Source organism: Lithobates pipiens, unplaced genomic scaffold, assembly GCF_037356315.1.
Source record: "Lithobates pipiens isolate NorthernLeopardFrog02 unplaced genomic scaffold, aLitPip1_a1.2 Scaffold_13, whole genome shotgun sequence".
Lineage (NCBI taxonomy): Eukaryota > Metazoa > Chordata > Amphibia > Anura > Ranidae > Lithobates > Lithobates pipiens.
Window position 1 is genome coordinate 488,976,676 of NW_027507718.1, and position 72,089 is coordinate 489,048,764.

Below are 72,089 nucleotides of genomic sequence, written 5' to 3' on the forward strand. Positions count from 1 at the left end.
TTTAGTACTGGTAGCTAGAGACCCATCAGAGTTCCTAATCTTTCGAATCGTTTGTGAGGCTCTCTTCCCCTGTAATGCTCTGGCTAAGAGCGTCCCATTTTTATTGCCATGTTCATAAAATAACTTGCGGGAAAGTGTCAGTTTTTTTCTGATTTTCAAATTCAATTCGTCAAGCAGGAGAGACCGCGCGTGTGTGAGATCTTGGAGAGTCAGAGTGGCTTGTGTTTTTTTATGTGCTGTCTCCAGCGCTTTAATTTGTGCTAGTAACTCTCGGATGCGAGCTTGTTGTAAACGTTTACGTTTGGCTGAGAGCATTAGGAATTCCCCCCTTATTGAGCATTTGTGAGCCTCCCACTGTGTGATGGGGTGTGTATCTGGTGTGTTATTTATGCGGAAGAATGAATCTAAATATGATTGTACGTGATCTATGTTGGCCTGGTCTGTCAGTAGTGAAGGATCTAGACGCCATATTTTGGACCTGTCCAGCGATATCGGAAGAGAAAGAGAAATGGAGATGGGGTGGTGGTCTGAGATAAGCATAGGTTCTATGGTGGCTCTGGTCAGGAGGTGTAGATCCTGTTGTGAGATGAACAGATAATCGATTCTGGAGTACCTCTGGTGAGGAGGCGAGAAAAATGTGTAATCCCTTCCATCAGGGTTAAGAGTACGCCAAGAGTCGTGTAAGAGTAAGCTATGTATTTGTAATTGAATCTGATGTAAGGCTCTATAAGGGATCGATGAGGTCCCTGTGGAGGAGTCGAGTACTGGGTTAAGGGGTGCATTGAAGTCACCACCTAGAATAATAATTCCTGATTGAAAAGAAGAGATAATAGAAGCCAATTTGCGGAAGAAAGGGACATGTTTCACATTAGGCGCATATACATTGGCCAGGGTGACCGGCCTGTTATGAACATGCCCCTTGACTAAGAGGTATCGACCTTCCGGGTCTGATACGGAGTCTGTAATCTCTAAAGGGCAATTTTTCGCTACTAATATGGATACACCTTTCGACTTAGCTAGGGGATTCGTTGCATGGAAGACTGTAGGGTACTGATAATTTTCTAGTTTTGGAATGTTATTAGATCTGAAGTGCGTTTCTTGTAATAGAATAACGTCCGCTTGGTTACTTTTCATCATTGTGAGAACCTGTGATCTTTTTTCCGGCGTGTTTAGCCCCTTTGCATTAAGGGAGATTATTTTAAGCGTGAGAGGGTTTGGTGTGTTGATGGCAGACATGACGTTGAATGCAGTCAAATGTAAATAGAAAGGATTAATATGTACCGTGAACAAGCTGCAACTTGAGTCGTGTTTGGACTACACGTGAGGGAGGGAGAGAAGGGGGGGGCACGTATGAATGGATATGCAGAAAAAGGAAAAAGGAATAAGTGTGTGCTAAAAGGGGAGAGGGAAGGAGCAAGCAAGGTAAGAGCAACAAAAAAAAAAAAAAAAAAAAATTAAAATTGAAGGGGAAGGGAGGGGAGAAACTCCCAAGGACAAGGGATTCGGGGCTAGGGGAAATCTAAACCGGTGGAAGAAATAGACCTGCTATTCTTTCCAAAACAGTCTTTGGTTACCGGAATAAAGCAGCAGCTATACCAAGTCTGCTGTTTGGGGGGTAGCAGGGGTCAGTCGTGTCAAGCCACCGCCCGTCTCAGAGGACTAGGGTGCATAAGTCGGAGGAGGGTCTACGTAAGATGTATGGGTGGGTGGAGAGAGAGTCGTCCAATGTAGCAGCGATACACACTAATAAAATGGCAGGGTATGTCAAGGTCAATATCTAGAGGAGGGATCATTTTATCGAGACAATCAAATAGCAAAAACATAAACATAAACATAGGCTGGTGACCAGAAATTGCAACCTTAACCAAAGATAAAGGCACCGGGAGAGGAGAGGCACATACATGTAGTTGAAACAAATTAGATTATGGTTCTACACATGGGAAGTGGATACCCACACGGGTTGCTATAATATAGAGACTGGAGACATGACCCAGAAGCGACTCACTAGTGAGCACCGCCTCAGAACTTGAGAAGAGTGGAACATTGGTGAACATAGGTAGGTGAGCTGAGGTCAGGAACCATATGTAAAAATGCAAAGCATAAATCTATAAAAAACGTTGGAACAACAATTCTCCGTGAAGTGAATTAACATGTGTCCCCCAGGAGTTGAAGATTCGTGTCTATGGCCTCTCAGTGGTCCGTTAATACATGTATAAGCGTGTCTGATAATCTGCAGGACAAAAGGGGGTACAGCGACTATGACTATCTGTAATGATTGCTAGAGAGGCAAGAAGAGGTTCTTGCTAGAAGCTTGGGTGTGTATGTGGAGTGAGAAGCCCCTCTCTTATGTTATGAAATGGGGGAGCCCCGGTGGGGGCCAGAGAAGTCACCGCTAAAACTCCTAACCCCCCTCCTCAGAGGTCCCGAGGAGGGGTCCAATAAGTGACGCTGGGCCCCCCCCCGTCCTGCGCAAGCCGAAAAATACATAAAAGAGGATAAACACATATACACCTGTCGAGCTGAACATGCCTACAGTTGTATCATCTAGCAAGTGAACCCAATATATCAACAATAGTCTCAGCTAGTGACCCATACCCCGTCTCAGTGCAGTTAAACCCGGTATCATCCCGAAGTGTTGTCAAAAAAGTGGGAGTCCTGCTGCATTGTGACTGTGGGGTGTGTTGAGATGCTATGAAGTACCTGGATCGTGATGCAACAAGTTCTTCTCTTAGGATGGAGGGAGGGGTGAGCCTCCTCAGACTTCAGAGCTCCGGGGCACGGGAAACCGATCCCATCTGTAGAGTCAGTTGCCCAAAGGGCCAGTAGTAAGAGAACAGGTAGGATAAGTCACTCCAGCTCCAAATTTGCTCAAGACGAGGTATGGAGTCCCCATTGTAGACAAAATACCGCAAGTGGTCTCCTTGCTGGCAGGAATCGACATCAGTGAAGGACATGAGAGTTCGGATAGACAAATACTCCTGAGGATGATAGACTGAAGCTGAAGCAATCACCGAGAGCAGAAATTGCCGACGAGCGGCAAGCGAACACAAAACTGATACCAGGAACGAGGTAGTCGTTGCGAACCGAAACCTATTTCACCAGGAACATGTATGATAAAGGTTTATGGCAACGCGTGAGGAAACAAGTAAATTCAGTGGATCCTTTTCTGACAAAATTAGGAGTAAGCCCCCCTCAGGCCTCCTGTGGAGGCCTTCTGTGAACTGGTGAAGCCGAGGGGCTATTATTTGCCCGGGGAGGCCTTGCCTGAGGTGGCGGTGATGACGGGGGCGACCTCTGGCGTCGAAGTCGCTGCGGGTTCCATTCCATGGCATCCTCTCCCTGGTCAGCAATCCGGGGAGCAGAGCTGCGATGTTCGTTGTGCCAATCAGGCAGGTGTGGGATAGGCACGTTCAGTATGCTGCAGAATTGTCGTAGATCCTCCGGGACACGGAGGAGGGCTGTGCGTCCCATCACTGAGGCGGATAGGCCAAAGGGGAACTTCCACCTGTACGCAATATTTCTTGCTCTCAGAACATCCAGTAAAGGACGGAGATCCTTTCGATGCTGAAGGGTAATTGGTGACAAGTCCTGAAAAAGCTTGATTTCAGTGCCCTCATGAAAGACCTGCCGCCTCTCTCTTGCGCGTCTGAGAATTTCTTCTTTCAGGGGGAAGTTTACAAGACAGCAAATGACGTCGTGTGGTGGATCCGCTTCTCTACCCCTGGGACGCAAGGCCCTGTGCATCCGTTCAAACTCTATTGGCGAATCAGGGGGTCTATCAAGTAAACCATTAAATATGGCTTGAACGCAATGTTGAAGGTTGCTGGGGTCCACATTTTCAGTCAGATTTCTGATCCTTATATTGTGTCTCCGTCCTCTGTTCTCAAGGTCCTCTAAGTGCCTACTCATCTCCCTTATTTGTATGGTGTGATGGTCTGCGGTTCGCATCACTTGCGATATGGCGGTTTCCTGCATGCTAGTGACCTGCTCTATTCTGTCCAGCCGTGTGGCCATGGCCTGTACATCCAGTCTAAGGTCACCAATAGCCGCTGCCAGTGTACTTTTGATATCTGATGCTATGGATTGCATGTCATGCAGGAAGAGTGGCTGGGCAGCGCTGGCTGTAGAGTGCACTGTGTTATGTGCTGGGCTGGGCTGGCTGAGGGACGCGCGCTCCGGGCTAGGATTACCAGAGCGCGCTGTCTGAGATGCGGCCTGTGAGGATGGCGGCGTGTCCCGCTGTTGCGGCCTGAAAATCGCGGGAATCCCGCTGTTCGACTGGCTCTCTCCCCCCCGCGGGGACCGGGACCTCGGCGCGGAGGTATTCCGGTCTCCCTTACCCATGTTGGTGTGGGGAATGTCCTCCGTGGAGCTGGGTTTCGTCCTCGGCGAGCGGGAGCTCTCTCCTCAGGCGGCCATTCACGTCCGGCGCCAAGCCACGCCCCCCACTTTAATTTTATTTAGTTCAGGTAGCGCAACACCATTTGTTTGATTTTTAAATATACTATCTGGGGGTTAGGGTTTATACCTCTGCCGGTGGTTTGCTGCAACCTACCCTTACAAATAGCTTAGGCCCTTGGTGACAGCGCGGGGATACTCTAACTTACTAGATATTACAAAGCTGTTGAGTAGTTTTTGCAAGGGAAGATACATACAAATCTTTCTAGTACTTGGAACACATTCTGAAGTAGAAGTGAGTTACCAAGTGGATTAGAGTTTGTGGTGGAAAATTCCTCCGGCCTTGCTGTCTTCAGGCATAGGGGTATCCTAACAGTCAAAAGAAAGTTTTAACAGAAAAAAGAACAAAAAGGCACACCAATCTTGTGCATTATCCTTGGATATCATTTTATTAAAAATTAAGTTAAAAAGCTACTCACAAACATATGGAAGAAAACTCGCAAATAGAAATAATTTCCAGATCACAGCAATTGGTCTATGACAACAGACACCAGATGGTAACAGAGGACATTTCAGGGGCCACTTCCGGCTGATGCGCTTTGAAGTTCTTTGAATTTTTCCTTCAGTAAAATCTGATGCCCCATGTTTAACAGGTGGAATACAGTGAGCCCTATATAATAAGTTGACCAGATTTTTAAAATGAAATCATAATGACATATACAGTATATATATATTTTTTATTGGCAAATAGTAAACTATTTTATAAGCATATTTTCCTCAAATTATATATGCAGTGTATGTGGTATGTGATTATGTGATGATTGTATAATATATACGTTATTTATGGAAATCATTTCATACCAGCTCCATAGCATTCTTATAACAGCTCAACTGCATAATGTCATTATTTTCTTGTTCATAAAAGGGAAAACCATTAGTGCCAGTGCCCATCAGCGTAGCCTCATCAGTGCCCATTCGTGCAGTCTTACCAGCGTCAATCAATGCGGCCTCACCAGTGCCCATCAATGCAGCCTCACCAATGCTCATCAGCTCAGACTCATCAGTGCCCATAAATGAAGCCTCAGCACAACCCACCAATGCAGCCTCATCAGTGCCCATCAGCGCAACCTCACCAGTGCCCATCAGCTCAGCTTCACCAATGCCCATCAATGCAGGATCACCAGTGCCCATCAGTGCAGCCTGATCAGTGCCCATTAATGCAGCCTCACCAGTGCCCATCAGCGCAGCTTCACCAGTGTCAATCAAAGCAGCCTCACCTTTGCCCATCAATGCAGCATCACCAGTTCCAATTAATGCAGCTTGATCAGTGCCCATCAATTCCGCCTCACCAGTGTCCATCAATGCGTCCGCACCAGTACCCATCCAATGCAACCTCACCAGTGTACATCAATGCTACCTCACCAATGCTCATCAGTTCAGACTCACCAGTGCCCACCAATGCAGCCTAATCAGCGCCGATCAGACCAGCCGCACCAGTGCCCATCAGCTCAGCTTCACCAGTGCCCATCAATGCAGCCTCACCAGTGCCCATCAGTGCAGCCTGATCAGTGCCCATCAATGAAGCCTCACCAGTGTCCATCAATGGAGCCTCATCAGTATCCATCTATGAAGCCTGATCAGTGCCCATCAATGCAGCCTCACAAGTGTCCATAAATGCAACCTTTCCAGTCTGTTCAGTACCCATCAATGTAGCCTGTTTAGTGCCCAACAGCTCAACCTGATCAGTGCCCATCAATGCAGCCTCTTCAGTGCCCATCAATGCAGCCTGTTCAGTTCCCATTAATGCAGCTTGTTCAGTGCCCATTAATGTAGCCTGTTCAGTGTCCATCAATGCAGCCTATTTAGTGTCCATCAATGCAGCCTGTTCATTGCCCATCAGTACAGCCTGTACAGTGCTTATGAGCTCAGCCTGATCATTGCCCATCAATTCAGCCTGTTCAGTGTCCATCAATGCAGCCTGTTCAGTGCCCATCAATGTAGCCTGTTCAGTGCCCATCAGGTTAGCTTGTTCAGTGCCCAGCAGCGCAGCCTGTTCAGTGCCCATCAGCTCAGCCTTTTCAGTGCCTATCAATGAAGCTTGCTCAGTGCCCATCTCTGCAGTATGTTTAGTGCCCATCAGCTAAGCCTGTTCAGTGCCCATCAGCTCAGCCTGTCCAGTGCCCATAAATTCAGCCTGTGTAGTGCCCATCAGCTCAGCCTGTTCAGTTCCCATCAGCTCAGCCTGTTCAGTATCCATAAATGCAGCCTGTTCAGTGCCCATAAATGCTGCCATTCGGTGCCCATCAGCTCAGCCTGTTAAGTGCCCTTCAGCACAGCCTGTTCCAAGCCTATCAATGCAGCCTGTTTAGTGCCCATCTATACAGCCTGATCAGTGCTTATCAGGTCAGCCTGTTCGTGCCCATCAGCTCAGCCTGTTCAGTGCTCATCAGCGCAGCCTTTCCTGTGGTCATCAATGCAGTTTGACCAGTGCATAGCGATTGGAGAACAGACGGATTACACAGAGAGGGGATCTCCTGTTTACCCAGCACAGCCACTGTCCTCAGATGAAGTCCTGCTTCCAATGATATACATCACCAGTGTTCTGCCTATCATAGAAGCCGGCCCGGGAGGCAGGACTTTGTCTGACAGCCGGGTAAGCGGGAGATCCCCGCTCTGTATAATATGGCGGTCTTTGTCCCCCCTTCCATGTCCAAGACAGCCCAAGCCCCAATAGGTCCAGCGGGACCCATGGCAGGGTTGGCCCGGGGCACCCCCTCTGCCCCAGCTTGCAGTTCACCTACCCAGAATCAGCCCTGTAAAAGGGACAAAACCGGGACAGACTTCCTCCAGTGACAGTGTCCTCAGCCCGGGAACTGTCCCCGGAAACCAGGGATGTCTGGTCACCCTACTATATAGTGGCCATGCACAGAATGATAAATGAACTAATCATACACTCAGGCCTGGTACACACCAAAGCAGGTTGCAGTTTGCATATTCCAGGTGCAATTTGCATTTTTCAATACACGTTTTTGATCCATTTATCCCTTTGTTCTGTCTGCCCTGATGCACCTCTGGATAGGCTGTTGAACTACTCTCCCATGGATAGAACCCATGGACTTGTTCCCTGTCCCTGATAACAGTACATAGAGTCTAATTCCAGAGCTGCAGTTTATCTATGCTCTCCAGCTGTGGATGCTTAAACTGTTCCAGCCTGCCTTTGTGCTGCAAACTGCCTTGTGGTCCCCAGCTGCAAGAATCCAGGCTGTCCTAGTTTATCAATACCTGCGCTGAAAATCTACTTCATGGTCCTCAGCCGTGAACCATGGGCTGTTTGAGTCTGCCACTATTTGTGCTTATACTGTTTGCCTGGTCTTTAGCTACACTCATGCTATATGTTCTTCAGCTGTGCACCTACAGAACATGCTAGTCAACTGTCTTTGTGCTACTGCCACTGATAAAAAAGAATTCCTCTACAAGTTATGCTTCTCATTTTGGAATATCCCACAGCCCTCTATCCTCTCCTGTTACAAGTTTCTTTAGCAGTAAATTACAAAAAGAGTCATCCCCTAGACTGATTTCTGAGCCATAATGAATAGAATGTTGTGTGCCTAGCTGGCTTTGTACTGTTTTGGGAAAGAACCTGTCTAATCTTTTGTGACCCTTTTGGGGGATCGATCCCTACATTCCATTATGATCACTTGGTGATCCTACCTGTGACATACTTCCTATCCTAGGGTGATAACGCTCACTCACCCTTCTATATCTATGGAGAAACACCCCAGGCTTCTCTTCTGACTTGGACTACAAACACATCTTCTTCTCTTTATCTCCATTACATAGGGGGCAGGGGAATTTGTGGTTTACCAAGGAGCTTGGGAGGAAGATATCATGTTTTATGATTTCAAATAAATTCACAGATGACAAGGACATGGCATTTCTGGAAAGATGAACAGGTATTTTCTGTACTTGCTGAAAACTAATGCAGCCACCCAATCTATGGAGTGGTAACGTTTTTCTTTTTGAGTTTAGATACGTTTTAAGTGAGCCAAAAAAGGGTATTATTTATGCCACGTACACACGACCGGACTTTCCAGCAGACTAGGTCAGACGGAATCAGTCCGTCGGACAATCCTATCGGGAAAACCATTTGTCTGTATGCTGGTCCAAATACGACGCAAGGGACGCTAGTGGCTACTGGCTAATGAACTTCCTTTTTTAGTCCCGTCTTACGTCATCACATTCAAAGCGAATGGACTTTTGAACGGACTTAGTCCGTTAGTGTGTGGCCAAGTCCGCTTGTTCGGAAAATCTGTCGGAACTCCGCCGAAAGTCCATCGGGAAGACCGTTGGACCTAGTCTGCCGGAAAGTCCGACCGTGTGTACACACCATTCGGCATCAAACTTTTACCATTATGATTAACATGGCACAAAAATTTAAATTACAGTAATTTAAGTTAAAACAGAAGGGGAAAAAGGGGGATAATATGGGCGGGGGGACTTTATATGAAATGCACCACTCAGGGTAGGCTGGGATATTAGTTATAGTACATATAATGTTCTCTAGTGACAAAAATGGGCATAGAGCAGAATTTATTAAGATATATTTAATTACATCAATAATATGGTACACAATAGATAAAACATGATACATGCAGTATATTAATTAGATCAATGGTACAAAAATATAAAATAAAACATAATTAGTACAGTGTCTCATGATCAAAAATAACATACACTATTTCATAATAAAAATTAATACCATAATGGAAAAATATCTCACATAATAAAGATAACTGTCAGCAGTATGCCCAAAATAGACACAGACATAATGAACATATTATAATAGAAAATAGGAAATCAATATCTCAGCCCTTTGATAGAACCCATGATATAATTATGGATACTGTGACATAGCAGCAAATATGACAGCTCGACGCGTTTCGTGGATTTATATCCACTCATCAGGAGCAGCTGGTTGGGAATATCTGTAATGGGTTATATACAGGTAATTAATAATAATTCAATTGATATAGGGAAAGAGGGAACAACATCTATGGTCCTAACACTCTTACCTAATGATTATATGGTATACTGGTAGAAACAGGTGCATGGTAAAAAAAGAGGGGGGTTTTTTGATCAGGTATATCGGGGGGTAATGAACCAACGTCCACCCGGGAGCTGAGGTCCCGACGAAAGCGGCAGCAGGGTACAGCCAACCAAAAAACAAGAATGAGGGAAGTGCACAATCGAAATCCCCCTTCCAGCACTGTGATGTTCGATGTTGTATCATAAAGGTGTACTGTAACAAATATATACATATATATATATATATATATATATGATAAGCACGTGAATATTATGAGTGAGAAGTGAAAAAGGGTGAAATAAAACAAAAAGGAAAAAGAAGAAGAAGAAAAGAAAGGAAGAAGTGGAGTTACACAAGTGATACGGTGCATGTGAGAAGTGAAATGAAAGTGAGAAAGAAAGTGAAAGGGGAAAAAAAATGGGAAAGAAAAAAGAAGAGAAAACTGAGAATGTGATGAAGGTGCACCGAAGGATTATCAGTGTAGGAGAAACTGAAGGGGGAATATCAAGGAGAAAATGTCCCAAAAAGGCAAATAATAATAGGTTTTACCCATATCATAGGTAGACCTAGTGAAATAAGAATACCAAAGTGAACCAAATAGGAAGACCCTAAGTGTGTGATAAGGAGACTGACCTGCCAGCCAAAGATAGTCAGCACTGAACGTCACGCAATATCGTGCCATGAGAGGGGAGGCGACCACCAACAGGCAGAAAAAAATTGGCTATTTGTAGGTACCTAGAACTCCCCCCATTTTGGTACAGAGGAGATGGAAGTAGCGTGCACGTACGTTGAACCAGCAATGGCGTCAGCCATGTGGGCATGTAAGGCGTGACGTCAACGCGCAGCGGGTACACGCCCCCAGACCCGCAGTTATATGCACGAGGGAGTGGGGTAGTGACGCGGTCCGCGTCGCAGCTCCCGGAAGTAAACAAAGGTCAACCCCCAGATGCTGATCAATTATCAACTACAGATAAAACAAAGTAGCAATCCCAGTATTGCCGTAGAAAAAATGTATAGGCTCTTGGTGTATATCAGCAGTAATCCATCAGGTAAAAAGTAAATGAGTGTGCATTTCCATCCCTAATTCATGCATTGAAGAAAAAGAATGCTGGAAGGGGGATTTCGATTGTGCACTTCCCTCATTCTTGTTTTTTGGTTGGCTGTACCCTGCTGCCACTTTCATCGGGACCTCAGCTCCCGGGTGGACGTTGGTTCATTACCCCCGATATACCTGATCAAAAAAACCCCCTCTTTTTTTACCATGCATCTGTTTCTACCAGTATACCATATAATCATTAGGTAAGAGTGTTAGGACCATAGATGTTGTTCCCTCTTTCCCTATACCAATTGAATTATTAATTACCTGTATATAACCCATTACAGATATTCCCAACCAGCTGCTCCTGATGAGTGGATATAAATCCACGAAACGCGTCGAGCTGTCATATTTGCTGCTATGTCACAGTATCCATAATTATATCATGGGTTCTATCAAAGGGCTGAGATATTGATTTCCTATTTTCTATTATAATATGTTCATTATGTCTGTGTCTATTTTGGGCATACTGCTGACAGTTATCTTTATTATGTGAGATATTTTTCCATTGTGGTATTAATTCTTATTATGAAATAGTGTATGTTATTTTTGATCATGAGACACTGTACTAATTATGTTTTATTTTATATTTTTGTACCATTGATCTAATTAATATACTGCATGTATCATGTTTTATCTATTGTGTACCATATTATTGATTTAATTAAATATATCTTATTAAATACTGCTCTATGCCCATTTTTGTCACTACAGAACATTATATGTACTATAACTAATATCCCAGCCTACCCTGAGTGGTGCATTTCATATAAAGTCCCCCCGCCCCTATTATCCCCCTTTTTCCCCTTCTGTTATAACTTATTAGGGATGGAGACCTAGGTATGTTAGGTTCAAGGCCTCACACAAAGTCCCAACAATTCTTTTTCTTCAATGTACAGTAATTTAAGGTCAAGTCAGAAACGAACTGTTTATCTAGAAACTGTAAATATATAAACCTAACTCCAAATAAAGATAGGATATATGGTGCTAAATTAAAATATAACCTGAATGGTGATTAAAATTAAATAAAAACCAATACGTGCTTCTAGGTTATGTGCAAAACCACATAAAAACAGTGAATGCAGCTACAGCCACATCTCTCTGTATCATGGTGTGAATACAAAACAGAGGAAAAATATAGAGTAGAAATGTAACAATATGCAACATAAATATCAAATAGTATTAACAAATAAAAACTGAAACAATGCTCTAGTGAAAACACCCTCTGTGCAGTAGGTGAAAATATTCCAGTCTATTATATATAAGCATTAGTATCCACAAAATCTAGTGACCAGAAAAAAAAAAATTAAAATAAACAGTCCGATGAATGGTGAAAAAACAGATAATTGATCTGGCTATAATCTTCCAACACACCGCTATGCCCGTGCTTCCACTCCCTTTGTCCAATCACACTCACCAAATCAATTTGCCTCCCACTCTCGTGTTTGGCTTAATGCATATTCATCCACTCCTAGATGAAATTGTAAGACTTCTGTCAAACGTGACACGCTTCCCTATGTGTCACGCATCAGTTTGCTCCACATGTGAAAATAAAGAAATGCTCCAATAGTGTAACAAAGTTTCACACCACTTTATTAAACAAAGTACTCGCAAATATTGTACTCACATGTGTCCAAAACGATCAGCGCCAAAGTAAATCACATGACAGCATAACCAAACATCGGTGACTGAAAAAGGACCGGTCACGGCGGACCCAGGGTGTGCGATATATCTTCAATGATCTCACCCATTGAATCCCATTGAAAAAGTCTCTGATGATGAAACATGTCTGGGCGTGGCTTCATGGCAATCTATTGAGAGGGGTGTAGGACGGTGAGACGCTACCTACTGTATCAGCTTGTGCTTCATGGGGACAAGGAGTGGGTGAGATCATTGAAGATATATCACACACCCTGGGTCAGCCGTGACTGGCCCTATTTCAGTCACCGATGTTTGGTTATGCTGTCATGTGATTTACTTTGGCGCTGCTCGCTTTGGACATATGTGAGTACAATATTTGTCACCGATGTTTGGTTATGCAGCAAAACAAAAAGATGCGTAGCTCTACATATTTATCATTGATGATAAATGCTGAAGGAAATAAGTATACTCACAAGTAGGAATGAGCTTCGAGTTCGAGTCTAACTCATGTTCGGCGAACAGTGAACAATTTTGGGTGTTCGTGGCAAATTCGAAAAGCCGCGGAACACCCTGTACAAGTCTATGGGAGAAATCTAAAGTGCAATTTTAATTTTAACCTGTGTTACATCAGAAGGGGTCACCACACGTCATTGGGGAAGCCAGGCTTTCCCACTTGCGTCGGAGAGGAGTGGGGTCAGGTGATGGGTGGCCCCGCCCTCCTCATATAAGAAATGTCAGGCTGCCGGGATCCCCGCAGTGTCTCCGCCAGTGGAGACAGAGGATGGATGCGCTGCGCTGGAGGGAGAGTTCACCCATCGCTGGATCAGATCAGCCATCACTGGACCCCAGAGAGATGATCATCCGTCGCTGGATAGCAAGAGTGGATTACCACCGCTGGAATCTTTTTTAAAAAAAATATATTTTTAATAAAGGACTTTTGCAACAGTATGTGTGTCTTTTTAACATTCTTTTACACTTTCTTTGTGAAATGGTAGGGGTACTTTTGTACCCCCTTTCCATTTCAAACAGGGGGGCTGGGATCTGGGGGTCCCCAGATTCTGATAAGCCCCCCGCCCGCAGACCCCCACAACCACCAGCCAGGGTTGTGGGGATGAGGCCCTTGTCCTCATCAACATGGGGACAAGGTGCTTTGAGGGGTCACAGACCCCCAAAGCATAATCCCATTGTTGAGGGCATGTGGCCTGGTATGGTTCAGGAGGGGGGGCACTCTCTCGTCCCCCCTCTTTTCCTGTGGCCTGACAGGTTGCGTTGCGTCTCTTTCAGTGATTCCCACTACCTCCAGGTACAGGGCATTGCCATGGGCACTTGCTATGCCCTGCATACGCCAATCTGTAACCTGGGGGAATGGGAACGCTTACTCTTAATGGATCCAGATGCGGCTTGTTTCTGCCGACATGTTGCGACATGCTGTCGCTACATTGATGATATTTTGTTATTTTAAACCGGTCCAGTAGATTTATTACATCAATTTCTTCACTTTTTGAACTCTAATAATGTACTCAATCTCTGCTTCACTATGTCATATAGCTTATCTAGTGTTAGATGTTTTTGAGTTAATTAATATTTTAAGTGATAAAAGTTTCTGCAAATATATGTAAGTTATATGTACGGTAATAAGTGATGGTCTCAGAAGCTCACAGAACAACACAGAGTACATCCTGAAACACCCCTGTGAGTATAGTAGAATACTAGTATATATACTATACTAGAATATGTCGATTTTTACTACTATCTACACACATGGGCATCCGCAAATACGGGCAAGGTGGGGCAGTTGCCTCCCCCAGAATCATTAGGAGTTGTTGGCTACTTGGCTGTGTCACCTGGCTATGTGTTGTGTTTAACGTCCACCGCGGCCACGCTGCAATCGCGGCCGCCACTGACTTCTTTCCTACATCTGTCACTGTTTCTCTCTGGCTGCTCTCTGCTGCTTTCACTGTGCAGTGTACATTGCTCCGCAGGTCAGCCTTTTCACTCCTCCTCTTCATTGATTGGCTGCCTGTGTAGTGTAGGTGTGTCACTCTCACTCACATCATGTTGTTGTGGATCTGCCCACTCAAGCTGCCGACGAGCCGAGTGATATGCTGGCCTGACACTGGCAGTCTGTGAGCTGCCCAGCCCAGTTACTGTATATTCTGCTACCTGCTGTGCTGTGCCTGTGCATGCCTAGGCAACAAGAACAGCAAGAAACCACAGGTAACATCAGTTAGCATGATCCCAGTGCTCTCCACTCCCCCGTTCTGCCCCCAGTGCTCTCCCCCTGTTCTCCCCCCACAGTGCTCTCCACTCCCCCCAAGTGCTCTCCACTCGCCCCAGTGCTCTCCCCCTTGTCCCCCCCGTGCTCTCCTCCACCACACTCTCCTGCCCCCCCACAGTTTTCTCCTCCCCTATTCTTGCTGCCCCCCATGCTCTCCACCTCTCCCCATCCTTCTCTAGCCACCATCCCAGTGCTCTCCCCCCCAGTGCTCTCCCCGCCTGTTTCCCCCCCAGTGCTCTCCACTCCCCCCAGTGCTCTCCCCCTTGTCCCCCCCAGTGCTCTCCCCCTTGTCCCCCCCAGTGCTCTCCTCCACCACACTCTCCTGCCCCCCCCACAGTTTTCTCCTCCCCTGTTCTTGCTGCCCCCCTGCTCTCCAGCTCTCCCAATCCTTCTCTAGCCACCATCCCAGTGCTCTCCCCCCCTGTCCCCCCCCAGTGCTCTCCCTGCCTGTTCCCCCCCAGTGCTCTCCACTCCGCCCAGTGCCCCCCCTGTTCTCCCCACCACAGTGATCTCCACTCCCCCAGTCCTCTCCCCTCCGTGCTCTCCCCCCGTTCTCCTCCCCAGTGCTCTCCCCCCTGTTCTCCCCCCAGTGCTTTCCCCCATGTTCTTCCCCCCCCAGTGCTCTCCACTCCCTCCAGTGCTCTCCCCCTGTTCTCCCCCCAGTGCCCTCCACTCCCCCCAGTGCTCTCCCCCACTGTTCTTTCTCCCCCCAGTGCTCCCCTAACCCCCAGTGCTCTCCTCTCCCCCCAGTGCTCCCCTAACCCCCAGTGCTCTCCCCCCAGTGCTCTCCCCCTGTTCTTCCCCCCGTGCTCTCCCCCCAGTGCTCTCCACTCCCCCAGTGCTCTCCCCCTGTTCTTTCTCCCCCCCAGTGCTCTTCAGCTCTCCCCATCACTTTCCAGCCTCCACCCCAGTGCTCTCCAGCCCCCCATTCTCCCCAACCCTGTTCTTTCTGCCCCCCTGGTGCTCTCCAGCCCCCCAGTGCTCTCTACCCTCCATGCTCTCCCCCCTGTTCTTATTGGCCCCCCAGTGCTCCCAAGTTCCCCCCAGCGCTCTCCGCTCCCCACCCCTGTGATCTCCACTCCCCCTCACTCTTTGCCCCCACCCATGTGCTCTCCACCCCCCATAGTGCTCTCCAGTCCCCCGTACTTTCCACCCCTGTTCTTTCTGCCCCCCACTGGTGCTCTCAAGCTCCCCCCCATTGCTCTCCACTCCCCCTGCTATTTGTACCACCTCAGTACTCTCCAGCCCCCATGCTCTCCACCCCTGATTTTCAGCCCCCCCAGTGCTCTTCACCACCCCACACTCTTAGCCCCCCCAGTGCTCTTAGCCTACCGTGCTCTCTACCCCTATTCTTATTGGCCCCCCAGTGCTCCCAAGTCCCCCCAGCGCTCTCTGCTCCCCACCCCTGTGATCTCCACTCCCCCTCGCTCTTTGCCCCCACCCATGTGCTCTCCAATCCCGCCAGTACTCTTTGCTCCCCCTTCTCTCCAGCTCCCACCCAGTGCTCTCCACTTCCCCAGGACCAGAGGGCAGGCTGACTGGGGCCGGAAAATAAGGACGGCTGAAGGTGCAGGTGGCCAGGGACCACTCCATCTCACAGCAGACAGATCCTCTGGAAGGAGCACCGTCCCCATCCAAAACGAGAACAGACCCTGCCTGCTGCTGGCCGTCATGGATATCCTGCTGGCATGCAAGGTACTGTACCGAGCATCAACAACACACCTTCCCACATACAGGGACTGCAGACTGGGACATGGGGCACAGGAGGGGCTGCAATGATGGGCACAGCGAGATTGCATTCACGGCACAGTAAAGCTGCATTTGATGGACACAGTGAGGCTGCATTTGATGGACACAATGAGGCTGCATTGGTGGGCACAGTGAGGCAGCATTGGTGGGCACAGTGAGGCTGCATTGGTGGGCACAGTGAGGCTGCATTTAATGGGCACTGGTGAGGCTGCATTGAACTCTTGCATCAAGTCTGCAGTCTCTGACCATCTCCTGCAGCATGTCTGCAGTCTCTGAGGGAGTCTGGAGAGGAGTCAAGAGTGGGAGCACCGCCGGGATGGGGGTCATGGGAGAAGTCAGACTTGTGTGGATTGTAGACAGAAGACTATAGGATAAAAAAAACAGAGCCACCAAGCTGGAGCCGACTGACTGAGCCCTGCACAGTGCACCTGAGAGGAGGTCAGTGAAAGCACCGCCAGGCCAGTCGGGGGCGGGAAGTGATGATGTAAGGGGGGAGTGAATACGATAATGTAAGGGGCACTGTTATAAAGGGTTTCCTCCTTATATTAGTAACCCACCCCCCTTACCTTAGAGTATTCTTTCTGCAGAAGGTGGTCCCCCCCTTGTTCTGAGTTTCCCCCTTGATGATTGATCACTTACCACTATTAACTGGAATTTGAATATATATATATATATATATATATATATATATATATATATATATATATAAAGCCCTATGTGATTTAATATCTATATCTAATACTCTCTTCATCAAATGTGCTTTAAAATGTATGGTTTTCCCTTTCATGAACAAGAAAATAATGATGTTATGCTTTTGGGCTGGTATAATAATGCTGTGAGGCTGGTATGAAATTTTTTCCAGGGCTGGTTTTTGAAAGCATGGGCGTCCGCAAGGTTACTCAGGTGGCTGCGTACCATGCCCATATAGCCTAGAAAATGTACATCTTTTTACATTGCAATACATCTGTTGTTGCCATATTTTTATCTTGATGAAAACAGCCTATACAGTGACAGTATGAGATCAAAATATGGCCACAACAGATATATTGCAATGTAAAAAGATGTACATTCTCTAGTCTATATGGGCATGGAACACAGCCGCTAGAGTAAATTCCAATACAAAGTGAAGATGAATTATCTGTTATATAACACACATGTGTTACCAGTGGAAAGATTTTCATGAGATTGTCGAAAAGGGGTGGAGTATGAGTGGCCTTAAAATGGTGCCCCCCTTGGAAAAAGTTCTGCGGACGCCCATGTCTACACACTTTCTTCCATCTAGTATATCTTTTTTAGACCTAACTATCATTAAGGACAACAAAGGTTTGCTTCAAAGCAAATTATTCAGGAAGCCAACTGCTGGCAATACTATTTTGTCAGCAGCTACCTTCCATCCCAAACCGTTACTTCAGTCTATTCTGTTTGCTTAGTATTTGAGAGCTCGACTGAATTGTTTGACCGATGCTTTCTTTGATCAGGAAGCTGCTCTACTCAGAGACAGACTTCAACCCCGTAGCTACTCTAAGAAAACATTAAAAATAGCATACAAAAAAGCTAAGGCCAGGCCTAGACGCGACCTTCTTGTTAAGACGCGTGAAATTCAACGTCCTCCTCTACGTATCATCACTACATATTGCCAACAGTATCAGCAGATACAAAACATATTATCTAAATACTGGCAAATACTTACTACAGACAATTGTCTTGCACCATTTGTACCCACACAGCCGCTTTTCACATACAGGAGAGCTCTATTCATACGCGATAAACTTGTTAACAGTGAATACTCCACAAATACTTTTAACACTACTAAATTCTGAGGCACCTTTCAGTGTGGGCGCTGCGGATATTGTAAATATATGGATACCACGAAAAGAGTTGTCCTACCAAAAAGACACCCTTTTCGTCCACACCTTTATGTTAACTGTCGCACCATTGGAGTAGTCTATCTCCTGTCATGTAAATGCAGCTATTATTATGTGGGAAAACCTAAGCTACCATTTTGGAAACGTATTTATCATCATACCATTAGTATTAACACAAAAGATTTAGATTTTCCTTAGGGGGCGCCATTGCCGCCTAGTCCACCCTGACCCTACTCCTAAAATAAGTTTTTTAGCCTTAGACCACATTCCCCCCAGTTCTAGAGGTGGTGATTACCATAAATTATTACTACAGAGTGAATTGATATTCCACCTCAATGCTACCTCACCCCTCCGGCCTTAATGAGGCGTTTAATTTCAAGCCCTTCCTTGATGGCTTCCAATCCGGGGTCTGTGAACTTGATTTATAACATTTTTTGTTTTTCTTTGTTTAGAATGATACCTTGCCCGTTTTTACACCATTTTTGTACGGCAATGTATTTTTACCTTTTGTATTACCCTGTCAATATTTCACCTCTACGATATAATTAACCGATGACTAGTTGTATCTAGTATTATATAACATCGCAGCATCATGTCATAGAATGCATCATAAACTTGTTATTTTTTCTTTATCGTATATTTGCTATTGTTATGTAGCGGATGACATTTTGGACAAAGTGTCATTCATGTGTAAATTTAGTTTTTGCCTCAGAAGAGTAGTGGGGTTCAGAGGGTTAATTATGTAGGTTAACTTTGACATCAGTTTGGCTGGGCTGTGTTAGAAATTCTGCTTGGTCATGTGTACAGTGAGGTGCACATGACAAGCCAGAACCTGGCCTGCTTGGACGTTTTGGGTATCAGCCTTCTTGGAACCAATCAGTTTGTGTGCCAGGCCCCGCTGAGGAGTCTGGGAAGGGGTACTTAAGATGTTGAGGTCACGTGTTCAGTAGGAGTTTGTGAGGCCCGTGTGGTCTGGTCTTGTTTCCAAGACCGGGGTAGCCCCATGAGGGGTCCCGGTCATGGGGTGTTCGACATCCCGCAACATGCTTCTGTCGGTTACCCCCAATAGACCTGCCTGGTCTGGGGTAGGGATCCATCTGTTCCCGAGTCTCGGAACTGGCTGGTCCGAGGCGCAGTAACTGAGGGAGGATTCAAGGTGGGTGTCCGGGTGTGCTCTCGGCTTGGAGAGGCACCGCAGCTCGTGAAGGTGACCGGGGGAGGACTCTTCGGAGGAGGGCCAACAAGTGGCATCCTGAGAAGTACCTGGCTGAGTTGGGAAGGACATTGACGAATCCACGCTTTTTCCAGTACTATCAAGGAGACAGAGAACGCTCCAGGTACTGAGGAAAAAGGTTCCTGTTCACTCGGCTCGGCTCAGCCAATGTCGGCGGCGCTCCTGTTGCCCCCACAGACAGCGGGGATCGACCTATAACACGCACCCGTAATTTTCCCCTGATTTTAAGGGGGAAAAGGTGTGTGTTATACGCCAATAAATATGGTACATAAAACTATTTTTCAGAAATGAAAAACTGATAATTGGCATGTGCGTATGTATTCACCCCCTTTGTTATGAATTTTTTTTTTAATTCGTATCACCACAGAGTGGTACTGTGGATACGACACTGATAATTAATGCCACATCCCGATAATTGAGATTATTAAAAGAAATTTTGGATGATGGACTAGGCATAACACAAAAAAGTTTTATAAAAAAATTACAACATTTATTACAAAAAAAAAAAAGAACTCATACACAGAATAACATATATTCACAGATTGCGCCTATGAGCATATTAAATACACCATCTACGTAATCAAGTTACAGTAGATATTGAAAGATTTGGAAAACCAAGCAATTCACTTTTTACAATGATATGAAATTTTGGAGAGACAGTGTATCATATATAACTCAGCTCAGCTTGCTCTACATGTTGCTCATTCAATACACTTCCTCAGGAGATTTTGGCGTATTCTACAAACAAAAGAATAAGCATAAGTTCATCACATTCTACATATATAAAGAACATTGATGTATAATACTGTTGCCCCCATGACCTTGGCTATTCAGACCATAACCCCTAGCCAAAACCTTCCCCATTGCCACATAGAAAAGCCCCAAAGGGGACAGAAAAGAGAGACAGAAATACATTACCATGGAATATGGAACTATGGGAACGGGTGTAACATTGAGATTGTTTAATGGATGGGCAGTAGAAAGGGAGCTTGTCAGCATAAGGATATAGTTATAACCAGATATCTACTTATTTTTGTAATAAATATTGTAATTTTTTATAAAACGTTTTTGTGTTATGCCTACAAAGTCCATCATCCAAAATTTATTTTAATAATCCCCTGTTATGTAGCCCATAAAAAGCTCTGGTGCAACCAATTACCTTTAGAAGTCACATAATTAGTGAAATTATGTCCACCTGTGTGCAATCTAAGTGTCACATGATCTGTCATTACATAGACACACCTTTTTGAAAGGCCCCAGAGGCTGCAACACCTAAGCAAGAGGCACCACTAACCAAACACTGCCATGAAGACCAAGGAACTCTCCAAACAAGTAAGGGACAATGATGTTTAGAAGTACAAGTCTGGGTTAGGTTATAAAAAATTATCCAAATCTTTGATGATCCCTAGGAGCACCATCACATTTATCATAACCAAATGGAAAGAACACGGCACAACAGCAAACCTGCCAAGAGATGGCCGCACACCAAAACTCACGGACCGGGCATTAATCAGGAGGTCATTAATCAGGAGGGCATTAATCAGAGAGGCAGCACAGAGACCTAAGGTAACCCTGGAGAAGCTGCATAGTTCCACGGCAGAGACTGGAGTATCTGTACATAGGACAACAATAAGCCGTACGCTCCATAGAGTGGCCAGAAGAAAGCCATTGCTTTCAGCAAAAAACAAAATGGCACCTTTTGAGTTTGCAAAAAGGCATGTGGGAATCTCCCAAAATGTATGGAGCAAGGTGCTCTGGTCTGATGAGACTAAAATTGGCTTTTTGGCCAAAGAAAACACTATGTCTGGCGCAAACCCAACACATCACATCATCCAAAGAACCCCACCCCCTGTTTTTCAGCAGTTGGGACTGAGAAACTGGTCAGAGTTGAGGCAAAGATGGATGGTGTTAAATACAGGGATATTCTTGAGCAAGACCTGTACCACTCTTTGTGTGATTTGAGGCTAGGACGGAGGTTCACCTTCCAGCAGGACAATGACCTCAAATACACTGCTAAAGCAACACTTGAGTGATATAAGGGGAAACATGTAAATGTGTTGGCATGGCCTAGTCAAAGCCCAGACCTCAATCTAATAGAAAATCTGTGGTCAGACTTAAAGATTGCTGTTCACAAGCGCAAACCTTCCAACTTGAAGGAACTGGAGCAGTTTTGCAAGGAGAAATGGGCAAAAATCCCAGTGAGGTGGCTCTACAAAGGATTGACTTTAGGGGGTGAATAGTTATGCACATTGACTGTTTCTGTTATTTTGTCCTATTTGTTGTTTGCTTCACTATAAAAAAAAAAAACATCTTCAAAATTGTGGGCATGTTCTGACAATTAAATGATGCAAATCCTCAAACAATACATGTTAATTCCAGGTTGTGAGGCAACAATACAGGAAAAATGCCAAGGGGTTTGAATGCTTTTGCAAGGCACTGTAGATATAGCACCCCAATGGGGGTTAGAGGCAGATTGCTGACATTATTCCAGGGTGGATGAATGGGTGCAGGGGGAGAGAATCACACAACAATGAAGGGTGCCAGTTACTTGAGTCTTTTCTAGATTTTTATTTCTGCAACTCACAGGGAGAGAGGGTTAGGGTATAGGTCTCCATTAGCAACAGGGCTCCATAAGAAACCAGACTCCAGACTCCGGCAGGCATCTTCCTCTACTCAAGAGAGTGACAGGATCCTCTCAGGGCTCCATCAGCAACCAGACTCCAGCAGACATCTTCCTCTACCCAAGTGAGTGCCAGGATCTTCTGAGGGCTCCATCAGCAACTAGACTTCGGCTGGCACCTTCCTATACTCAAGGGAGTGCCATGATCCTCTGAGGGCTCCATCAGGCAAACGGACTCCGGACTTTGGCAGGCATCTTCCTATAATCAAGGGAATGCCACAATCCTCTGAGGGCTCCAACAGCAACAGGACTCCTGGGAGTGCTAGAATCCTCTAAGGACAGACACTGATCCTGCTCCAGCAGGACTTTTATAGGGCTCTACCACCTTGGAAGCCATGCCCTCCTCAACCAGGCTGAATAGCCTGAAAAATTGTGTGCCATGTCCCCATACAGGCTCCAGGCCTACAAACAACAAACACTTGCCACAGCCCAGGGAATAGAGAACAAACCAGGCCACTTACCATGCTTTTATATCCTTCCCCAACATGCACCACTGGCATGAAATTCCTATTGGTAGCAAAAAAGGACATAAAAATGCTCAATAGCACAAGATTGTCACCACCCCATACCTACTTCCCTGAGTGCCAGTGACACCCAGAGGCAAAAGTAGGGAACTGCAGCAATCCTAAACAAAAATAAACTAAGTGAAAAAAGCTACAAATTGACCTAAGCAAACTACTGTGTAAGGATGAGCCGAACACCCCCCTGGGGTCCAGAGATGGCTGATCTGATCTGATCCAGCGATGGGTGATTTTCAGTCCAGCGCTGTCCATACATGCATCCGTCTTCTAACGGAAACCTGCGTTACATCAGAGGGGGGCGGGGTCACCCATACGTCACTGGGGATCCCCATGGCTTCCCTCACCAGCGTCAGAGGGGCGGGGTCAGGTGACGGGTGGCCCGGCCCTCCTAATATAAGAAACATCAGCGCTGGGATCCCCGCAGTGTCTCCGCAGTGGAGACAGAAGACGGATGCATGTATGGATAGCGCTGGGTTTAAAATCACCCATCGCTGGATCAGATCAGCCATCGCTGGACCCCGGAGAGATGATCATCCATCACTGGATAGCAAGAGTGGATTACTACCGCTGGAATCTTTTTTTATTTTTTTTATTTTTAATAAAGGAATTTTTCAAAAGTGTGTTTGTCTTATTTAACCATTTTTACACTTTCTTTGTGAAATGGTAAGGGTACTTTTGTAACCCCTTACCATTTCAAACAGGGGGGGGGGCGGGATCTGGGGGTCCCCTTGTTAAAGGGGGCTTCCAGATTCTGATAAGACCCCCGCCCGCAGACCCCCACAACCACCGGCCAGGGTTGTGAGGATGAGGCTCTTGTCCCCATGGGGACATGGTGCTTTGAGGGGTCACAGACCCCCAAAGCATCCTCCCAATGTTGAGGGCATGTGGCCTGGTAGAGTTCAGGAGGGGGGGCACTCTCTCGTCCCCCCCTCTTTTCCTGCGGCCTGCCAGGTTGCGTGCTTGGATAAAGGGTCTGGTATGGATTTTTAGGGGGACCCCCACGTCAATTTTTTTTAAAATTTGACACGGGGTTCCCCTTAATATCCATACCGGACCTGAAGGGCCTGGTAATTGAATTTAGGGGAACCCTCATGCTTTTTTTAAATCAATGAATGAATTGTGGGCTCCGTGATACAGAGAACACTCACTGAGTGTTCTCTGTATTACGGGAGCCGACAATTGAAAGTGATTTTAAAAGACTTTTTCTCCTTGCGAAATTACACTTTGTGCAGGGACAGTTCTAAGCACGGGAAACATCTGCCCCTTCACAGGCATACTATAGACACCCCCCAGGTAGAAAATTTAAAGGAATATTACAATTTTATTGTTTCACTTAAATCATTATTAAAATCACTGCTCCTGAAAAAACGGCCGTTTTTAAAACTTTTTTTTGCATTGATCCATGTCCCCTGGGGCAGGACCCAGGTCCCCAAACACTTTTTAGGACAGTAATTTGCATATTAGCCTTTAAAATTAGCACTTTAGATTTCTCCCATAGACTTGTACAGGGTTTTCCGGCTTTTCGAATTTGCCACGAACAGCCCAAATTGTTCACTGTTCGCTGAACAGGCGAACAGGCAATGTTCGAGTTGAATAAAGTTCGACTTGAACTCGAAGCTCATCCCTACTACTGTGCAAGAGAGCTGAACTTACTATACACTGCTGAATACAAGTTGTCTACATAGACTATATTTCCTCTGAGATAGGGGATGGAGCTGAGTAGGGATGAGCTTGGTGTTCGAGTCGAACGCATGTTCGTCTCGAACACCGGCTGTTCGCCCGTTCGGCGAAGCCAAAACTCTGCCATCACAGTGCATTGCTGGCTCATGATTGGCCAAGTATGCACTGTGACCCCAAATGCTTGGCCAATCACAGTGCCGGCAGCGAGGAGAGCCATGATTGGCCACAGGCAGGATGCCTGTGGCCAATCATAGCTCAGGCTGTGTAGTACGTGCCCCACACTATATAAGGCCACCCCCACGGCGGCCTTGTGTAGTGTGTTGGCGTCTGTAGCAGTTAGTGGGTGTTCTCTGTGTACCTTCAACGCAGTATACACTGTCCATTATCCACCGATTTAGCGTTCTTGCTCTTCTGTAATTGAGCTTTCAGCCAGCTGCAGGAGTTTGTGGGTGTTGTCTGTGTGCCCTGAGCGCAGTATACACCATTATCCACCTATTTAGCTTTCTTGCTCTTCTGTAATTGAGCTTTCAGCCAGCTGCAGGAGTTTGTGGGTGCTGTCTGTGTGCCCTGACTGCAGTATACACCATTATCCACCTATCTAGCTATATTGCTCTTCTGTAATTGAGCTTTCAGCCAGCTGCAGGAGTTTGTGGGTGTTGTCTGTGTGCCCTGACCGCAGTATACACCATTATCCACCTATATAGCTATATTGCTCTTCTGTAATTGAGCTTTCAGCCAGCTGCAGGAGTTTGTGGGTGTTGTCTGTGTGACCTGAGTGCAGTATAAACCATTATCCACCTATATAGCTATATTGCTCTTCTGTAATTGAGCTTTCAGCCAGCTGCAGGAGTTTGTGGGTGTTGTCTGTGTGACCTGAGTGCAGTATACACCATTATCCACCTATTTTGCTCTTCTCTAATTGAGGCATCTGCCATCTGCAGGAGTTAGTTGGTGTTGTGTGCCTCCAGCACAGCACAGTGTACACCGGTATCTACCCTTTAATTCACCTACATAGCTCTTCTCTAATTGAGCCATCAGCCATCTGCAAGAGTTAGTGGGTCTTGTGTACCTCCAGCACAATATACACTAACCAATTGCTGGTTTACCAATCTCCCTTCAGGCCATTACCATGTCTGGAAGGCCAACAAGGAGAGGCAGACAGGCACAAACCGATAAAAGAGGGCAAGCAGGCTCTGTGTCTAGAGACAACAGTGCTGGTCGTGGACGCGGTGCATCGTCATCAGCACGTGGCCATGGGACACACTTGTCCTTATTTTCGGCAGCTGGACATGTTGAGCCGCATCATGCCGAAGACTTTGTAGAGTTGATGACCAAGTCCTCTTCATCCTCCTCATCCTCTCTCACACAGGCTCAGGGTAGTAGCAAATGAGCTGCCAACGCATCGTCTTCCCTCGTCTCAATGTCATCATCAGTGACTCCTTCCCTAGGCCTACACATCCTCCTGAGGAGTCCTGTGAACTCTTTGAGCACAGTGTTGGGTACATGCTCCAGGAGGATGCCCAGCGTTTTTTAGGCTCTGATGATGATACTCAGCTAGAGGAAGGCAGTAGCGTGAGCGCAGAGAGAGGGGATGCTCAAGAAGGACAGCAATCTGGCAGTCATGTCCCACAAGCTGCAGCATACTGCCAGGTTTGCTCCAGCGATGAAGAAGGAGGGGATGATGAGGGCACTGACTCCACGTGGGTGCCTGGTAGAAGAGAGGAGGAGGAGGAGGCACACCTCCAAAGAGGCAGGATGCCCTCCGGGGGCCAGCTTAGGGGCAGCACACTGACTAAATCGCCTGTGTAGGGCGCTGCCTCTGCGCATTATTCTAAAAGTTCTTTGGTGTGGGCCTTTTTTGAGACGAGTGCATCAGATCGCATCGTTGCTATTTGCAACATATGTCTCAAGCGTATCTCGTGTGGCCACAAGAACATCAGCCTCTTGGGCACCACATGCTTGACCAGACATATGTTGACCTGCCATGCAGCTCATTGGCAAGTGTACCTCAAAGACCCACACCAAAGAACAAAGCGGACCTCTCCTTGCCCCTCATCAGCTGGGATCTCCAACCCCACTAGACCTTCAGTCCTCTCTGAAACCTGCGCTGAGAGGAATGAAGGTGTAGAATTAGGTGTGTCACAGCCAAGTGCTTGCGGGCAATCTGCTAGCAGTACACCCATGTCCGATTATAGCAGGCAAATTTCCCTGCCCCAGCTGCTGGACCATCGAAAGAAGTTCACTCCCAGCTATCCACATGACCAGCGGTTGAATGCTAGCTTGGCTAAATTGCTAGCACTTCAACTACTGCCTTTTCAGTTGGTAGACTCTGCCCCCTTTTGTACAATGTGCGGTTCCTCAGTGGCAGGTCCCCAAACACCACTTTTTCTCACGGAAGGCGATTCCGGCTCTCTACCGGCATGTGGAAAGCAATGTCCTTGCCTTGCTGGACAGGGTGGTCAGCGGTAAGGTGCATATTACCGCTGACTCATGGTCCAGCAGGCATGGACAGGGACGTTACCTGTCTTTCACAGCCCATTGGGTCACTCTTCTGGCAGCTGGGAAGGATGCAGGACAAGGTGCAGTAGTGTTGGAGGATGTTCCACCACCACGCCTCCAAAATGCTACTACTGGTTGCGACACACCTCTCTTCTCCACCCCCTCCTCTTCTTCTTCCTCCATGGCCTCTTCCAGTGCTCTGTCCTTGGAACCAGTGGTGCTCCGTAGGCGTTCAAGGGGCTACGCAAGTACGCAGGCAAAACAATGCCATGCCGTGCTTGCGCTGGTTTGTTTGGGGGACAGGAGCCACACTGTGGCAGATATTTTGTCAGCCCTGCAGGGGCAGGCCGAGAGGTGGTTGACGCCATGCCAGCTTAAGCCAGGATTGGTGGTTTGCGACAATGGCACCAACCTCCTCTCCACCCTCCGACAGGGACAACTGATCCATGTGCCCTGTGTGGCTCACGTCCTTAACCTGGTGGTGCATTGGTTCTTCGGCAGGTACCCGGGCTTACAGGATGTCCTGAAGCAGGCCAGGAAAGTCTATGTGCATTTCCGCCGATCATTTAATGCCTGTGCTCGGCTGGCTGAGCTTCAAAAGGAGTTGAAACTGCCCAAGAACCACCTTATATGTGACATGCCCACCAGGTGGAACTCAACGTGGTCATGCTGCAGCGGCTGCACACGCAGCAGAGGGCCATCAATGAGTACCTGTGCGACTACGGCACCAAGACAGGGTCAGGGGAGCTCGGTTTTTTCTCACCACGCCAGTCGGGCGTGATCAGGGATGCATGCACTGTCCTGTCACCGTTTGAGGAGGCCACAAGGTGTCAGTAACCATGAAACAGACAGAGACAGAAGTACAAACTAATCACACTTGTTTATTAATAAAAATAAAAGATAAACAGGGAAAAGCATAGTCAAGCAAGCCAGAGTCCAGTAGCCAGATCGGATAGTCAGCCATTCCCAAGTTCATAAACCAGATTGGGTAATCAGACAGTCCAGACGTCAGGGATCCACAGAGAGCAACTGCAAGCAGGATGGAAGCCAGGAGGGATGTTAGCAAGCCAGTCTTGAAACAACAGCAGGAGATGGTTCCTAGTGATGTGACCAAACATGAAGGCAAAGGAGAAATGAGCTGGAAGACTTTATATAGGCAGGCCAGACGAGCATCATCGGGAACAACTGGTAACAGAAGAGAGAGAAGAGAGCTGGCAATTAGCCGACAGCTGAGTGGCCAGCCCAGAGGAGGAAGGGCTAAGCCAGCCCTGACACAAGGATGGTGAGCAGTGACAGTGCATGCATCAGCGACACTACCTCTTGTCCACCTGTTGGAGCATACGCTGCGTGGAATAATGGACAGGGCACTTGAGGCAGAACAGAGGCAGGAAGAGGAGGACTTCCTTGCCTCTCAAGGCCCCCTTTATCCAGACAGTGTTCCTGCTGTCCCACCCATCACACAGGAAGAGGACGAGGAGGAGGAGGATGATTGTGTCAGCATGGAGGTGGAGACTGACACTCAGCAGCAGCAGCAGTCTTGTAGGGATTATTTACAGTCCCAAGAAACCCGTGGACTTGTACGTGGCTTGGAGGAGGTAGCTGCGGATCATGTTGTCCTTAGTGACCCAGAGGACTCCGGACCGAATGCCTCAGCTAACCTACGCTGCATGGCCTCCCTGATCCTGTAAAGCCTGTGGAAGGATCCTCATATTCTTCGGATCTAGGAGAGGGACCATTACTGGCTGGCCAGTCTCCTTGATCCACGGTACAAGGGTAAGGTTGCCGACCTTATATTGCCGTCGCAGAGGGAGCAGAGGATGAGACACCTCCGGGAGGCCTTGCAGAAAGGTCTGTGCAACGCGTTCCCAGAGACTGGGAGGTTACAAACACCTGGTCCTGGACAACGTGTTGCTGAGGCATCGGTCAGAAGGAGCGGTGGAGAAGGTGGCCGTCTGACCGATGGGTTCAGACAACTTTTTAGTCCGCAGCTCCAAGGTATGATCTGTTTCAGCAACCATCGCCAGCGTCTGATTTACATGGTACAGAAATACCTAGGGCAGTGATGGCGAACTTTGGCACCCCAGATGTTTTGGAACTACATTTCCCATGATGCTCATGCACTCTGCAGTGTAGGGGAGCATCATGGGAAATGTAGTTCCAAAACATCTGGGGTGCCAAGGTTCGCCATCCCTGACCTAGGGGCAAGGTCAGATTTGGACACCTTTCCCACAGAAAATCCTCTGGCTTACTGGGTCTTGAGGATGGATCACTGGCCAGAGCTTGCACAGTATGCAATTGAGCTGCTGGCCTGTCCTGCATCCAGCGTTCTTTCAGTGCTGCTGGTGGCTTTGTTACCGATCACAGGGTGCACCTGTCCACTGACTCGGCTGATCGACTGACCTTCATAAAGATGAATCAGTCTTGGATCACTCACAGCTACCAAGACACCTGAAGCTGATGTAACCAAATTTTTTTTTGAAACATCACATCCCTTCAAGACTGCCTATGCTGATGTTGAGTGACTGTCCTGTTATGTTGATTGTCTAGCCTCTTCCTCCTCCGCTGATATCTTGGAAGAAAATTTTTGATTCTGGGTGATGCCACCAGCCCAATTTTTCTGCCCCTGTTTAACAGGGGCGTTTAATTACAATTTTTGAAGCAATGCTTTGCAGCAGGGCTCATTCCTGCACTACAACTAGAGTATATGGGAGAGGTTGCAGTGTCATGGCACCAGCACCAGTGCCTAAGGTTTAACAGGGGCATGTAATTACAATTCTTGATATAATATTTCACGGCTGGGCCCATTCCTGTGCCCACCGAGATTAACTGTGAGGACTTATAGTGTTGTGGCACCAGCACCACAACCACCAAAGGCCCAATTTTTCTACCACTGTTCAACAATGGCATGTAATTACAATTCTTGATATAATCGTTCACGGCAGGGCACTCCAGCGCCCACCAAGAGTCACTTTCAGGGTTTACAATGTTTTGGCAACACCAACACCTTGTTCCGCCATTTCTGTAGAGCATATAGGGCAGACCCCTACTTTCAAACATCAAACTTACAAACGTCTCCTACTTGCAAACGGAAGGAGACAACAGGAAGTGAGATGAAAAAAGACGAACGGCAAAACAAATTACTGTATACAGGGGTGATAACCCTTCCTTATGTTTTTCCAAAAAGCTTAAAAATAGATTTTTGACTGGAGCTACATTTTAAAAATGTACCAGTTCAAAATTACAAACAGATTCTACTTAACACAACAAACCTACACAGTCCCTGTCTTGTTTGCACCGCCTGTATACTGCTGTTCTGTGTATATAGGGCCTGGGGGCACCACGCCTTTCCTTTTTTTAATATGGGTACGGGGTTCCCCTTAATATCCGTACAAGACCCAAAGGGGCTGGTAATGGGCAGGGGGGCTACCCATGCCATTTTTCTCAATGATTTTCATCCATATTGCCGGAACCAGATATTACATTAAAACCGCAAGCAGTTTTAAATAACTTTTTTTCCATTAGATGTCATTATGTGAAGGGACTGTTCGAAACACAGGAAACACGTGGTACTTCACAGGCATACTATAGACAAACCCCGGCATGATATTTAAAGGAACATTTCACTTTTTGTTCACTTTAATCGTCATTAAAATTGGTGCTCCCGAAAAAAACAGCCATTTTAAAAAAAAAATTAGGCATTGACCCATGTCCCCTGGGGCAGGAGCCAGGTCCCCAAACCTTTTTTAGGACAACATCTTGCATATTAGCCATTAAAATTAGCACTTTTTAGTTCAAACGTTCGAGTCCCATAGACTTCAATGGGGTTCTAAAGTTCACACAAATTTGCGGTCCGTTTGAAAGTTCTGGTGCGAACCCGAATCAGGGGGTGTTCGGCTCATCCCTAGAGCTGAGCCTGCTTGTGGTGTTGTCTAACACACACCCCTGTAGTCTTATGCCGCATACACACGGTCGGAGAATCCGTCGGAATGCGTCTTATCGGACCGTGCCGTCGGATAATCCGACTGTGTGTGGTATGCATCTGACTGATTCCGTCAGAATCTCCGTCGGACCCAATTTTCCAACATGTTGGAAATATTTCCCGACCAACTGGGCCGGTCGGACCTAATCCGATCATGTGTATAACATTTTGATCGGACCAAGTGCCACGCATGCTCAGATCAAAATCCTACATCAAAGCTATTGGCCACTAGTCCCATTGTAACGAAATTACGTCATCGCGTTCTGAATGATCGGATTTTTCGACAACTTAGTCCGACCGTGTGCATGCAACAGTTTTGGACAAGATCCGACGGACAAAATCCGTCGGATTTGGTTGTCGAAATCTCCGACCATGTGTACAGGGGCTTAGTTATGGATACCATGGTTCTGAAATTAGACAGTTGGCATCCTATGCTGCCTTAAAACATGTTGTCCAATAGCATTTACCATATGAGATGTTAAACAAGGTAATCTACCAGCTCATACACCATAGTACTACAGTGTTGCATTTAATAATAAGGAAGATAATAGTATGTGAGAGGTCAGTTAGGTAGAGCTGTAGATATGAGGTTTGGACAACTAGCCAGTGCCAATAATGGAATGCTATTAGCACTATGGTTTGAGTGGCAATGAAAATCACGTTTGCACAGCCATAGAATTTTCTTTTATGTACATAAGGTATAAACTGTATGCACCATATGTAGCGCTGCTATTTTTTAATACCGATGGTAGTATTTATGTAAATTTAAGTTTGTCTGAAGCTGCAGTTTGGTTCAGACTAATTATGCTAAAGTTCTGGCTTCTGTACCAGTTTGGCTGGGTTGTGCTAATTTCCACCGCGGGTGTCGCTGTCACCACCGGTAAGTGTTAGAAATGCAAAAAGCTAAATGTGTTGGGTATCCCTTTTACTCGGAAACAGCCCAGTGGGAGTGGTCTACTCGCTATGCATTCTGGGTAAGGGTACTTAAGGTACCAACGCCATTTTCTGGGGTTCGTTTTTCCCAAACTCATGGCCCTCCTGGCCTGAAGTGTGTACTGCCTTATTCAATGTCTTGGGGCCGGCTGGCCTGAGACTCCGCAACTGAAAGGTAGGCCCAGAGACTCTAGGGTCTACTGATCCAGAGATGATCCTGTGCTGCCTTGCCTGCGGGGAGAAGCCAAGCAACTGGTCGATCCAGGGGAGGCCTTTTCTGAGGAGGACCGAGCAATAAGGCTGGTGCCTTATGGAGAAGCCCAGGGACCGTGGTCAGTGATAGCCCTGTGTGGACCGTGGTCAGTGATAGCCCTGTGTGGACCGTGGTCATCGCTCATCTCCTGCCGTGCAGCCAAGTCATCAACAGGCCACAGACTGGCACCTGTTGGGGACCCCTGGTCTAGGAGATGTCTTGACCAGTGCAAATAAGAGTTACACCTCCTTTCACCACAAACTGCTGCTCCATTATTACACCCCCACCTGTTTCCCCATCCTCTCACCTGTAAGAATGAGACCACACTTTTTTTGGGGGTATAACCGGCCACAGCAGCCTTTTATTTCAAAATATAAAAAACATGTATCAACTTTAACCATAAATGACAAACTCAAAAAAAATATCCGTTTTTTACCCGGTGGTCTTGTATGGCACTTCCCCAAATACAGTGGTGTGAAAAAGTGTTTGCCCCCTTCCTCATTTCCTGTTCCTTTGCATGTTTGTCACACTTAAGTGTTTCGGAACATCAAACCAATTTAAACAATAGTCAAGGACAACACAAGTAAACACAAAATGCAATTTGTAAATGAAGGTGTTTATTATTAACCACTTGCCGACCGCCGCACGCCGATGTACGTCGGCAGAATGGCACGGGCAGGCATAAGGGCTTACATGTACGTCCTTGCCTGCCCGCCGGTCGGGGGCCCGATCGGGCCCCCGCCCGGTGCCTGCGGCGGTCGGTATTCATTCGGGAGCGATCCCGGACGAGGGGACGGCCATTCATTCATGGCCACCCCCTCGCGATCGCTCCCGGCGAATGAAAATGTCCGGTGACATCACTTCCTCTCCTGTAATGTAAACACAGGAGAGGAAGTGATGTATTCTCTCCTCCGTGTCGGTAGTTTTCGTTCCGGCACCGAGGAGAGAGGTTCGGTGAGTTGCACCAACACACCCCACATACAGTAGAACATGCCAGGCACACTCACACCCCCCCTTTACCCCCGATCACCCCCCAATTACCCCTGCCCCCCCCAGTCACAGTGACACCAATTGCTTTTTTTTTTTTTTTTTTTTGCATTGGTGTCATTTGTGACTGTAGTAACTGTTAGGGCAGTTAGGGTTAGCCCCCTTTAGTTCTAATGTGCCCCCCTAACCCCCCCAATAAAGGTTTAACCCCGTGATCACCCCCCGTCGCCAGTGTCACTAAGGCTGGGTTCACATTGCAGCGGTTTATGAGAACGAATGTGATTCGCACCGCACTGCAGTGCAAATCACATCCGATCTCTGTGCGATTCGAGTTCAGCCATACAGATAGTATGGCTGAATTTGTGTCGCACCCGCCGCACCCGCCGCACCCGCCACAAATTCGCACGGGACCCTTTTTTTGGCCCGCAGCAGAATCGGATCGCATGGGTGTTCACACCATGCGATCCGAGTTTGCAGATCGCACTGCGATATGCGAACTGATCTGGGGGTGTCATTAACATTTCACTGACACTCCCAGCAGTTCGCATAGGGCAGTGTGAACTGCCGCCGGGAGGCATGCGATGCGGGAACCCGCCGCGGATTCATGGCATTCCCGCATCGCTCCAGTGTGAACCCAGCCTAATAAGCGATAATTTTTCTGATCGCTGTATTAGTGTCACAGGTGACGCTAGTTAGGCAGGTAGGTATTTAGGTTCGCCGCAGCTTTTTATAGCGCCAGGGACCCCCATATACTACCGCATAAAGCCCCCTGATTGCCCCCTAGTTAACCCTTTCACCAGTGATCACCATATAACTGTTACAGGTGACGCTGGTTGGTTAGTTATTTTTTTATAGTTTCAGGGCACCCGCCATTTATTACCTAATAAAGGTTTAACCCCCTGATCACCCGGCGGGTGTCATTTGTGACTAATAACTGTTAGGGCAGTTAGGGTTAGCCCCCTTTAGTTCTAAGGTACCCCCCTAACCCCCCCAATAAAGGTTTAACCCCGTGATCACCCCCCGTCGCCAGTGTCACTAAGGCTGGGTTCACATTGCAGCGGTTTATGAGAACGGATGTGATTCGCACCGCACTGCAGTGCAAATCACATCCGATCTCTGTGCGATTCGAGTTCAGCCATACAGATAGTATGGCTGAATTCGTGTCGCATCCACCGCACCCGCCGCAAACTCGCACGGGACCCTTTTTTTGGTCCGCAGCAGAATCGGATCGCATGGGTGTTCACACCATGCGATCCAAGTTTGCAGATCGCACTGCGATATGCAAACTGATCTGGGGGTGTCATTAACATTTCACTGACACTCCCAGCAGTTCGCATAGGGCAGTGTGAACTGCCGCCGGGAGGCATGTGATGCGGGAACCCGCCGCGGATTCGTGGCGTTCCCGCATCGCTCCAGTGTGAACCCAGCCTAATAAGCGATCGTTTTTCTGATCACTGTATTAGTGTCACAGGTGACGCTAGTTAGGCAGGTAGGTATTTAGGTTCGCCGCAGCTTTTTATAGCGCCAGGGACCCCCATATACTACCGCATAAAGCCCCCTGATTGCCCCCTAGTTAACCCTTTCACCAGTGATCACCATATAACTGTTACAGGTGACGCTGGTTGGTTAGTTATTTTTTTTATAGTTTCAGGGCACCCGCCATTTATTACCTAGTCTCACTAGTGTACCCCTAAATTTAGGGGTGTCTACTTTCCAAAATGGGGTCATTTGGGGGGGGTTTGTGCCATCTTGGCATTTTATGGCCTTCAAAACTGTAACGCCCTTAGAAAGCCTGAAGGCGGTGCTTGGTTTTCGGGGCCCCGTACGCGGCTAGGCTCCCAAAAAGTCCCACATATGTGGTATCCCCGTACTCAGGAGAAGCAGCAGAATTTATTTTGGGGTGTCATTTCACATATGCCCATGGCATGCGTGAGCAATATATCATTTAGTGACAACTTTGGGAAAAAAAAAAAAAAAAAGTTTGTAATTTTCCCGCAACTTGTGGCAAAATATAAAATATTCCATGGACTCAAAATGCCTCTCAGCAAATAGCTTGGGGTGTCTACTTTCTAAAATGGGGTCATTTGTGGGGGTTTTGTGCCATCTTGGCATTTTATGGCCTTCAAAACTGTAATAGGTAGTGAGGAGTGAAGTCAAATATTTACGCCCTTAGAAAACCTGAAGGCGGTTCTTGGCTTTCGGGGCCCCGTACGCGGCTAGGCTCCCAAAAAGTCCCACATATGTGGTATCCCCGTACTCAGGAGAAGCAGCAGAATTTATTTTGGGGTGTCATTTCACATATGCCCATGGCATGCGTGAGCAATATATCATTTAGTGACAACTTTGTGAAAAAAAAAAAAAAAAGTTTGTAATTTTCCCGCAACTTGTGGCAAAATATAAAATATTCCATGGACTCAACATGCCTCTCAGCAAATAGCTTGGGGTGTCTACTTTCTAAAATGGGGTCATTTGTGGGGGTTTTGTGCCATCTTGGCATTTTATGGCCTTCAAAACTGTAATAGGTAGTGAGGAGTGAAGTCAAATATTTACGCCCTTAGAAAACCTGAAGGCGGTTCTTGGCTTTCGGGGCCCCGTACGCGGCTAGGCTCCCAAAAAGTCCCACATATGTGGTATCCCCGTACTCAGGAGAAGCATCAGAATTTATTTTGGGGTGTCATTTCACATATGCCCATAGCATGTGTGAGCAATATATCATTTAGTGACAACTTTGTGTAAAAAAAAATAAAAAATTTTTTTTTTGTCATTATTCAATCGCTTGAGGCAAAAAAATAAAATATTCAATGGGCTCAACATGCCACTTATCAATTTCCTTAGGGTGTCTACTTTCCAAAATAGGGTCATTTGGGGGGGTTTTGTACTGCCCTGCCATTTTAGCACCTCAAGAAATGAGATAGGCAGTCGTAAACTAAAAGCTGCGTAAATTCCAGAAAACGTACCTTAGTTTGTAGATGTGACAACTTTTGCGCAAACCAATAAATATACAATTATTGACTTTTTTTTACCAAAGACATGTGGCTGAATACATTTTGGCCTAAATGTATGACTAAAATTGAGTTTATTGGATTTTTCTAATAACAAAAAGTAGAAAATATCATTTTTTTTCAAAATTTGCGGTTTTTTACGTTTATATCGCAAAAAATAAAAATCGCAGAGGCAATCAAATACCATCAAAAGAAAGCTCTATTTGTGGGAAGAAAAGGACGCAAATTTTGTTTGGGTACAACATTGCATGACCGCTCAATTACCAGTTAAAGCAGCGCAGTGCCAAATTGTAAAAAGACCTCTGGTCATTTACCAGCAAAATGGTCCGGTCTGAAGGTGGTTAAAGGTGAAAAAAAATCCAAACCATCATGGCCCTGTGTGAAAAAGTGATTGCCCCCCTTGTTAAAACATACTATAACTGTGGTTGTCCACACCTGAGTTCAATTTCTCTAGCCACACCTAGGCCTGATTATTGCCACACCTGTTCACAATCAAGGCATCACTTAAATAGGAGCTGCTTGACACAGTAAGGTCCACCAGAAGATCCTTAAAAGCTACACATCATGCCGAGACCCAAAGAAATTCAGGAACAATTGAGAAAGAAAGTAATTGAGATCTATCAGTCTGGAAAGGGTTATAAAGCCATTTCCAAAGCTTTGGGAATCCAGCGAACCACAGTGAGAGCCATTATCCACAAATGGCGAAGACATGGAACAGTGGTGAATCTTCCCAGGAGTGGCCGGCCGCCCAAAATTACCCCAAGAGCGCAGCGACGATTCATCCAAGAGGTCACAAAAGACCCCACAACAACGTCCAAGGAACTGCAGGCCTCACTTGCCTCAGTTAAGGTCAGCGTTCATGCCTCCACCATCAGGAAAAGACTGGGCAAAAATGGTCTGCATGGCAGAGTTCCAAGGAGAAAACCACTGCTGAGCAAAAAGAACATCAAAGCTCGTCTCAATTTCTCCACAACACATCTTGATGATCCCCAAGACTTTTGGGACAACATTCTGTGGACCGATGAGACAAAAGTGGAACTCTTTGGAAGGTGTGTGTCCAAGTATATCTGGCGTAGAAGGAACACTGCATTTCATAAAAAGAACATTATACCAACAGTAAAATATGGTGGTTGTAGTGTGATGGTCTGGGGCTGTTTTGCTGCTTCAGGACCTGGAAGACTTGCCGTGATAAAAGGAACTATGAATTCCGCTGTCTACCAAGAGATCCTGAAGGAGAATGTCCGACCATCTGTTCGTGTACTCAAGCTGAAACAAACTTGGGTTCTGCAGCAGGACAATGATCCTAAACACACCAGCAAGTCCACCACCGAATGGCTGAAGAAAAACAAAATGAAGACTTTGGAGTGGCCTAGCCAAAGTCCTGACCTGAATCCTATTGAGATGTTGTGGTATGACCTTAAAAAGGCCGTTCATGCTCGAAAACCCTCTAATGTAACTGAATTAGGACTATTCTGCAAAGATGAGTGGGCCAAAATTCCTCCAGGACGCTGTAAAAGCCTCATTGCACGTTATCTCAAATGCTTGGTTGCAGTTGTTGCTGCTAAGGGTGGCCCAACCAGTTATTAGGTTTAGGGGGCAATCACTTTTTCACACAGGGCCATGATGGTTTGGATTTTTTTTCACCTTTAATAATAAACACCTTCATTTACAAATTGCATTTTGTGTTTACTTGTGTTGTCCTTGACTATTGTTTAAATTGGTTTGATGTTCCGAAACACTTAAGTGTGACAAACATGCAAAGGAACAGGAAATGAGGAAGGGGGCAAACACTTTTTCACACCACTGTAAATGTTCCACTTTTACACTGCGGGCACTGTACTAGGCCTCCGGCTGTGATATCTTCAGCCAGGAGACAACTCACTACCCGCAGTGTCGACCTTCCCATCCTCAGCTAACCCGTATTAGCTATAACCAATGGAGCCTATGTCACTAATGAGTCCCCACACTTCCATTTCCTGGGTCAGTAACCACCATACAAGACCACCACCACCGCCTCACCGAAAGCTGCCATGACGTATTTTCTGCAAGCAAACCTACGAGGCAAGAAAAATTAGTACAAGACAAACACCAACAACACTCAGGGAGGGTGGACGGGAAATTTCCTCTCCTTCTCTACCCACTGGAATGTTGCCTGGGAACTCCTCCTCTTCTCTAACTATGTTCAAAACTCCTCCCCCTCCCGTTCTTTTCCTAGCCACCCCCCTTTCTACTCCACAACTCACACCACTAGATTAACCCTTGCTGTACCCTTCTCCCACTGTCATGCTGGCCCTTTTGCTATGCTCCTCTCGCTCCCCTGGCCTCTCTTTTTGTGAATTTATTTGTAGAAAATCTGAACAGGAAGGGATAAGGCTGCAGAATATTCCAAAACAGTATAAAAAAAATCAACAGGACGAGGACTCACAAGTCCTATAGCAATAGCCTTGACGGGAGGTAATAGGAAATTGGCAGTAACGCTAGGTGTCTATAAGGGCCCTTTCACACTAGAAAGTTCCCGTGCGGTTTCCAGCACTGCATTCCAATCTAACTGCATTTGCAGTCTGCAGTGCTGTCAATACACATAACGACACCCAAAACGCAGGTCACAAACACAGTGCGTTTGGCCACACGCGATTGTATGATACTTTTGGTGCAGTGCGATTTCAGCTAAAATCGCACTGCACAGACCTACATGTGAATTGCACAGGAACCACACAATGTCCTTGTGCGATTCTCATGCAGTTTCTAGTGTAAAATGGCCCTCAGAGTAGATCCAGTCCATACAGTATCCCCTGGCACTCACTTTCCTCCAGCAGCAGGCAAACCTGAGAGTCCCAAAACCCCATTTTACTGACAATGCCCTCATAGCTGTCTGCCACCCAGCTTCCATACAATACCCTTCGGTGGGGGAAATAAAAGAATCTTCTCCAGGCCAGACTCTAAAAGTCCTTTAGCAATCTTTGCCAGACCATCAGACAGGTGCCTGCTGAGGCCCAAACAGTAATTCTATTCACACTATAGCTGCCTCCCAGTGACAGCAGCCAAGGAGAACTTGAACCCTCCCTGAAGAGAAACAAACACTCTGGATGGGCCTTCCAAATATTTATCACCTTCCTCAGCCACCTTCTGGGTGCCCCCTCCAGGGATTAGCCAAGGTAATATAAATATTCATAACTTAGTGATTGACCCTCCCTGATCTATTTCTAGAAGGTCCCTCCAGAAACAAGCAGGAGCAATCAATCACCCAGCCTGGGAAACCCTGACCAGACCAAGAAAACAGATCACCACCACTCCACTGAGTACAGTCAAGCCAACTAAATTTAGCCTAACTTTTTGGCTGGACGCTACATGTATGAGAGATTTTTATTAAAGATAAAATTTCAGTGAAGGTGTTGTACAAGGCTTTTGTGTGCTTTTGTTTTATAATTTGGTTTAAAGATTTCCGGTCAGGAGAGAGCTGCAAGACCATGGATATCATCTGCGGCAAAGGGTCTCATAGGGAGCCTGGAAAAGTCCTGCTCGGATTTTACACATTTCCAGGCTCCTTTTGCATACCCTTTGGGACTGCTGATCCACTCCAAGTGTTGCACCCTCCCGAGGCCATTTAGGCTCACCTGGGACACATGGTCAGTGCTCTGAAGCCTCCGAAGCAGACAATACTTGTCTATTAAAGTGGTTGTAAACCCATGGGTGAAAAAAAAAGCAACCTGCAAGGCAAAGGCATAATGATATATAGCATAATATATATATAATATAGCATACTAGCTCATTATGAATAACTTACCTGAGAACGAAGCCTCCGAAGCAGTCCTGTGTCTTCATGTCCACCGCTGCCATGGATCCCGGAGTGACTTCCGGGTCTCGCTGCTCCGACCATAGAAACCATAGAAAATCTGCAGATAATCTATAGGTGTATGGCCAGCTTTAGGTTTGTTTCTTATGTTTCGTAAAAACATTTTTTTGCTAGAAAATTAATTAGAACCCCCAAACATTATACATTTTTTTTACTAACACCCTAGAGAATAAAATGGCGGTTGTTGCAATACTTTCTGTCACACCGTATTTGTGCAGTGGTCTAGGCTTACCTGTAGGTCAAAGTGGTTTGTAAGGGTTTACAACCACTTTAAAGGTTGGTAGCAAAAAATAAATAAATAAATACAACTAAAACAGCACTGCACTGCCCTTCAAAACTGTGGATGTGGGGGCTGACAAGAATGTGGCTTGGGTGGCTCTGAGGACTGTTAAGATGGCCATACACCTATAGATTATCTGCAGATTTTCTATGGTTAGTAGAAAAAGTGGGAAATTCCTCCATCCACACAGTTTAGCGAACATTGAGAAATCTGTTGCACTTTTTCCATCTAACCATAGAAAATCTGCAGATAATCTATAGGTGTATGGCCAGCTTTAGGTTTGTTTCTTATGTGTGGTAAAAATGTTTTTTTTTTTGCTAGAAAATTAATTAGAACCCACAAACATTATACATTTTTTTTACTAACACCCTAGAGAATAAAATGGCGGTTGTTGCAATACTTTCTGTCACACCGTATTTGTGCAGTGGTCTTACAAGCGCACTTTTTTTTTAAAATAAACTTTTTTGAATTAAAAAAATAAGAGAAGATTTTTTTTTATATTGTGAAAGATAATGTTACACCGAGTAAATTGAAACCCAACATGTCACGCTTCAAAATTGAGTCTGCTCATGGAATGGCAACAAACTTTTACCCTTAAAAATCTCCATAGGCAATGTTTAAAAAATTCTGCAGGTTGCATGTTTTGAGTTACATAGAATTATTGCTCTCGCTCTATCGAATGCGGCGATACCTCACATGTGTGGTTTGAACAACATTTTCATGTGCGGGCGCTACTCACATATGCGTTTTTAAAAAAAAGTTCTTATTTATTTTACCTTTTTATTTTTTTTTATTTTTACACTGTTCTTTTAAAAAAAAAAAATTTAAATGTCACTTTTATTCTTATTACAAGGAATGTAGAAAAAAAGCATGACGGGACCTTTTAAATACGAGATCTGGGGTCAAAAGTACTTCGGATCTCAAAGTTGCACTAAAATGCAATAACATTTTTTTTTTTTTTAAATGGCCCTTTAAGAGCTATGGGCAGAAGTGACATTTTGACGTTGCATCCCCCCTGCAATGGTATAAATGGAATATTTGTTTCTTCTGTCTGAGTAAGTAAAGTTGGCCATACAGCAATAGAATTTAATTTGAAAATATTTATTTCCAGAACATTCATTTGATTGTCTAATAGTTAATGGGGTCAAAGCGACAATTATTTATAGCCATAGTGATGGGGAAAAAAAACTGAAATCGCGGGATGGAAAAGCACCAAACACTATTTTGGAGAACATTTGAATGACATTTGTCAAGTGTCTGATGGCATTATCAAATCTAGTGATGAGATTTTTTATATGAATGTACAGACGAAAATCTACCAGTGTATGGCCAGTTTAACATTTGCAAAATGCATTTTATAAATTAAAGTAGAGCTATAGGCAAAACTTTTTTATTTTTTTTTATTTTTTTTATTTTGGATAGAGCAAGTGAGAGTTATAACCCCTGTCAGTTTTTTTTTTTTCACCATCTGTGTCCCATTGCAGAGATTTACCTTCACTTCCTGTCCCATAATAGGGTTGCCACCTGTCCGGGATTCACCCGGACAGTACGGGTTTTGAAACATGTGCCCGGGTCTCTGACCACCTGAGACCCGGGTACATTATTCATTTCAGACCCGTCAGTGGCTCCTTGTGCTATCAGTGCGGCTGTGTCTCCTCAATTTTGGGTTTGCAGCGGCGTAGCACTGCTTGATTTCGGGCTCCTGTTTAGCTGTCTGAGTGCAGGACGGAGTCGAGACACAGAGGTAGAGGCGGAGCCCCCATGGTACTCTCCTCCAATCCTCTGGCTGGCTGCAGAAGGGACAAGGAGGTGGGCGGAGCCTCCCCATTCCCTGCTGCTCTGGAATGTGTGCAGAGAGTGTACTCTCACCTCTCCTCCCCCCACCATGCACTATACACCCCCTTCCCCCACCATACACTATACATACACCCCCCCACCATACACTATACATACACCCCCTCCCCTCACCATACACTATACATACACCCCTCCCCCCACCATACACTATACATACACCCCTCCCCCCACCATGCACTATACACCCCCTTCCCCCACCATACACTATACATACACCCCCCCACCATACACTATACATACACCCCCTCCCCCCACAATACACTATACATACACCCCTCCCCCACCATACACTATACATACACCCCCTCCCCCCATCATATACTATACATACAAACCCCTCCATATACACAGTCCCCCCATATATACTGTTCTCCACTCCCCCAGACACCATCCATATATACAGTTCTCACCAGGTGACACCATCCTCTGCTCTACTGACACCATTTACTGCTCTACTGACTATTTACTGCCCTACTGACACCATTTACTGCCCTACTGACACCGTCCACTGGCCTACTGACACCATTTACTGCTCTACTGACACCATCCACTGCTCTACTGACACCATTTACTGCCCTACTGACACCATTTACTGCTCTACTGACACCATTTACTGCCCTACTGACACCATTTACTGCTCTACTGACACCATTTACTGCCCTACTGACACCATTTACTGCTCTACTGACACTATTTACTGCCCTACTGACACTGTCCACTGCCCTACTGACACCATTTACTGCTCTACTGACACCGCCCACTGCCCTACTGACACCATTTACTGCTCTACTGACACCGCCCACTGCCCTACTGACACCATTTACTGCTCTACTGACACTGTCCCCTGCCCTACTGACACCATTTACTGCTCTACTGACACCGTCCACTGCTCTACTGACACCATTTACTGCTCTACTGATACCATTTACTGCCCAACTGACACTGTCCACTGCCCTACTGACACCATTTACTGCTCTACTGACACTGTCCACTGCTCTACTGACACCATTTACTGCTCTGACACCGTCCACTGCTCTACTGACACCATTTACTGCTCTACTGACACTATCCACTGCCCTACTGACACCATTTACTGCCCTACTGACACCATTTACTGCTCTACTGACACAGTCCTCTGCCCTACTGACACCATTTACTGTTCTACTGACACTGTCCACTGCCCTACTGACACCATTTACTGCCCTACTGACACCGTCCTCTGCTCTACTGACACCATTTACTGCCCTACTGACACCATTTACTGCCCTACTGACCCTGCCCACTGCTCTACTGACACCACCCACTGCTCTACTGACACCATTTACTGCTCTACTGACACCGTCCTCTGCTCTACTGACACCATTTACTGCTCTACTGACACTGTCCACTGCCCTACTGACACCCTTTACTGCCCTACTGATACCATTTACTGCTCTACTGACACTGTCCACTGCCCTACTGATACAAATTACTGCTCTACTGACACTGTCCTCTGCTCTACTGACACCATTTACTGCCCTACTGACACCATTTACTGCTCTACTGACACTGTCCACTGCCCTACTGACACTATCCACTGCCCTACTGACAGCATTTACTGCCCTACTGACACTGTCCACTGCCCTACTGACACCATTTACTGCTCTACTGACACCATTTACTGCTCTACTGACACCATCCACTGCTCTACTGACACCATTTACTGCTCTACTGACACTGTCCACTGCCCTACTGACACCGTCCACTGCTCTACTGACACCATTTACTGCCCTACTGACACCGTCCACTGCCCTACTGACACCATTTACTGTTCTACTGACACTGTGCACTGCCCTACTGACACCATTTACTGCCCTACTGACACCATTTACTGCTCTACTGACAATGTCTATTGCCCTACTGACACCATTTACTGCTCTACTGACACCATCCACTGCTCTACTGACACCATTTACTGCTCTACTGACACCATCCACTGCTCTACTGACACCATTTACTGCCCTACTGACACCATTTACTGCTCTACTGACACTGTCCACTGCCCTACTGATACCATTTACTGCTCTACTGACACTGTCCACTGCCCTACTGACACCATTTACTGCTCTACTGACACAGTCCTCTGCCCTACTGACACCGTCCTCTGCTCTACTGACACTGTCCACTGTCCTACTGACACCAATTACTGCCCTACTGACACCGACCACTGTCCTACTGACACCATTTACTGCCCTACTGACACCGACCACTGCTCTACTGACACCATTTACAGCTCTACTGACACCATTTACTTCCCTACTGACACCGTCCACTGCCCTACTGACACCCTTTATTGCTCGACTGACACCGTCCACTGGTCTACGGACACCATTTACTGCCCTACTGACACCATTTACTGCCTTACTGACACCGTCCACTGCTCTACTGACACCATCCACTGCCCTACTGACACCGTCCACTGCCCTACTGACACCGTCCACTGGTCTACGGACACCATTTACTGCCCTACTGACACCGTCCCCTGCCCTACTGACACAGTCCACTGGTCTACGAACACCATTTACTGCCCTACTGACACCATTTACTGCTCTACTGACACCATCCACTGCCCTACTGACACCCTTTACTGCTCGACTGACACCGTCCACTGGTCTACGGACACCATTTACTGCCTTATTGACACCGCCCACTGCTCTACTGACATGGTCCACTGCCCTACTGACACCGTCCACTGGTCTACGGACACCATTTACTGCCCTACTGACACCGTCCACTGCCCTACTGACACAGTCCACTGGTCTACGGACACCATTTACTGCCCTACTGACACCCTTTACTGCTCTACTGACACCGTCCACTGCTCTACTGACACCGACCACTGCCCTACTGGCTGACAGTGTTCACTTTTAAGGTAAGTTATTTTCACTGACATTTCTTTTATTATTCGAATCATATTTTATGGGTACACTAAATGCTTTTGTTTTATTTAATCATGCCCCTTTAAGTCCCCCCACTGTTAATGCAATTTGGCTATAGCCACTGTTCATTGTAGCACACTTCATTACTACTCTTTTTGGGTAACCCAAGGTATTTTACAAACCTATAGCGTGTACTACAAAAAATTGCCATGCGCCGTGAAAATGTTCGGGTTTGGCTTGAAGAAAAGGTGGCAACCCTATCCCATAATCAAACAGGAAGTGAGAGGAAATCCCTGCAAACTAAGGTCACCAGAATTAGTGTCCCATTAGAGGATTTCCCCTCTATTACTTTATTGGGGACAACCCAAAATGTTGGATTCTCTTTTGCTTTCACTTTCAATGATAATGGTAAACAGGACACATAAAGAGGGTGAATCTCCCTAAGGGGGGCATAGACAGCAATAAAAACTGTCAGGTGTTCTGATACCTCTGCGCTCTATCCAAAACTAAAAATATAAGTTTTACCCTTAACTAGACTTTAAGCTGTAAGATTTGCTAGTCAGAATCATTCAACTTGGTCAGTATAGGGTTGATTTAAAGTGATTCTAAAGGCCTATATATATATATATATATATATATATATATATATATATATATGTGGGGCTTTGCCTTGCCCTCGCTCCCTCACTGGCTCTTATTGACGACGGCTACCGCCACTGTCTCTGAGCCAATGAGGAGGCAGAGAGCCAGAACAGCAGCTTCTCATGTGCACATCGCTGGATCGGGTTCAGGTAAGTATTAGGCCCCATTCACACCTGAGCATTTTTTTTTATGCAGATTTGGGCGTTTTTCTTCCTAATATATTGGTGACCTTTTGACCTGCAGAAAATCCCGGCAAAACCCCCTAAAATCGCAGCAAAAATCGCGCAACTTTCTGCCTGAAATCGTTACGCTCAGGTGTGATTGGGGAATGGAATAGAGGATGTTTACTGTATTTTTGCTAACGCTAGCTACACTTGGCTAGATATATTTATAGTTGTAAGGATCTACGGCCCTCTACTGTCTGAATTTCTAAATGCCTGTAAATACATGCACTTCCTTGATCTGTTTATTGGCTTTGAAACCCTAGAAGAAGTTAGGAAAGAGAGCGAGAGAGAGTGTGTGTGTGTGTGTGTGAGAGTCAGAGTGTCAGGGGGAGAGGGAGAGATTGGCGGGGGGAGAGGGAGATAGAGTGTCGGGGGGAGAGGGAGAGTGTGTCGGGAGGGTGGGAGAGGGATAGAGTGTCGGGGGGAGAGTGTGTCGGGGGCAGAGGGATAGAATGTTGGGGAGAGAGAGTGTTGGGGCAGAAAGAGAGGGTGTCGGGGGGGAGAAGGAGAGAGTGTCGGGGGGTGAAGGAGAGTGTCGGGGGGGGGGGAGAGGGAGAGAGTGAGTGTGCGGGGGAGAGGGTGTGGGGGGGAGAGGAAGAGAGTGTCGGGGAGAGGGAAAGGGTGTGGGGGGGGAGAGAGCGTCAGGAGGGGGGAGAGGGAGAGAGAGAGGTAGAGAGTGTCGGGGAGGGGGTATTGGGGGGAGAGAGTGTCGGGGGAGAGAGTGTCGGGGAGGAGAGGGAGAGAGTGTCGGGAGGGGGGAGTGTCGGGGGAGAGGGAGAGATAGAGAGTGTGCGGGGGGAGAGGGTGTCAGGAGGGGGGGAGAGAGTGTTGGTGGGGGGAGAGAGAGAGTGTCGGGAGGGAGAAAGTGTCGGGGGGAGAGGGAGAGAGTGTCGGGGGGAGAGGGAGAGAGAGTGAGTGTGGGGAGGAGAGGGAGAGAGAGTGAGTGTGCGGGGGGAGAGGAAGAGAGTGTCGGGGGAGAGGGCGTCGGTGGGGGGAGAGGGAGAGAGTGTCGGGGGGAGGGAGAGTGAGTGTCACGGGGGGAGTGAGTGTTGCAGGGGGGAGAGAGAGAGAGAGAATGAATGTCGCGGGGGGAGAGGGAGAGTGTTGAGGGGGAGAGTCAGTGTGAGTCAGGGTCATGTCCGTGCTGCTAAACCCCAAGCCAGAAGAGATTATTATAGACTCCTATGGAGGGACTAAAGAACAGAGTGGATGCCGTTTCCCCAAAAATAAGACCTAGCGTGATTGTCGGTGATGGCTGCAATATAATCCCTACCCCCAAATAAGCACTACCCTGAAAATAAGACCTACAAGAACTAGGGCTTATTTAAGGGGTAGGGCTTATATTGCAGCCATCACCGTCAATCACGCTAGGTCTTATTTTCGGGGAAACAGGGTAGTCTAATGCCACGTACACACGACCGACTTTCCAACAGAAAAGGTCAGACGGTCTTTCCGAAGGGAGTTCCGACCGAACAGACTTGCCCACACATGATCACACCAAAGTCCATTCCTTTGGAACGTGATGACGTATGCCGGGACTAGGAAAAGAAGTTCAATAAACAATAGTTAATAGCTGCCCTTGCATCGCATTTGGTCCATCAGACCAACATACAGACGAACGGTTTTCCCAATAGAAATTGATTTCATCAAAAAGACTTGAAACATGTTCTATTTCTAGGTCCGTCTGAATTTTTGAAGAAAAAAGTCAGATGAAGCCCACACATGATCAGAATATCTGACAGACTGATTCCGTCTGACCTTTTCTGCTGGAAAGTCCGGTCGTGTGTACGCGGCATGACTCCGAGTTCCAGTGCACACTACAGTTCTGGTTGGTGAGGAGTTCCATTCTAGGCTGGTCAGACCACAGTTGGTGGATCCCGCTGTGACCGCTGATTTTGTCCTCAGGCCTCTGACGCAAAGACAGATGCTGCATCATCCTCAGGGGCATCTGTCACAACATTCATCTGGAGGCATCTCTCATAATAACTTCTGTATAGATACCTGGGTATATGTGCACAATTCCACAAGGACTCCCATCGGGCCCTTTTTCTGCTAATGCTGTGTCTACATTGGATGTATGTGCCTTTATTAAAAAGCTTGATTTTTCTTTAATTTGTTTTTTAAATACGGTATATGCTTTTTTTTTTTTATTACATAAGGAATTTATGGAAAACACATATGGTTCATTTTAAATGACGCTGAGACCATTGTTATGTTATTAATACAATGTCTTTTTCTGAAGAGTTCCAGGTGTGAGCACAAAGGCCTTGGGTTGACCTCCATTATGAGTGAGGTCGTTGTAGGTGACACCTCTGTGGAAATAAAATTAGGTGACATCACTCTTGAAAGTACAGATGCCATTGTTAATCTAACTAATGCAACATTGGATCAAGACGTTGGTAAGCATTTCCAATCATTACTAATTTCATACCTTCTTCTGAGTAGTAATTTTATTTATAGCTTAAACCTGCACCCCTGTCTATTGTGAAGTCCAAGGATAAGTGGGCTTTTATAAAATTTATACTTATAAGAGATCAAAAGAAAACGTATTGATGATGTTCCCAATTAAAATGAAAGCTGCTCCAAACCGATATATCAGTCTTTTAGGTGGGCAAAGCAGATTTGGTAATTTTGACTCAGCCCACCATGATCTACCTATAACTTAAATACGACTTTTGAGTGGACTGACCCATACAACTAATAACTGACGGTGTTTAAACTCTAATTGGATTCTATTTTCTTTCTACATTTCTAGGTATATCCAAACATATTCTCTCATCAGTGGGACCTATGGTAAAGGCAGAATGTGTACGTTTATGTAAGAACTACATGTTAATTCATCTCTAATGTATAAGAAATTTTCACTTTTACAGTATTTATAGGCAGAGATTTTGGGGAACAAATCTGTCTGTTATGCCGCATACACATGACCGGACTTTCCGGCAGACTAGGTCCGACGGTCTTCCCGATGGACTTTCGGCAGAGTTGCGACGGACTTAACAAACGGACTTGGCCACACACAAACGGACTAAGTCCATTAGTAAGTCCATTCGTTTGGAACCGGATGACGTAAACGGGACCAAAGAGGGAAGTTCAAGCTTCCCTTGCGTCGTATTTGGTCCGTCGGACCAGCACACAGACAGTTTTCCCGATTTTAGTCCGTTGGATAGGTTTGAAACATGTTCTATTTCTAGGTCCATCGGATTTTTTATCTTTTTTTGAAAAAGGATCGGACTAGCCCACACACAATCGAATTGTCCGACTAATCCCTTCGGACCTAGTCTACCGGAAAGTCAGGTCGTGTGTACGCCGCATAAGCCTACTTCATCATCAGTAGATTGGCTGGATTGGGTTTCCCACCAAGGGCTATTTGCAGAGTTTTTTTCCTCTTCTTCCTCCATAGGCACAAACGTGCACAATGTCTAATCTGACAATGCATGTCTGCAGAATGAACTCTTGAGATTGATAATTTAGCATCTGGTTTGAGATCCTGTCGCTAAATGAAAGTTGCCCATGAAAACGAGGGGGTTATTTACTAAAGGTAAATCCACTTTGCACTACAAGTGCATTTGAAAATACACTGAAAGTGCAGTCGCTGTAGATCCGAGGGGGACATTCAAGGAAAATAAACAAAACAGCATTTTAGCTTGCACATGATTGGATGATAAAATCAACAGATCTTCCCCTCATTTCAGATCTTCCCCTCAGATTTACAGCGATGGCACTTTTAAGTGTCGTGCCCTAGGACAGGAAGTACACAACTGGCAGGATTGCTTGGTGAAAACAACCACCACATCTTATGAGTGGACAAGGACAGCCTGCTTCCTGCTTTGCTCTACGGGTGGTCAGGTATAAACTAGTGATGCACCGAAATTTTTGGCCCCTGAAAATAGGGTTTTCAGTGTAGTGCCAATAATGGCTGCCGAAAACGCCCATGATTATACAGCGATTTTCATGTGATTTGACCTTGTTTATGGAGTTTCATAGGTCATGTGACTTAAAAAATGCATTTCAAAGGGGGGGGGGGGGGGGGTACATTTTTGGTGCAGTTTGCCAAATTTGCACCAAAAATACAGCAAGCAGGATTTTTAACACTGCTTCAAAAAGATGCACCACTAGTGTGAACTATCCTTTTTTTGTTTGTGTGTTTTTTTTTTTTTTTGCGGATTGGAGGTAGACAAAGTCAAATTAAATCCACCCTTTTATAGCGGTGAATGGAGGGTCCGATCGGGTCCACCTGAAAAACAGACCTGAACCGATCGCGTGAAAAGGACCTAAGTTTCTGGGTTTAGAAACATTTAAAAGTAAAAGGCAAACAGATTAAAGCCTGATACCATCTTTTTGTACAGTAGTGGTGTGTTTTTGTTTTTGGAAAAAGTTTTAGGCCACATAAATAAAATCAGATTATTGTAAGTACCCCTGTCAGCGTATTATGCCAGGTCTCAACCCCCTAACTGCCACTTTTCCTGGACAGCTTGGTCTGTTACATGGAGTGGGGGGAAAATCTGCTGACAGGATTGGCAGGTAATGAAACCTATTGGTGGGGACACACAATCATAAAATCTGGAGAGAACATTAACACATACTGTCTGTAACTTTTATTTTGCTCATAAATTCAATTTAAATGTTGACCACGATGTGATGCCTTATCAAGAAGAGCAGTACGATCTACAGAACACTGCAAGCAGGCAGGTGAGTTTATTTGTGAGTACAGTGCATCTGGAAAGTATTCACAGTGCTTTACTTTTTCCACATTTTGTTATGTTACAGCCTTATTAAAAGTTCTACAAACAATACTCCATAATGACAACGTGAAAGAAATTTGTTTGAAATCTTTGAAACTTTATTAAAAATGAAAAAATGCCATGTACATATTTATTCACAGCCTTTGCCATGACACTCAAAATTTAGCTCAGGTGCATCCTGTTTCAACTTATCATCCTCGATGTTGCTACAACTTGATTGGAGTCCACCTGTCTTAAATTCAGTTGATTCGATATGATTTAAAAAGGAACAGACCTGTCTATATAAGGTCTCACAGTTAAAGAGGAAGTAAACTCTTCCACTCTGATGCTTCTTTTCATTTACTCCATTATAATAAGTAATTATCAAACTATAGTCACTGCAAATCGCATATTACTTACTGTTTAAAGAAACTATAAAAAAAAAAAAACTTGTTTTCAGGAGTAAGGCAGTGCCATCTTAAGTATTGTTTTCTGAGTCCAGAGTGGAGTGTATTTCCACCCTTACATTGAGCACTTCCTGTACTGTTAACCAAGCCTCCTTCTCAATCCAACGTTCCTATGGCAACCCTGCTTCCCTGCTCATAACTGAGCAGGGAAGCAGGGTTGCCATAGAAACAAGTAAATACTTTCATAGTATTTACTTGTGCCGATTATCTAGTGTTTACCTGTGTCAGTCTTATTAGCTTCATTCAGCTGATAAGACTGCAGTAATGCTCTCCAATGCCCAGGTTTACACTCCATGTGATGTCACATGGGGTGTAGTAGAAAGCTCTGAGTGATTCTGGATATAAGAATAAAAAAAAAGTGAGGCGCTAACTCAAATAACAAAAGTAATAATCATCTGTGCAAAATTGTCCAGTTCAAAATGTGTAGGTTTTGCAATAAAACTCCATAAATTATGACAAGGAAAGTCCGCACAGATTATTGCAGTCACTGTGGTAAAGGAAATAGGTGCAGTAGTAAATGAACGTTTTGATTTACAGCAGTGCTAAATGTAAGTGTGCATTTGCTATCTACTTGTTGGAACACTTTTAATAAACATACTGCACTATGATATTTAATATGCTTCTCCTGAGCTTTTATGGTACATCGATGTAAGAAGACAACTCTGGAGCTGAGAACCATTCCCTTCAGATATACCACTGACCAAAGGAGTGGAATAGATACAAGACTTGTGTCATTTAGGTTTCTGGTGAGTTTGCATTTCTCACACGAGGTTGATGGTGGCGCACGGTCAAAACTTTAATTTACTACTGCATCTATTTCCTTTATCACGGTGAATATTCTGTGAGGACTTTCCTTGTCCTAATTTATGGAATTTTTTAATTGCGGAACCTACACATTTTGGACTGGATAATTTTGCACAGATGATTATTTTTGTTGTTTGAGTTAGCACCTCACCATTTTTATTCTTCTTATACCCATTATCAAGGTGGCTTTTCCACTTTAAAAGGGGCAGCTGCAATCAACTTTTTATATTCACTATTGGTATTATCTTTGGTGCCAACACCTGTTTAATTACACAAATGGTTTTAAAGTGGTGTTCCACAGAAAAAAAAAAATATATTCATTAAAATTCCTAAAAAAAAAACATTTGTAAAAAATGTTTTTTTTTTAACTCGCCTCTAAATGCCTGTTGCTAGGGGGTTCCTCGTAGTCTGCCTCCTTCAGTGTCTGGGCTGGTGACATCACTTACCCTTGGCGCAGGAAGGGCTCAGGTCCGCCCCCTCCCGTCAGTCATCTGGGACATGTGACAGGTCCCAGATGGCTGCACGGCCAATCACGGCGTGCGCCACCGCTCACGCATGTGCAGTGGGTGCCCGGCTGTGAAGCGACAGCCGGGTGCCCAGAGTTAGAATGCCGACGCAGGGGGGGATACCTGGGCAGTGTGACGTGTGACAGGAGGAGGATACCTGGGCAGTGTGACGGGGGGGGATACCTGCGCAGTGTGACAGAGGGGGGGAATACCTGCGCAATGTGACAGGGGGGATACCTGGGCAGTGTGACATGTGACAGGGGGGAGGTACATGGACAGTGTGACAAGAGGGGGGGATATCTGGGCAGTGTGACAAGAGGGGGGTACATGGATAGGGTAATAGGAGTCGGAATACCTGGGCAGTGTGACGGAGGGGGGGATACCTGGGCAGTGTGACGTGTGGCAGGAGGGGGGTACATGGGCAGTGTGACGGGGGGGTACATGGACACAGTGAGACAGGAGGGAGGGGTACATGGACACAGTGAGACAGGAGGGAGGGGTACATGGACACAGTGTGACAGGAGGGAGGGGTACATGGACACAGTGTGACAGGAGGGAGGGGTACATGGACACAGTGTGACAGGAGGGAGGGGTACATGGACACAGTGTGACAGGAGGGAGGGGTACATGGACACAGTGTGACAGGAGGGAGGGGTACATGGACACAGTGTGACAGGAGGGAGGGGTACATGGACACAGTGTGACAGGAGGGAGGGGTACATGGACACAGTGTGACAGGAGGGAGGGGTACATGGACACAGTGTGACAGGAGGGAGGGGTACATGGACACAGTGTGACAGGAGGGAGGGGTACATGGACACAGTGTGACAGGAGGGAGGGGTACATGGACACAGTGTGACAGGAGGGAGGGGTACATGGACACAGTGTGACAGGAGGGAGGGGTACATGGACACAGTGTGACAGGAGGGAGGGGTACATGGACACAGTGTGACAGGAGGGAGGGGTACATGGACACAGGGTGACAGGAGGGGGGTACATGGACAGGGTGACAGGAGGGGGGGGGTACATGGACAGGGTGACAGGAGGGGGGGTACATGGACAGGGTGACAGGAGGGGGGGTACATGGACAGGGTGACAGGAGGGGGGTACATGGACAGGGTGATGGGGGGATAACAAGAGAAGGGGCAGCGTAACATAAGGACATGTTCAGTGAGCACTACTCTCTCTCTCATGTGCAGGGCACTGTGTCTTATCCTGGTGCCGACCCTCACATCACACACAACACACAGTAATCACAAAGAATGCTCAGAATTCCCCCCCCCTCCTGCTCCTCATGGTTATATGTGGAATTTCACCCCAAAATGCATTGTGCTGCTTCTCCTGAGTACGGGGATACCACATGTGTGGGACTTTTTGGGAGCCTAGCTGCGTACGGGGCCCCGAAAACCAATCAACACCTTCAGGATTTCTAAGGGCGCAAATTGTTGATTTCACTCCTCACTACCTATCACAGTTTCCTAGGTCATAAAATGGCAAAATAGCACAAAACTCCCCCAAATTACCCCATTTTGGAAAGTACACCCCAAGCTATTTGCTGAGAGCCATGGTGAGTATTTTACAGCTCTCATTTGTTTTTTAAAATTAAGAAAGTAAAAGAAAAAAAAAATGTTTAAATTTTTTTTCAAATTTCAAAACTTTGTGATGAAAAGCGAGATCTGCAAAATACTCACCATACCTCTCAGCCAATAGCTTAGGGTGTCTACTTTCCCAAATTGGGTCATTTGGGGGGGGGGAGTTGTGCCATTTGGGCATTGATTGGCAGTGATGAGTGAAATAAAAAATGTACACCCTTAGAAAGCCTGAAGGCAGGGCTTGGTTTTTGGGGTCCCGTACGCCAGGGCTTGAAAAATTTGCTTGGAATCTAGGAGCCAGCTAAAAAAAGTTAGGAGCCAGGTTTTTTTTCTCTCTTTTTTTTAACAACCGACAAAGCTATTTTACTTTTTGCAATAAAACATACCCAATAAATGTTGGCCAAAACACATTCTTCTACATGTCTTTGCTTAAAAAAAATAAAAATAAAAAATCCACTAGAAGTTTATATTATTATTAGGTTTGTGTGAAAGTTAGCCTACAGATTATTATATATTCTGGAGTTTTTCCTTTTCTTTTTTAATACTAGTAATGACGGCGATCAGCAACTTAGAGCAGGACTGCGATAGTACATGGACACAGTGAGACAGGAGGGAGTACATGGTACTTCCAGAACGCGAGCGCGCGAGAGAGAGCGTGCGAGAGAGAGCGCGCGAGAGAGAGAGCGCGAGAGAGCGAGCGCGCGAGAGAGAGAGCGCGCGAGAGAGAGCACGCGAGAGAGAGAGCACGCGAGAGAGAGCGAGAGCGCGCGCACGTGCACGAGAGAGAGAGCGCGAGAGAGAGAGGGTGCGCGAGAGAGAGCCACAACTAAAATTTATTTTTGAATTGTGGCCCTGCCATTTGGCTTAGCCACAGCACCACCAGTGTTTGGAAAGATTCTGGCACCTCTCTCTCGCGCTCTCTCTCTCTCTCTCGCGCTCGCGCTCTCTCTCTCGCGCTCTCTCTCTCTCGCGCTCGCGCTCTCTCTCTCTCGCGAGCTCGCGCTCTCTCTCTCGCGAGCTCGCGCTCTCTCTCTCGCGAGCTCGCGCTCTCTCTCTCGCGAGCTCGCGCTCTCTCTCTCGCGAGCTCGCGCTCTCTCTCGCGAGCTCGCGCTCTCTCGCGCGGGAGAGAGAGCGAGAGAGCGCGCGCGGGAGAGAGAGCGAGAGAGCGCGCGCGGGAGAGAGAGCGAGAGAGCGCGCGCGGGAGAGAGAGCGAGAGAGCGCGCGCGGGAGAGAGAGCGAGAGAGCGCGCGCGGGAGAGAGAGCGAGAGAGCGCGCGCGGGAGAGAGCGAGCGAGAGCGAGCGAGCGAGCGCGCGCGAGAGAGAGCGAGCGAGCGCGCGCGAGAGAGAGCGAGCGAGCGCGCGCGAGAGAGAGAGAGCGAGCGAGCGCGCGCGAGAGAGAGCGAGCGAGTGAGCGCGCGTGAGAGAGAGCAAGAGAGAGCGCGAGAGAGAGGTGCCAGAATCTTTCCAAACACTGGTGGTGCTGTGGCTAAACCAAATGGCAGGGCCACAACTAAAAAAGAAATTTTAGTTGTGTCTCTCTCTCGCGCTCTCACTCTCTCTCGCGCGCGCGCGCTCGCTTGCTCTCGCTCTCTCTCGCGCGCCCTCTCGCGCAAGAGAGAGAGAGAGTGGTGGTGCTGTGGCTAAGCCAAATGGCAGGGCCAAAACTAAAAAATAAATTTTAGTTGTGGCTCTCTCTCGCGTTTTTTTTTCTCTCTCGCTCTCTCTCTGGTGCGCTCGCTCGTGCCCTCTCTCGCTCTCTCTCTATCTCTCGCTCTCTCGCGAGAGAGAGCGCACGAGAGAGAGCGCACGAGAGAGAGAGCGTGCGCGTGAGAGAGAGCGTGCGCGTGAGAGAGAGCGCGCGCGAGAGAGAGCGCGCGCGCGTGAGAGAGAGCGCGCGCGTGAGAGAGAGCGCGCGCGTGAGAGAGAGCGCGCGCGTGAGAGAGAGCGCGCGCGAGAGAGAGCGCGCGCGAGAGAGAGCGCGCGCGTGAGAGAGAGCGCGCGCGTGAGAGAGAGCGAGTGAGGGTGCGTGAGAAAGAGCGAGTGAGCACGCGCCTGAGAAAGAGCGCGAGAGAGAAGTGGCAAAATCTTTCCAAACACTGGTGGTGCTGTGACTAAACCAAATGGCAGGGCCACAACTAAAAAATAAATTTTAGTTGTGGCTCTCTCTCGCCCGCGCTCTCTCTCTCTTTCTCACGCTCTCTCTCTCTCCCCTCTCTCTCTCTCTCTCGCCCTCTCTCTCTCTCTCTCGCCCTCTCTCTCTCTCTCTCGCCCTCTCTCTCTCTTCTCGCGCCCTCTCTCTCTCTCTCTCGCCCTCTCTCTCTCTCGCCCTCTCTCTCTCTCGCCCTCTCTCTCGCGCGAGAGCGAGCGGTGGTGCTGTGGCTAAGCCAAATGGCAGGGCCACAACTCAAAAATAAATTTTAGTTGTGGCTCTCGCGCTCTCTCTCGCCCGCGCTCACTCTCGCGAGAGAAAGAGCGCGCGAGAGAGCGAGCGCGCGAGAGAACGAGCGCACGAGAGAGTGAGAGAGCAAGAGAGCGCGCAAGAGCAAGAGAGAGTGAGAGCGAAAGAGCGCGCGAGAGAGGTGCCAGAATCTTTCCAAACACTGGTGGTGCTGTGGCTAAGCCAAATGGCAGGGCCACAACTAAAAAATAAATTTTATTTTTGGCTCTCTCTTGCACTCTCACTCGCGCTCGCTCTCTCTCTGGTGAGAGAGAGCGAGCGCGCGACAGAGAAAGCAAGAGAGCGTGCGCGCTCTCTCGTGCTCTCTCTTTATCTCTCTTGCGCGCGCTCTCTCTCTCTCTCGCGCGCGCGTGCGAGCGCTCTCTCTTGCGAACGCGCGCGCGCTCTCTCTTGCGAACGCGCGCGCGCTCTCTCTCTCTCTCCCTCCCGCGCACGTGCAAGAGAGAGAGCACGTGAGAGAGAGAGCAAGAGAGTGCGCGCGCGAGAGAAAGAGCGAGAGCAAGAGAGAGCGAAAGAGCGCGCGCGAGAGAGGTGCCAGAATCTTTCCAAACACTGGTGGTGCTGTGGCTAAGCCAAATGGCAGGGCCACAACTAAAAAATTAATTTTATTTTTGGCTCTCTCTCGTGCTCGCTCTCTCTATCTCTCTCACGCTCTCTCTCTCTCGCTCTCTCTCTCGCGAGAGAGAGCGAGCGTGCGACAGAGAGAGCAAGAGAGCGCGCGTGCTCTATCTCTTTCGCGAGAGAACACGCGCGCACTCTCTCTCGCTCTCACGCGCTCTCTCTCTCTCTTTTGCGTGTGCGAGCGCGCTCTCTCGCGAGCTCACGCCCGCTCTCTCTCGTGCTCTCTCTCGCGAGAGAGAGAGAGCAAGAGAGCGTGCGCTCTCTATCTCTCTCGCGCGCTCTCTATCTCTCTTGCGCGCTCCCTCTCTATCTCTCTCGCTCGCGCGCTCGAGAGAGACAGAGAAAGCGAGAGCGCGCGCTCTCTCTCGCACTCTCTCTCTCTCACTCTCTCTTTTGCGTGTGCGAGCACGCTCTCTCTCTCGCAAGCTCTCTCGCGCACGCGAGAAAGAGAGAGAGCAAGAGAGCGTGCGAGAGAGAGTGAGAGCAAGAGAGAGTGAGAGGGAAAGAGCGTGCGAGAGAGAGGTGCCAGAATCTTTCCAAACACTGGTGGTGCTGTGGCTAAGCCAAATGGCAGGGCCACAACTAAAAAATACATTTTATTTTTGGCTCTCTCTCGCGCTCGCTCTCTCTATCTCTATCGCGCTCTCTCTCTATCTCTCTCTCTCTCACGCGCGCGCGCTCTCTCTCTATCCCTCTCGCGCGCGCGCTCTCTCTTTCTATCTCTCTCGCGCATCCTGTGCCGTGTGTGAAAGGTTTGTGTGAAAGTCTACAGATTATTATATATTCTGGAGTTTGTCCTTTTCTTTTTTAATACTAGTAATGACGGCGATCAGCAACTTAGAGCAGGACTGCGATAGTACATGGACACAGTGAGACAGGAGGGAGGGGTACATGGTACTTCCAGAACGCGAGCGCGCGAGAGAGAGCGAGAGAGAGCGTGCGAGAGAGAGAGAGCGCGTGAGAGAGAGAGAGAGAGCGCGCGAGAGAGAGAGAGAGAGAGAGAGCGCGAGAGGGAGTGAGAGCGCGTGAGAGGGAGTGAGAGCGCGCGCACGTGCGCGAGAGAGAGCGCGAGAGAGAGCGCGAGAGAGAGCCACAACTAAAATTTATTTTTGAATTGTGGCCCTGCCATTTGGCTTAGCCACATCACCACCAGTGTTTGGAAAGATTCTGGCACCTCTCTCTCGCGCGCGCTCTCTCTCGCTCTCTCGCGCTCTCTCTCTCGCGAGAGAGAGCGCGCGGGAGAGCGAGAGAGCGCGCGGGTGCGAGAGCGAGCGAGTGAGCACGCGCGAGAGAGAGCAAGAGAGAGCGCGAGAATCTTTTCAAACACTGGTGGTGCTGTGGCTAAACCAAATGGCAGGGCCACAACTAAAAAATAAATTTTAGTTGTGTCTCTCTCTCGCGCTCTCACTCTCTCTCGCACGCGCGCTCGCTTGCTCTCGCTCTCTCTCGCGCGCCCTCTCGCGCAAGAGAGAGAGAGAGAGAGTGGTGGTGCTGTGGCTAAGCCAAATGGCAGGGCCAAAACTAAAAAATAAATTTTAGTTGTGGCTCTCTCTCGCGTTTTTTTTCTCTCTCGCTCTCTCTCTGGTGCGCTCGCTCGTGCCCTCTCTCGCTCTCTCTCTATCTCTCGCTCTCTCTATCTCTCGCTCTCTCGCGAGAGAGAGCGCACGAGAGAGAGCGCGCGCGTGAGAGAGCGCGCGCGTGAGAGAGCGCGCGCGTGAGAGAGCGCGCGCGAGAGAGAGCGCGCGCGAGAGAGAGCGCGCGCGAGAGAGAGCGCGCGCGAGAGAGAGCGCGCGCGAGAGAGAGCGCGCGCGCGCGCGAGAGAGAGCGCGCGCGAGAGAGAGCGCGCGCGCGAGAGAGCGCGCGCGCGAGAGAGCGCGCGCGCGAGAGAGCGCGAGTGAGGGTGCGTGAGAAAGAGCGAGTGAGCGCGCGCGTGAGAGAGCGCGAGAGAGAGGTGGCAAAATCTTTCCAAACACTGGTGGTGCTGTGACTAAACCAAATGGCAGGGCCACAACTAAAAAATAAATTTTAGTTGTGGCTCTCTCTCGCCCGCGCTCTCTCTCTCTTTCTCACGCTCACTCGCCCTCGCCCTCGCCCTCGCCCTCTCTCTCTCTCTCTCTCTCTCTCTCTCTCGAGAGAGAGAGAGAGAGAGCGAGCGAGCGGTGGTGGTGCTGTGGCTAAGCCAAATGGCAGGGCCACAACTCAAAAATAAATTTTAGTTGTGGCTCTCGCGCTCGCTCTCTCTATCTCTCGCTCTCTCTATCTCTCGCTCTCTCGCGAGAGAGAGCGCACGAGAGAGAGCGCACGAGAGAGAGCGCACGAGAGAGAGAGCGCACGAGAGAGAGAGCGCACGAGAGAGAGAGCGCACGAGAGAGAGAGCGCGCGCATGAGAGAGCGCGCGCATGAGAGAGCGCGCGCATGAGAGAGCGCGCGCATGAGAGAGCGCGCGCGTGAGAGAGAGCGCGCGTGAGAGAGAGCGCGCGCGTGAGAGAGAGCGCGCGCGTGAGAGAGAGCGCGCGCGCGTGAGAGAGAGCGAGTGAGGGTGCGTGAGAAAGAGCGAGTGAGCGCGCGCGTGAGAGAGGTGGCAAAATCTTTCCAAACACTGGTGGTGCTGTGACTAAACCAAATGGCAGGGCCACAACTAAAAAATAAATTTTAGTTGTGGCTCTCTATCGCCCGCGCTCTCTCTCTCTTTCTCACGCTCACTCTCTCTCGCCCTCTCTCTCTCTCTCTCGCCCTCTCTCTCTCTCTCTCTCTCTCCCCCCTCTCTCTCGCGCGCGAGAGAGAGCGGTGGTGGTGCTGTGGCTAAGCCAAATGGCAGGGCCACAACTCAAAAATAAATTTTAGTTGTGGCTCTCGCGCTCGCTCTCTCTCTCGCCCGCGCTCACTCTCGCGAGAGAAAGAGCGCGCGAGAGAAAGAGCGCGCGAGAGAAAGAGCGCGCGAGAGAAAGAGAGAGCACGCGAGAGAGAGAGCAAGAGAGAGAGAGAGCAAGAGAGAGTGAGAGCAAGAGAGAGTGAGAGCAAGAGAGAGCGCGCGAGAGAGGTGCCAGAATCTTTCCAAACACTGGTGGTGCTGTGGCTAAGCCAAATGGCAGGGCCACAACTAAAAAATAAATTTTATTTTTGGCTCTCTCTCGCACTCTCACTCGCGCTCGCTCTCTCTCTGGTGAGAGAGAGCGAGCGCGCGACAGAGAAAGCAAGAGAGCGCGCGCGCGCTCTCTTGTGCTCTCTCTTTATCTCTCTTGCGCGCTCTCTCTCTAGCTCTCTCTCTCGCGCGCTCGAGAGAGACAGAGAAAGCGAAAGAGCACGCGTGCGCGCGCTCTCTCTTGCGCGTGCGAGCTCTCTCTTGCGACCGCGCGCGCGCTCTCTCTCTCGCTCTCTCTCCCTCCCGCGCGCAAGAGAGAGAGAGCACGCGAGAGAGAGAGCAAGAGAGCGCGCGAGAGAGAGAGCAAGAGAGTGTGCGCGCGAGAGAAAGAGCAAGAGAGAGAGAGCGAAAGAGCGCGCGCGAGAGAGGTGCCAGAATCTTTCCAAACACTGGTGGTGCTGTGGCTAAGCCAAATGGCAGGGCCACAACTAAAAAATTAATTTTATTTTTGGCTCTCTCTCACGCTCTCTCTCTCTCGCTCTCTCTCTCGCGAGAGAGAGCGAGCGTGCGACAGAGAGAGCAAGAGAGCGCGCGTGCTCTATCTCTTTCGCGAGAGAACACGCCCACACTCTCTCTCGCTCGCTCTCACGCGCTCTCTCTCTCTTTTGCGTGTGCGAGCGCGCTCTCTCGCGAGCTCACGCCCGCTCTCTCTCTCTCGTGCTCTCTCTCTCGCGAGAGAGAGAGAGAGCAAGAGAGCGCGCGCTCTCTATCTCTCTCGCGCGCTCCCTCTCTATCTCTCTCGCTCGCGAGAGACAGAGAAAGCGCGCGCTCTCTCTCGCACTCTCTCTCGCGCTCTCTCTCACTCTCTCTTTTGCGCGTGCGAGCACGCTCTCTCTCTCGCAAGCTCTCTCGCGCGTGCGAGAGAGAGCACGCGAGAAAGAGAGAGAGCAAGAGAGCGTGCGAGAGAGAGAGAGAGAGAGTGAGAGCAAGAGAGAGAGAGAGAGAGTGAGAGCGAAAGAGCGCGCGAGAGAGAGGTGCCAGAATCTTTCCAAACACTGGTGGTGCTGTGACTAAGCCAAATTTTAGTTGTGGCTCTCTCTCGCCCGCGCTCTGTCTCTCTCTCTCTCTCGCCCGCGCTCTGTGTCTCTCTCTCTCTCTCTCGCCCTCTCTCTCACGTGCTCTCTCTCTCGCCCTCTCTCTCTCGTGCTCTCTCTCTCTCTCTCTCTCTCTCGAGAGAGAGAGAGAGAGAGAGAGAGAGGTGGTGCTGTGGCTAAGCCAAATGGCAGGGCCACAGCTCAAAAATAAATTTTAGTTGTGGCTCTCGCGCTCGCTCTCTTGCCCGCGCTCACTCTCGCCCTCGCAAGAGAGAGAGCGCGCGAGAAAGCGAGAGCGCGCGAGAGAGGGAGAGCGCGCGAGAGAGAGGGAGAGCACGCGAGAGAGAGGGAGAGCACGCGAGAGAGAGGGAGAGCACGCGAGAGAGAGGGAGAGCACGCGAGAGAGAGGGAGAGCACGCGAGAGAGAGAGCAAGAGAGCGCGCGAGAGCAAGAGAGAGTGAGAGCGAAAGAGCGCACGAGAGAGAGGTGCCAGAATCTTTCCAAACAGTGGTGGTGCTGTGGCTAAGCCAAATGGCAGGGCCACAACAAAAAAAAATTTTTTATTTTTGGCTCTCTCTCGCGCGCGCGCGCTCTCTTGCGCGTGCGAGCTCTCTCTCTCTCTCTCTCTCTCTCTCTCTCTCTCTCTCTCTCGCGAGAGAGAGCACGCGAGAGAGAGTGAGAGCGAAAGAGCGCGTGAGAGAGGTGCCAGAATCTATCCAAACACTGGTGGTGCTGTGGCTAAGCCAAATGGCAGGGCCACAACTAAAGAATAAATTTTATTTTTGGCTCTCTCTCGCGCTCGCTCTCTCTCTCTCTCTCTCTCTCTCTCTCTCTATCTCTCTCGCGCGCTCTCTCTATCTCTCTCTGGCGAGTGCGCTCTCTCTCGCGAGATAGAACGCGCATGCTCTCTCTCTCGCTCGAGAGAGACAGAGAAAGCGCGAGTGCACGCGCGCTCTCTCTCGCACTCTCTCTCTCGCACACACGCTCTCTCGCTCTCTCTTTTGTGCGTGCGAGCACGCTCTCTCTCTCTCGAGCGCGCGAGAGAGAGAGCACGCGAGAGAGAGAGCACGCGAGAGAGAGCACGAGAGCGCGCACGAGAGAGAGAGCACGAGAGCAAGAGAGCGCGCGAGAGAGAGGTGCCAGAATCTTTCCAAACACTGGTGGTGCTGTGGCTAAGCCAAATGGCAGGGCCACAACTAAAAAATAAATTTTATATTTGGCGCTCTCTCTATCTCGCGCTCGCACGCGACAGAGAGAGCAAGAGAGCACGTGCGCTCTCTCTCTCTCTCTCTCTCTCTCTCTCTCGAGAGAGAGAGAGAGAGAGAGAAAGCGCGAGAGAGAGAGAGAGACAGAGAAAGCGCGAGAGAGAGTGCGCGCGTGCTCTCTCGCTCGCTCTCTCTCTCTTTTGCGCGTGCGAGCGCGCTCTCTCTCTCGCGAGCGTGCGCTCTCTCTCTCACGCTCGAGAGAGAGCGCGCGAGAGAGTGAGAGAGAGAGCGCGCGCGAGAGAGAGCAAGAGAGCGCGCGAGAGAGAGCAAGAGAGCGCGCGAGAGAGAGCAAGAGAGCGCGCGAGAGAGAGCGCGCGCGAGAGAGCGCGCGAGAGGGCAAGAGAGAGCGAGAGAGAGCGAGAGAGCGCGCGAGAGGGCAAGAGCGCGCGAGAGGGCAAGAGAGCGCGCGAGAGGGCAAGAGAGCGCGCAAGAGGGCAAGAGAGCGCGCGAGAGGGCGCGAGAGAGAGCGAGAGAGCGCGCGAGAGAGAGCGAGAGAGCGCGCGAGAGAGAGCGAGAGAGCGCGCGAGAGAGAGCGAGAGAGCGCGCGCGAGAGAGCGAGAGAGCGCGCGCGAGAGAGCGAGAGAGCGCGCGCGAGAGAGCGAGAGAGCGCGCGCGAGAGAGCGAGAGAGCGCGCGCGAGAGAGCGAGAGAGCGCGCGCGAGAGAGCGAGAGAGCGCGCGCGAGAGAGCGCGCGCGAGAGAGAGAGAGCGAGAGAGCGCGCGCGAGAGAGAGAGCGCGCGCGAGAGAGAGAGCGCGCGCGAGAGAGAGAGAGCGCGCGCGAGAGAGAGAGAGCGCGCGCGAGAGAGAGAGAGCGCGCGCGAGAGAGAGAGAGCGAGAGAGCGCGCGCGAGAGAGAGAGAGCGAGAGAGCGCGCGCGAGAGAGAGAGAGCGAGAGAGCGCGCGCGAGAGAGAGAGCGAGAGAGCGCGCGCGAGAGAGAGCGAGAGAGCGCGCGCGAGAGAGAGAGCGAGAGAGCGCGCGCGAGAGAGAGAGCGAGAGAGCGCGCGCGAGAGAGAGAGAGCGAGAGAGCGCGCGCGAGAGAGAGAGAGCGAGAGAGCGCGCGCGAGAGAGAGAGAGCGAGAGAGAGAGAGAGCGAGAGAGCGCGCGCGAGAGAGAGAGCGAGAGAGAGAGAGAGCGAGAGAGCGCGCGCGAGAGAGAGAGAGCGAGAGAGCGCGCGCGAGAGAGAGAGAGCGAGAGAGCGCGCGCGAGAGAGAGAGCGAGAGAGCGCGCGCGAGAGAGAGAGAGAGCGAGAGAGCGCGCGCGAGAGAGAGAGAGAGCGAGAGAGCGCGCGCGAGAGAGAGAGAGAGCGAGAGAGCGCGCGCGAGAGAGAGAGAGAGCGAGAGAGCGAGAGAGCGCGCGCGAGAGAGAGAGAGAGCGAGAGAGCGCGCGCGAGAGAGAGAGAGCGAGAGAGCGCGCGCGAGAGAGAGAGAGCGAGAGAGCGCGCGCGAGAGAGAGAGAGCGAGAGAGCGCGCGCGAGAGAGAGAGAGCGAGAGAGCGCGCGCGAGAGAGAGAGAGCGAGAGAGCGCGCGCGAGAGAGAGAGAGCGAGAGAGCGCGCGCGAGAGAGAGAGAGCGAGAGAGCGCGCGCGAGAGAGAGAGAGCGAGAGAGCGCGCGCGAGAGAGAGAGCGAGAGAGCGCGCGCGAGAGAGAGAGCGAGAGAGCGCGCGCGAGAGAGAGAGAGCGAGAGAGCGCGCGCGAGAGAGAGAGAGCGAGAGAGCGCGCGCGCGAGAGAGAGCGAGAGAGCGCGCGCGCGAGAGAGAGCGAGAGAGCGCGCGCGCGAGAGAGAGCGAGAGAGCGCGCGCGCGAGAGAGAGCGAGAGAGCGCGCGCGAGAGAGAGAGCGAGAGAGCGCGCGCGAGAGAGAGAGAGCGAGAGAGCGCGCGCGAGAGAGAGAGCGAGAGAGCGCGCGCGCGAGAGAGAGAGCGCGAGAGAGAGCGAGAGAGCGCGCGCGAGAGAGAGAGCGAGAGAGCGCGCGCGAGAGAGAGAGCGAGAGAGCGCGCGCGAGAGAGAGAGCAAGAGAGCGCGCGCGAGAGAGAGAGCGAGAGAGCGCGCGCGAGAGAGAGAGCGAGAGAGCGCGCGCGAGAGAGAGAGCGAGAGAGCGCGCGAGAGAGAGAGCGAGAGAGAGAGCGAGAGAGAGAGAGCGAGAGAGCGCACGAGAGAGAGAGCGAGAGAGCGAGCGAGAGAGCGAGAGAGAGAGAGAGAGAGAGAGCGAGAGAGCGCGCGAGAGAGAGAGCGAGAGAGCGCGCGCGAGAGAGAGAGCGCGCGCGAGAGAGAGAGAGCGAGAGAGCGCGCGCGAGAGAGAGAGCGAGAGAGCGCGCGCGAGAGAGAGAGCGAGAGAGCGCACGCGCGAGAGAGAGAGCGAGAGAGCGCGCGCGCGAGAGAGAGAGCGAGAGAGCGCGCGCGCGAGAGAGAGAGCGAGAGAGCGCGCGCGCGAGAGAGAGAGCGAGAGAGCGCGCGCGCGAGAGAGAGAGCGAGAGAGCGCGCGCGAGAGAGAGAGCGAGAGAGCGCGCGCGAGAGAGAGAGCGAGAGAGCGCGCGCGAGAGAGAGAGCGAGAGAGCGCGCGCGAGAGAGAGAGAGCGAGAGAGCGCGCGCGAGAGAGAGCGAGAGAGCGCGCGCGAGAGAGAGAGAGCGAGAGAGCGCGCGCGAGAGAGAGAGAGCGAGAGAGCGCGCGCGAGAGAGAGAGAGCAAGAGAGCGCGCGCGAGAGAGAGAGAGCAAGAGAGCGCGCGCGAGAGAGAGAGAGCAAGAGAGCGCGCGCGAGAGAGAGAGAGCAAGAGAGCGCGCGCGAGAGAGAGAGAGAGAGCAAGAGAGCGCGCGCGAGAGAGAGAGAGAGAGCAAGAGAGCGCGCGCGCGAGAGAGAGAGAGAGCAAGAGAGCGCGCGCGCGAGAGAGAGAGAGAGCAAGAGAGCGCGCGCGAGAGAGAGAGAGAGCAAGAGAGCGCGCGCGAGAGAGAGAGAGAGAGCAAGAGAGCGCGCGCGAGAGAGAGAGAGAGCAAGAGAGCGCGCGAGAGAGAGAGAGAGCAAGAGAGCGCGCGCGAGAGAGAGAGAGCAAGAGAGCGCGCGCGAGAGAGAGAGAGAGCAAGAGAGCGCGCGCGAGAGAGAGAGCGCAAGAGAGCGCGCGCGAGAGAGAGAGCGCAAGAGAGCGCGCGCGAGAGAGAGAGCGCAAGAGAGCGCGCGCGAGAGAGAGAGCGCAAGAGAGCGCGCGCGAGAGAGAGAGCGCAAGAGAGCGCGCGCGAGAGAGAGAGCGCAAGAGAGCGCGTGCGAGAGAGCAAGAGAGCGCGAGAGAGAGAGCAAGAGAGCGCGCGCGCGAGAGAGAGAGCGCGCGCGCGCGAGAGAGAGAGCGCGCGCGCGAGAGAGAGAGAGCAAGAGAGCGCGCGCGAGAGAGAGCAAGAGAGCGCGCGCGCGAGAGAGAGAGCAAGAGAGCGCGCGCGCGAGAGAGAGAGCAAGAGAGCGCGCGCGCGAGAGAGAGAGCAAGAGAGCGCGCGCGCGAGAGAGAGAGCAAGAGAGCGCGCGCGCGAGAGAGAGAGCAAGAGAGCGCGCGCGCGAGAGAGAGCAAGAGAGCGCGCGCGCGCGAGAGAGAGAGCAAGAGAGCGCGCGCGCGCGAGAGAGAGAGCAAGAGAGCGCGCGCGCGCGAGAGAGAGAGAGCAAGAGAGCGCGCGCGCGCGAGAGAGAGAGAGAGCAAGAGAGCGCGCGCGCGCGAGAGAGAGAGAGCAAGAGAGCGCACGCACGCGAGAGAGAGCGCGCGAGAGAGCGCGCGCGCGCGCGAGAGAGAGAGCGCGCGCACGAGAGAGAGAGCGCGCGCACGAGAGAGAGAGCGCGCGCACGAGAGAGAGAGAGAGAGCAAGAGAGCACGTGCGCGAGAGAGAGAGCAAGAGAGAGGTGCCAGAATCTTTACAAACACTGGTGGTGTATTTGGTAATTGTATTTTTGGCGCTCTCTCGCGCTCTCTCTCTCGCGCTCTCTCTCTCGCGCTCTCTCTCTCGCGCTCTCTCTCTCGCGAGCTCTCTCTCGCGAGCTCTCTCTCGCGAGCTCTCTCTCGCGAGCTCTCTCTCGCGAGCTCTCGCGATCGCTCTCTCTAGCTCTCTCTTTCTCTCTCAAATGTCTGGAGTCACCTGAGAGCTGGTAGCTCAATCAGGATCACGCGACTCCTTTTCGGTAGGAAATGTCTGGAGTCACCTGAGAGCTGGTAGCTCAATCAGGGTCACGCGACTCCTTTTCGGTAGGAAATGTCTGGAATCATCACCTGAGAACTGGTAGCTCAATCAGGATCACGCGACTCCTTTTCGGTAGGAAATGTCTGGAATCATCACCCGAGAACTGGTAGCTCAATCAGGATCACGCGACTCCTTTTCGGTAGGAAATGTCTGGAGTCACCTGAGAGCTGGTAGCTCAATCAGGGTCACGCGACTCCTTTTCGGTAGGAAATGTCTGGAATCATCACCTGAGAACTGGTAGCTCAATCAGGATCACGCGACTCCTTTTCGGTAGGAAATGTCTGGAATCATCACCTGAGAGCTGGTAGCTCAATCAGGATCACGCGACTCCTTTTCGGTAGGAAATGTCTGGAATCATCACCTGAGAACTGGTAGCTCAATCAGGATCACGCGACTCCTTTTCGGTAGGAAATGTCTGGAATCATCACCCGAGAACTGGTAGCTCAATCAGGATCACGCGACTCCTTTTCGGTAGGAAATGTCTGGAATCATCACCTGAGAGCTGGTAGCTCAATCAGGATCACGCGACTCCTTTTCGGTAGGAAATGTCTGGAGTCATCACCTGAGAGCTGGTAGCTCAATCAGGGTCACGCGACTCCTTTTCGGTAGGAAATGTCTGGAATCATCACCTGAGAGCTGGTAGCTCAATCAGGGTCACGCGACTCCTTTTCGGTAGGAAATGTCTGGAATCATCACCTGAGAGCTGGTAGCTCAATCAGGATCACGCGACTCCTTTTCGGTAGGAAATGTCTGGAATCATCACCTGAGAGCTGGTAGCTCAATCAAAGCAACTCCTTTTCTGCGGTAAGAGCCTTAAATATGTATTTTTCTCTGCATCATCTACTTTAAATAGAAGATATCACAAACATATACTCTTGGTATACATAAGGGCCAGTTCACACCACATGCAGTCCAGTGCGTTATTTTTGCATCAAAAACGCATGAAAAGTAGGTTATATGGTTTTCAATGGCATAGTTCACACCAGGGCGTTCAGTTCCAGTGCGTTCCAGCTCCAGAAAAGAAAGTAGAACATGCTGCATTTTTTTTGCACTAGACTGTACTGAAAAGCTGTAAAACACATCAAAAATGCACCAGAAGGCACTGCAACACATTTGTCCTTATTTAAGGTTAAGAAAAAAAAAGGAGGGGGAAAAAAGCACTGGACTGCATCAAAAACGCACCAAAAACGCGCATGCAGAAAAGCACCTGGAACGCATCTGGACTGCATTTCTATGGTGTGAACTGGCCCTAACCCCATGTTGTTTTCAGGGGACCTGAAAGAGTATTTATAACAAACGATGCATTACCTGGATGGGGACTCCATTTCCATCAATCCCCTGGACATAAAGAACGTAGTCTTCACCGTTCATTTGAAAATAATAATGATAGGGGATGAACCTCCGACACATGGGGCAAGTCGGGTTCAGCTGAAGCCACCTGTGGACACAATCCATATGGAACGTGTGATTACATATTAAATGAACAGAGTCCTCCTCACTATACTCACCGAGGCAGATGGAACAGGTAGGCTGATCCATTGCCGGTGGTCTCTGGGGAGGCTCCTGCGGTGCCGGTGGTCTCTGGGGAGGCTCCTGCGGTGCCGGTGGTCTCTGGGGAGGCTCCTGCGGTGCCGGTGGTCTCCGGGGAGGCTCCTGCGGTGCCGGTGGTCTCCGGGGAGGCTCCTGCGGTGCCGGTGGTCTCCGGGGAGGCTCCTGCGGTGCCGGTGGTCTCCGGGGAGGCTCCTGCGGTGCCGGTGGTCTCCGGGGAGGCTCCTGCGGTGCCGGTGGTCTCCGGGGAGGCTCCTGCGGTGCCGGTGGTCTCCGGGGAGGCTCCTGCGGTGCCGGTGGTCTCCGGGGCGCTGGGTGCTGATCCCTGCTGTCTCCATCCTCTTGTCTCCTCCGAAGCTGTGCTCGGGTGCGGTGAGCGACCGGTGACTCTCCTCCCTCCGGGCGTGATCGCCTTCCACGGGTCCGTGAGGGACGTGGCATCTTAATGCCGGTATAACTGAAAAAAACACAAAAAACTAAAAATATTAATCATAATATATACATATATATAAGAAGATGATAATAGCAAAAAATGTAACTAAAAAAGCTAATAATTGCAGGAAACACAATCTGACAATGTGAAGATTAGGTGTGAACCTTGCTCTATGATAAATTAAGAATTAGTGATTAATATGAGCCGCTCCCCTCAAAGTGTAGACAACGCTGACTTGAGTAATATTTAACAGTGATGGGGGGCGCTATTAATAAAGTACTAATAACTGATCATAACAACTGACACTTTTCAGGCCTGGAAACTTTGACTGGGAATACCTCGGTCATGTAACACTGTAGCCAAATAAATGTTATATCATTTTATAGATTTACATATAATTAAACTGTACTATGGTCATTTTACCATTTCAGCCCCGGAAGATTTTACCCCCTTAATGACCAGAGTATTTTTTGCAATTTGGCACTGTGTCGCTTTACCTGACAATTGCGCGATCGTGCGACTTGTACCCAAACAAAATTAACATCCTTTTTCCCCCACAAATGAAGCTTTCTTTTGGGGGTATTTGATCACGTCTGTGGTTTTAATTTTTTGCGATATAAACAAAAAAAGACTGACAATTTTTTTTTTCTTTAAAGTGTAATTTTTTTACTTTTTGCTATATTAAAATATCCCCAAAAAATATATTAAAAACATGATTTTTTTTCAGTTTAGGCTGATATGTATTCTTCTACATATTTTTGGGAAAAAATATAAAAAAATTGCAATAAGTGTATATTGATTGGTTTACGCAAAAGTTATAGCATCTACAAAATAGGGGATAGATTTATGCCATTTGTATTATGAATTTTTTTTTCTTTATTAGTAATAGCGGTGTTTTGCGATTTTTATCGGGACTGCGACAATGCGGTGGACAGATCAGACAATTTTGACACTATTTTGGGACTATTGACATTTATACAGAGCTAAAAATAGCCAATGATTACTGTGTAAATGTCACTGGCGGGGAAGGGGTTAACACTAGAGGGTGATCAAGGGGTTAAATGTGTTCCCTCACCGTGTTCTAACTGAAGGGAGGATGGGCTACCTAGGACATGAAATCACTGCTCCCGATGACAGAGCAGCAGATCCCTGTCAGGTCACTAGGCAGAACAGGGAATGCCTTGTTTACATTTCCCCATTAAACCTCTCCTTGTCACCATCGTGGGCCACCGGCAGAAATCAAGCCCGAAGGACCCACGTGCACGGGCTGCCATGCCGGGATTATGAAGGGACGTATGGTTACGACCTTTTGCACACCTGTGCCATTCTGCCGACGTACATCGGCGTGTGGCACTTGGGAAGCAGTTAATAGCGGTGTATGCTGGGCATAATTCTCAGTATTTGTTCTTATTCTGTATGTATGGACCCTGCACAGTACCACGTCTCTTGTCTCATATGCTGGGTGTAATTTTTAGTAACTTATTGTATGCAGGGCCATCTTTAATGCTGATTGGACCCTGGGCAAACAGGGCCCCCAACCGCTATTAGACATAAATAGCAGCAAGACCCTAATAAGTTTACTGCAGCAGATCAGGCAGCAATTGCATCTAATACAGGAGATGACCAGAGACTGAAAATCAAATACAGGAGATGACCAGAGACTGAAAATCAAATACAGGAGATGACCAGAGACTGCGGATCTAATACAGGAGATGACCAGAGACTGCGGATCTAATACAGGAGATGACCAGAGACTGCGGATATAATACAGGAGATGACCAGAGAGTGCGGATATAATACAGGAGATGACCAGAGAGTGCGGATATAATACAGGAGATGACCAGAGACTGCGGATATAATACAGGAGATGACCAGAGACTGCAAATCTATTTCAGGAGATGACCAGAGACTGCGGATATAATACAGGAGTTGACCAGAGACTGCGGATATAATACATGAGATGACCAGAGACTGCAAATCTATTTCAGGAGATGACCAGAGAGTGCGGATATAATACAGGAGATGACCAGAGACTGCAGATATAATACAGGAGATGACCAGAGAGTGCGGATATAATACAGGAGATGACCAGAGAGTGCGGATATAATACAGGAGATGACCAGAGACTGCGGATATAATACAGGAGATGACCAGAGACTGCAGATATAATACAGGAGATGACCAGAGAGTGCGGATATAATACAGGAGATGACCAGAGAGTGCGGATATAATACAGGAGATGACCAGAGACTGCGGATATAATACAGGAGATGACCAGAGACTGCAAATCTATTTCAGGAGATGACCAGAGACTGCGGATATAATACAGGAGTTGACCAGAGACTGCGGATATAATACATGAGATGACCAGAGACTGCAAATCTATTTCAGGAGATGACCAGAGACTGCGGATATAATACAGGAGATGACCAGAGACTGCAGATATAATACAGGAGATGACCAGAGAGTGCGGATATAATACAGGAGATGACCAGAGACTGCGGATATAATACAGGAGATGACCAGAGACTGCGGATATAATACAGGAGATGACCAGAGACTGCGGATATAATACAGGAGATGACCAGAGACTGCGGATATAATACAGGAGATGACCAGAGAGTGCGGATATAATACATGAGATGACCAGAGACTGCAAATCTATTTCAGGAGATGACCAGAGACTGCGGATATAATACAGGAGATGACCAGAGACTGCGGATATAATACAGGAGATGACCAGAGACTGCGGATATAATACAGGAGATGACCAGAGACTGCGGATATAATACAGGAGATGACCAGAGACTGCGGATATAATACAGGAGATGACCAGAGACTGCGGATATAATACAGGAGATGACCAGAGACTGCGGATATAATACAGGAGATGACCAGAGACTGCGGATATAATACAGGAGATGACCAGAGACCAGAGTACAGGAGGTGATAAACTAAGTAACCATTTTAAATATTTTCATAGCAGTGTACAGCTATACTGTTCATAAATAACAGGTTAGGGTTAATATAACAGTCATCAAGCAGTGGGGAGAATGACCTACCTAGCCAGTCAAGCTCACCACCCGCTCTCATTGATTCAGGGATAGGGCCCTCAGGGGTCCAGGTGTGGGGCCCTCAGGGGTCTGAAGGCAGAGTTCGGAAAGTTCTGGGGGCGGGATTCAAAGGTCTGGGGGCGGGACTCTTATCTCTCCTACTCCGATGTTAGCTCCAAGCCTCCAAGCATACAGGCTGTATGGGCGGGGTCAGAGTGGTAGTGGAGCTCCTGGCCCCGCCCCCATCCCTGGCCGGGGAATACAGAAATTTATTTCTGCGCTCGGTGGGGTTATCATGGCATGGTTGGGGCCCCAATTTGAATTTGCAGGCAGCGCGGCCACAAGGGACAGCTGCTTTTGCAGGCCCCCTACAATGATAGGGCCCAGGGCAGCTGCCCCTTTTGCCCTGTGTCAAAGACGGCCTTGATTGTATGTGACTTTATACTGTGTCTCTGAATGATCCTGAGTAGGGCGGTCATCAAGGTTGTTCCACGGCTCTCCTATAGGTGGTGCCAGGCAGCAGGCAGATTGGACAGTGGGGTGGGTAAGAGCAATTGCAGAATGATGCCCTCTGCAGCAACTTAA